We start from the raw sequence: 64,687 nt of genomic DNA on the forward strand, positions 1-64,687 counted from the left end.
AGGATACTGGAGGCAATCTCAACATCTCCCTGGCGGCATTGCTTTTCTATGCATGTAACAACAAAAAATGTTTTGCAGTCTAATTTGAACTGTGATAAAATTATTACAGAGGCCATGTTTCTCCTACTTTAACAGGTTTGTGGGGTGGTCACATATGCATAATTTTGGTGTGGAATGCATTTTGGATGAATTTTTGTTTGTCTGAAAATGAGGTAAAAATAGCCTTGTAACATTATGTTACTATTTTCTCTGCTACCATCAGAACTTAGAATGACTCCGGCTGTTCATTTGTTTCTTTCAAAAAGGGGTCCCTGTTTTTATTTGTGCAGGCTCCTCATGAGAAAAGATGTGATCATGGAATATTTATTAGTTACTTTATTAATTATTATAAGTTATTTATTTTTTAAATAAGTAAGAAAAATGTAACTCACACAACTAAACAACACATTTAAATGAGATATGCAAAACAAAATCTAACAATGGATAATCAACAAATGAACAATAACATAATGAATCTAGTTATATGGGAATATAGGGCACATCTTCATTAGTTCATTTAGTACAACACTGGAAAGCACTGGAGGAGCCGCAAGAACTGATGGGCCAATTTCTGTTTGTGTTTTAGGTGGTGGCCTTGGGATGGAAATATATATGCCAATTCTATTTATTTATTTATTTATTTATTTATTTATTGGACTTATATACCGCCCCATAGCGCTACAAGCACTCTCCGGGCGGTTTACAATTTTTAATTATAGAGGCTACACATTGCCCCCCCAGCAAGCTGGGTACTCATTTTACCGACCTCGGAAGGATGGAAGGCTGAGTCAACCTTGAGCCGGCTACCTGGGATTTGAACCCCAGGTCGTGAGCACAGCTTTAGCTGCAGTACAGCGTTTTAACCACTGCACCACGAGGCTCTTCTATATTAAAAGGAAGGGTAAAGTTTCCATCTAATAGGTTACATGGAAATAGGGAAAGAAAAAGTAACATTCAGGCATGGCAAGGGTTTCTCCAGGTTCCCTGTGGTATCCTTATCAGGTAGGAGATGCTCAGACAAAATGTTAAATTAATTCACATGCCATCATGCCATGTTCTCGTTATACTTGCCACACTGACATTTGAAGCCAAAGCTAGGACAATGAGTGATACTAAAGGTGATCTCAAAGATGAGAAGATAACTTCAGCTTAATTAACGTATCTTCAGACACTGATATCTCCATTTGAACCAATGGTTCAACCCTATACATAGGTGCCCCACATAGCAAGGTTAATCCAGTCCGCATTAACCTTCGCTATGGGGGAACATCGCTATACGGAACGGGGAAACCCATAGGAACGCATTAAACTTCATTTAATGCGTTCCAAATGGGCCCAAAACTCACCGTTCTGCAATGTTTCCCCATGTTCCGGTGGCCATTTTGGGTGTTCTGGTGGCCATTTTGGGTGTTCCGGTGGCCATTTTGGAACCGCCGAACAGCTGTTCCCCCATCGCAATGCGAAGAAACATCGGTATGCGATCACATTAGCGATCGCAAAATCCGCATCGCTATGCAGATTCATCTTTAAACGGTGCGCTCGTTATAATCATTGCCAATATCAATCATATGGCTGCAAATGTGTGACATTCTTGACACATTATAGATTCCCTTTCTGATATGGAATTTAGAAGTTGAGTCATGGCAACTGGACTTCTTTCCTGTTAGGTTGAAATGTTTCATTACTCATCCAAGTAGCTTCTTCTGTCTGAGGAGATTTGGTAGGAGATGCCTGATAATTCCTCCACATTGGTTTCACTTCCCCCTGGTCTGAATAGGCGCATTAGATGGGCAATGGAGGGGGTGAGTGAGTGAAAATCCCACCCCCGCAGACCTTCTCCACCCATTGTCATGGGTCGCTAACAGTTGTTAACAATGGTCTTTGCCACCCCATCCGGAATGATGACACGAGACAAGATACTGTAGTTGGGTTAAACCAGGGCCATGCTTTATTGAACTATAACAAAGAAGAGGGGGCTGCGGTAGTATGGAAAGGAATAACTGGCTCGCCCCAGACCTTTTGCCAATATGGGCGAGTCCTCTGCCCCGAACCTGTGTGGTTGCCAAGACAGTGCAACCCCAGCTGTCTTGGCACTGGCCTTACCCGGGCCTCAAGCTCCCACACGTTTGGTGGCCCTTGGTCCATGTGAGGCCCCAGTGCACCCTTCCCCCTGCACGCTGTAATCTCACGATCTGCAGCGCTGGGAGGACGGGTGAGCTATAACCTTCCTGTGCTCTTACTATGACTCACCGATCCAACTTCCTTCCGCACTACCCGCCATGGCAAAGGGACTAGCGCAGCATGGCAAAAGAGCTAGGGCTACCATTAGCCGAGGAAAAAACAGAAGGTCCATCCACAGTCTTGACCTTCTTAGGAATTGAATTAGACACTCAGCTACAGACTTGCAGGCTGCCCGACTCCAAACTTGAAGACTTAATGCAAAGGCTTAAAGAAGTAATAAAGAAAAAGAAATTCTCTCTTAAGCAGTTGCAGGAGCTGGTTGGTCATTTGAATTTCTCATGCCAGATGATTGCGCCAGGCAGGCCCTTTTTACGACGACTTTGCAAGGCAATGAGTGGCCTCAGACACCCATTCCATTGAACAAGAATAACAGCCAGTATGAGACAGAACCTCCAGGTGTGGCTCCAATTTCTGGACGGTTTTAACGGTATTTCCTTTTGGAAATCAGAGATTAACTTGGGAGATGCCTTTCAGGTGCATACAGATGTGGCAGGATCCAGAAGGAGGTGGTGTGCAGGAGCCTGGCCAGACCAATGGATGCAGTCTGACATTTCCCGTGACGTTACTTTTTAAGAGGTTTTTTTATTTCCATTTTGGGTGCCTTGTGGCTATGGTCTGGGGAATGGGCAAACTCAGTTATTCATTTTTGGTGTGACAACCTGGTGGTTGTCCACATAGTTAATAATCTAACCTCTCGCTCTGAAAGAGTAATGCGCTTAGTTAGGGCATTCACACTGAGAGCCTTGCAGTTTAACATTGCTGTACATGATAGGCATATTTCCGGTGTTGACAACAGCATAGCTGATGCCCTGTCCCATTGACAGATCGACTGGTTCAGGGAATTGGCACTGGGAACCAACGAGCACCCAGAGTTACTGCCACCAGAAGTTTGGCAGATTGGAGGGAAGACGCTGACTGAGCGATAGGTTTGGCTTTGGCCCCGCGGATGCCCAAAGGGTACGCGGCCGCAAGTAGAGAATTCCAGGAATTTAGAGGTGACATAGGCTTGGACCAAACATGGCCAGCTCGCATCGACCATATTCAGCAATATATGGTATTTCTCAATAGGAAAGGATTGTCCACCAGCTCAATAAAGGGCAAATTGGAAGCTTTAGCATTTTATGCTAAGACACGGGGCTACCAAGATTTTACTCCAGACTACCATATCAGGAAGGTGTTAGAAGGGTGGGTGAAGGAAAAAGCAAGATTACCTGACACTAGAGTCCCCATAACACCTGCCATACTGGAAAGGCTTAATCAACACTGATATAATGTATGTTTGAATGCTTACGAAACAGCCCTATTCAAGGCTGCGTACTTGGTAATTTTCTTTGGAGCCCTTATAATAAGTGGGGCAGTCACAACAAGCAAGTCGGACACATCACTAATGGCCTTGCAAAGGCAGGACATCCTCATGGAGAATTACACCCTAATGATATATATACGATGGTCAAAGGCCGATCAGAGAAGGAAAGGAGTGCATTTAGCGTTAGGCAGGTGTTCTATACATAGCATATGCTCTGTTCTGGCCATGGAGGCATATTTGACCTCTGGGATCAACATACAGGTTATCTCTTTATGCATAGCAATAGATCACCATTGACCAAATATGAATTTTGGAGATTAACAGAGTGCTACAGCAGTTTCGCGTAGTGGGGTTACGCTTTGGCACTCATTTATTTAGAATAGGAGGAGCCTCGACAGCTGCCACCCTTGGCTATGTCTTGGAAGATATTAAACGGTTAGGATGCTGGAGCTCTGGCTGCTACAAGCGTTGTGTTCATGTTCTCCCTTCAGTTTAAGTTTGTTGCTGGCCTTGTTTCTTTTCTTGCAGGTGCAGAGGCTTCAAAGAAGAGACTTTGCATCCTGAGAGTTGGGCATAGCTTTATCTTCCGGGCAGTGCGCCATGCTGTGAAATCACCGTGGAGAAGCAACTTAGGCCTTGGGGCCTCAGCCCAACTGGAGTGGTTTGGCAAGAGGGGTATGCAGTGGGATGCATTTCTACGTGCAGATCCGCACGGTCCTCATTGCTGTCCCCCCAATGTGTTAGTTGTTCATCTTGGTGGCAACAACTTAGCTAAGCGTAGTGGAACGTTGTTAGTATTAGATATTATACACGATTTGCATCTGTTGAAAACCGAGCACCCTTTGATGATCATTTTGTGGTCCACGATAATACCTAGAGCACACTGGTGCGCAGATTGACCACCGCAGTGCATCAATATAGGATGCAGACAAGTTAACCATGAGGTTTGCTAGGCTGTCAAAGGGGCATTGGTACAGTTATTGGACACCACAACATTAGTTTGAATAACCTTCCTGTGCTCTTACTATGACTCACCGATCCAGTGGCTGTCTTCCAGGCATAGAATTATTGTAGATAAAGCTTTCTCATTCTTCCTTTGTTCCTCCTCATCTGGGGCAGCAGGGGGATTGCATACTATCTCCCACAGTTCCTCCCTTTGTTCTTACATTACTTATTTAATAAATAAATAAATAATAATAATTAATAAATAAACTAAATGGTATTCCATGGTCACATCTTTTCTCATGAGGAGCCTGCACAAATAAAAATAGCGACCTCTTTTTGGAAAAACAACAACAACAAATCAACAGCCGGAGTCATTCTAAGTTCTGGTGGTAGCAGCGAAAATGGTAACATAATGTTATAAGGCTATCTTTTACCTAATTTTCAGACAAACAAAAATTCATCCAAAAATTCATTCCACACCAAAATTATACATATGTGACCACTCCACAAACCTGTTAAAGTAGGAGAAAAATGGCCTCAGTAATAATTGCATCACAGTTCAAATTAGACTGCAAAACATGTTTTGTTGTTACATGCATAGAAAAGCAATGCCGCCAGGGAGATGTTGAGATTGCCTCCAGTATTCTTCAGTCCCCTAGCTCTGGCTGCAAATGCCCAGGTATTGACACTGTAATTATGAAAAGTACTGTTGTTCCAGTCGTTTTTATGAAAAAAAAATCTACTGTACATAGATTAAAATGCTGAGGAATAAATTTTGAACTCAAGGTATTGGTTGCAATGTGACCCTCAGAACTGGGAGTGTAATTTGAAAGTGGGAGACGGCAAAATTGAAGGCCAACTTGGCCATCGACTGTGCCTGCCTTAAACATGCTCAGGAATGTCGTGGTGCAGTTGTGAGATGTGTAGGTGTACATTAAAGAGTGAATTCTTGTTATTCTGGCTGTGGATGTATCTACAGCTCCCTGTTCTTGTATGCAAAGAACTGAGAGGAAACTGCAGTGTTTCTAGAACTATTGAAGACAATTTTTATAGACCTGGAGATGTAATTTTGGGTGGCAATCTTCCTCTAATACAACCTTTTATATATTTGTTCAATTTTACGCATATTCCAGATGAGACTCATTCTGGTTCTCTGTAAGTTACTTTGTTTTCTTTTTACTGGCAACAACATGATGATACAAACTAACTGGGAAATTAGAATTTAGGGGAAAACTGGATAGTTTCCATGTCTGAATGTGAAAAATTTCTCAAAGGCATAAAACAGAAGGAATGAGCAATTCTATTGGAGCTGCTGGTTGCATTTTTCAAGCTTAGACCCAGAAACTTGTTTTGGAAATATGTATCCACTTGCTTCAGAAAATGCCAACTCCTGTTCTTTTAAATATATAGAAACAGATATCTGGAACCAGGTGATAAGATATCTGCCAAGCTAGCTGTCATTAACAGTACGAAGCACTAGATACCACATAAATGTCACGGCACAAAAATTGTTAAAAGAAAAAAAATGTTTAAATACATAATTAAAGAATTCGAAATTTGGAATTTTTCCCAAGTTAAACTTGATTCAACTTAATATCCAACAGAAGTTATCTCTTTCATTCACTAACAAGAAATTATTAATTATTTGCTTCGAATGTCATCTTTTACAGTTGAGGAAGAAACACAGAGAATAGCTCTGAAAGAACCAAATAATAAATAAAAATAATTAAGTAGAAGCTTGGGGAGAAAGTTTATTTCATTCATTAATGATTTTCATCTAATATAAATCACAGGAATGATTTTCATCTAATATAAATCACAGCATAGAGGCTTTCAGCCAATATTTGATAAGCTTAACCTTCAAATGAACCAAAGTGCAAGATTTCCCTTGAAATGAGCAAATATTTAGTATTGTCAAAAAACTTTGCAAGTGCCAGGTTCTAGTTATTGCTCAAATGCTTTTTCAGTTGGCATATAGACTGTACAGAGAAAAATATGAATCACAAGAATGTAGTGCTGTCCTTTGACAAAAAGTACTAAAAAGTTCCTGAATCTTACTGTATATGAATACAATGAATCTTATCAGTTCACTTTGATATAGATCCAAAATACCATCACTGCATAGCTGCCAGCAGAATGTAATCTCAGATTACTTATATTTCCTATTAGAAAAAAAATAGCCTATATAAACTAACAGAACCAGATGAAGCAGAGGAGCACAGAAGCAGAAGGAGGGTGAACATTGATATCTGAGAAATTTGTGTTTAGTACAGGGCTCTGACAAAATGAAACTTTTTATAAGTGTATCAGAGACTTTTCATTTAGATGCCTCGAGCAAAATGATGATTTTGATTTTTATGAATTCTTTTGAGTAAAGTAACGTAGAAATTTCTAAATTTGTCTTTCACTAAGATAGATGATTTTCGCATATGGGATATCTTTGTTCAACACTTCCATATTATTTTCTTGCAGATACTTCTAAAGAAACTTTATATAGTTGCTAAATAATGGACTTAAAAAATTAGCCAACTGGGATGTTGTATAGTCTTTTTTTCACTACCCTGAAAGGCAGAATATGCAGATGGCATTTCTTTTGACTTTCATGAAAAATTAATAAACAAAACAAACAAATAAATGAACAAACAAATAAAAAATCTTCTCCCCAAGAGGGAAACGTTGATATGTATGAAACTTTCTCACAAATTATCTCCTTTGTCCTTGGAGCCTATTTCATCAGAAGCCAAAGATGAGGGTTTAATGTGTGTTATGTGGTCTATAGGTGAATAGAAATGTTATTCAGAATTTTAGGTAAATATACAGTAAATGTATTTTTGGTGAGACTCTGTGGGATCTGGGCCCTGTTCTTTCTGGGAACCCACCAGAAAGGCTGGAATTTTGTGTTTTTTTGCCTCATACTTCTGAAAGGCTATCCTTAAACAAAGACGTCTCTCCCTCAACACATCCTGCTATACTTTAATGTACTTGCCTTTCTCGTGTTGGTATCTATCAGAGATTCAACAATTGTATTCACCTGTTATGCTAGTTCAAGACTCATTCAATGGTATGCTAACAGATATTTCTATGTATCATTGTTTGTTACAGAGTAAAGGTCAAACATTACCAGCACTTCCTGGCTATGGTTTTTGCCATTCATGAGATCAACAACAATCCAAGACTCTTGAACAATGTAACTCTAGGAATTCATGTCTATGATAACCTATTTGACACCAAAACAACTTATGAGACTCTCCTGGATTTTCTGTCTGGACAAAAAAAGAATATACCCAACTACAAATGTGATAATAAAAATGTATGGTCTGTGATTGGAGGACTTACAGTACAAAACTCCATCCAGATGGCTGATATCTTAAATAGCTATAAGATACCACAGGTACGCACATTGTTGCTCATACAGATGTTGTTTGGTTTACGTTCAGCTATTAGTGGCCACTAATTATAAATTAATGAACAATGATTAGTGTTTGTATGGTTTTTCTTATCCATTTGTGCTTTCTTCTGCAAAATGGTAGAAAAATAAGCTAAATAAGGAGATTTTTCAAAGCAGTAGTGACGCTGATCTTTTTCTGCATCTATAAAAATTAAAAAAACAAAAAGTAGAGTGATTCACAGATTTCATTCAGAGGCCAAAACTCAAGCACGAATTTGCCACAGCATCAGTGAGATTGCCTCAGTCATGATGGCTGTTGCGTGGCTTCTGTGCACCTGTTTACATGACTGGCACATGAGCAAGCATGAAACAACCATCTTGTTAATTTTCTACAATCTCCTGCCACAACTTGCTCAACATCACTTACTGAACTGAGGGTTTTGTTCTTTGTTATCCTTTAATGGTTGAGCACTGCTTTAATTGCTTTCCCTTTTGCTTTGGAAACTATTATTTCTTCAAGATCTAAAAGTGAATATTTTATTCCCACAGCTCATCTATGGTTCCTTTGAAACTACAATACATGATAAACCAAATTTGCCTTTTTCGTACTGGATGGGACCCAGGGAAACCGCATTTCATCAAACAGGGCTTGTACAGCTACTCTTGCACTTCCAATGGACATGGATTGGCCTCCTGGTGTCTGAAGATGATAAGGGAGAAAACTTTGCACAGAAATTAGTTCCTCTGTTTGCTCAAAACAACATATGTCTTGCCTTTTTGCAAAGGAATTCAGCAAGTTATTATGATCGCAGTAATCTACCTTTTGGAAAAATCAAAAAGTCATTGAAAACTGTTTTTTCATCTGATGTTAATATTATTATTGTTAGTATGGACTCACATCTAATCAATATTTTAATGCTTTTCTTGGAAAAAAATGTTCCACAAGTAAATTCCTCTTTTGGAAAAGTCTGGATAATGCCACCCCAGTGGTACCTTACTGTTTCACCCAAGGGAAAATTATATGGTAACAAATTTTTACATGGTGCCTTGTCTTTCTCTGCTCAAGCACATATTGTGCCAAAGTTCCGAGATTTTTTGTATGATTCAAAATCAGATAGTGCATTAACACATTTTCTCTGTTTGTTCTGGAAAGCTGCCTTCAAAGTGTGCAAGCACTGTGGAGAAGAAAACCTGGAAGTGTTTTTTCAAAATGTATTTGACACTGATATGTCCATTGAGAGCTACAGTGCCTACAATGCTGTCTATGCTGTATCGTATACTTTACATGCGACCCATTTATCTAGAGAAAGAATGTTGCATGGCAAAAGCAAATTGGACCACTCAGATGTTCACCCATGGCAGGTAAACTCATCCGTCTAATAAAACTGCTTGTATCTGATATAAAATCACATGGGGACTGTGAAAAGACTTTCCCTGATCAATTAGATAGGTCAGGGGTGCATGGCATGTTTCATCCTGCCGGGTCACTGCTAGTACTTTTGTGTGGTGTGACTGCTGCACCTCCATATGCAGAAAAATAAAAGTAAAAGTGCATAGAAAGTCCAATGGGTGAATTGATCAGTTTTCACAGAGAGGCACTAGCATTATTAGTAAACTAAGAAGAATCCCAGTATTCCTACATAGAAACACTAGCCTGGAATAAAGTCTATTTTGAAGTATAAATAGAAAGGATGCTGAATTACCTGCTCTCAGCACTGGCTGCTTTGGCAAAGGCATTTTTCTACTAAAATAGGAATGGCAAGCTCTAAGGTAAAATACTGACCCTTTAGGTTTAAGAGTGAATAGGGTTTTAGGAGGAATAATCCCTTTTAAGAAGGAAAAAAGGCCTTAGTTGAATTTCAGACCTTGGAAGGACAGGTTTGTCTGCAAAGGTTCATACAAATTTTAAAACACAGACTTTTAAGGACTTCCATCCTCATCCTGAACTTTTGGACAGAACCAACTGGCTACTGCAGGACATCGGGGGCAGTCCATGACAGCAAGGGGTTAGAATCTCTACAAGCAGCCTTGGGGTGCTGCATGTGTCCCACAGGCTGAGATAAAACAACTAGCCAAACTGAAGTCATATTGTATAATGTTAAGGCTTCCAAAACATTGAGGAAATTCTGAAATTCTTGATTTCTGTAAATACTACCTTTACTCTAATGTATTGTCAGAAATCTTAATGGTGAGTGAACATGCTGGGAAATGTCTTTGATTATGTAATGTCTTCCAAGTGCGAACTTGATAACAAACAGGTTCTCACTAATGTTAGCTTTTTCCTTTGTTCTCACAAACTGATTCCTTATGCATCCTTATGCAAGTATTAAGACACTTAGTTATTAATAAGCATTCAAATAGTATGGATTATTTTTATCATCTGTGTTGTACTCTCTCCCAACCTAGCTCCACACTTTCCTGAAAAATATCCACTTTAACAATGGGGCTGGAGAAGAAATAGTGTTTGAGAATAGAGGATTTCCCATTGGTTATGATATCATCAACTGGGTCACTTTCCCCAATCAAACCTTTGTTAAAAACAAGGTTGGAGAGATTTCACCAAGCCATACATTCTCCATCATGGAGGAAGCCATTGTGTGGCACAGAACATTAGAGCAGGTAAGATTGAATGAGTTGTTAATGTATTTAAAAATCCTCATTGATCAGAAAGGAGTTGCTCTCTCGGTCTTCTGTCATTACTACTGTAGATCATTCCACGGTTACAATGCTAACTTGAGAATAAACAGCCAAAGAAACAAACAAAATAAGCACCACAATAACATGTATAATAAAAAAGCAGAATGTAAATAAAATTGCAGAGTTAAAGTTCATATAGATAAAATCAATCTATAGTAAATCCTTCTAAAGTCTGACTACAACTCAATTCATGATAGAAAGTGAAAAAGATTCTGATCAATCTCTTATCATTCTCTCAAGTACTGACAGCCCCTGTCTTGAACATCTCACTGTTGGATTCCATGTCCTTGCAGAGAAGTGGAGGGATTCTAGGCGTGTGGGTCAACCCCATGAGAGAGAAGAGTTGTGTGTGTGTTTTTTTAATGTAAAGAACATTTGATGCATTTTTTCATGCATTTTTTGAAAGTAAGATTTCTCCTATTCACCTTCCTTTTTTAAAAACCTAGATGCCACCACATTCAAAATGTGTTGAAAGCTGCCATTTTGGATACAGCAAGATAATGCAAGAAGGGAAATCAATCTGCTGCTATAGTTGTACTCCATGCTCAGAAAACATGATTTCTTATCAAATTGGTATGTGACCATAGACAGGGGTTTCATAAGAATATTTGTGTTGGAAATGTTTGTTTTGCACTTTACAACCGTTCCACATTTGGTCTTTTAAACCTTCTGTTCCCTTTCTCAATATCTGTTGGCAAAATACCTCTTCATATTTTTTATTCCCCCCCAAAAAATATATATACATAATTCAAGGCAATAGTCACCAAAATGTGTTTTTATATATTAGAAGAGGTGATGTAAAGGATAAGATTATTTGAACATGAGCACAGTCCACAGTGGTGTTCGTAGGTAATACATGTTGACTACTGCCTCTTCCTGTTACTGACTCTGTGAAAGAGCATTAGGCAGGTATCAAAATATTCTGGAATGTAAGAAAACATCTGACTTCAAAGAAAGGCTCCTTTTGCAGCCGCTTTTGCAACTGAGGGAGCTTATTGCCCACCCACTTAGGCAAGGTGCATGCAGGACGGCTCACAAAGTGGTGTGATGGGGCGAGAGTTAGGGTGAGCCCTTAAAAGGCTGCCTGCCCATGTCATCATCTCTTTTCTTTGGAGCATTGGCCCACTCAACCACCCTTTGTTAGGAGTGAGCTTTGCTGGTCATTTTGGGCCTAGATAGGTATTTTGGGCCTGCCCTTGATTGACACTTAGGAGCAGGCATGTTTTCACCCATCCCATTCTCAACCTTTTGTTATTTGATAGGGTGAGGTGTAGATTATATTATGGTCAGACTGGTGGATAGTGGCAGAGGTCATGAGTTTGAAGTTGAGTTCAAGTGGACACCCAGTAGGGGTGTGAGTTGTCCCACCTTGAGTGTCAAATGCCTGCTGCTTTTGGCCCTGAGATAGGGAGGAGGCGGGGGTCCCCTGGGGTCCTGAGTCTCATTTGGGCTGCACCCTTGGGTGGCTTCCAGATTTTACCAGATCTCAGCCAGTTAAGGCCTGTGTCTGGGGCACAGCCATCCCCAGGCACACAGCTGACTCCGCCCTACGTTAGGTTCATTTTGAAGTGGATGTTGTGTTATTGTGTTAACATTCAATAAATTGTGGCCCATGTTTAACCCATCTCATCACTCTGGGCTGGGTGGGCAATGTCTGACTTCTCAAAAAGGTGTTTCTCAACGTTTGGATGCAATAACTACAACTATCTCAGCAGATGTGGATGTGAGCTTTCCCAACAGCAACCTGCACTTCGCAGCACTTCAAGGTGGAAGATATCTCATATTGCTTGGAAAAAGTGTGATATATTTCAGTAGATTTTTTGAACAATGCTTGCAGACTCACGAGTGGTATACCAGAGTAAAAGGTTATTCCTATGTGTCCTCACAACTGATCCATAGTACATTTCTATCCATCTGCAATATGTACCTCTCAAGAAACTGATCCTGTTGCCTTCCTTTTTTGAAAAAGGAAAAATATACATAGAGAGAAAAAATTGGCAATGCCATCTAACATCTCCGTTTATCCCTTTCAGATGCTGCTCTTTGTGTCAAGTGTCCAGAAGATCAATATCCAAATGAAAACAAAAACCAATGCATTCCCAAAATCATATCCTTCCTTTCTTATCAAGAGCCTCTGGGGATCGTTTCAACTGTCTCTACAATCTCTTTATCTCTCATCACTTGTTTTGTGATGCAAACTTTTCGTAAGAATTGGGATACTCCCATCGTGAAAGCAAACAACCAGAGCCTCACTTGCATCCTTCTCATCTCTATCCTTCTTTGCTACCTGGCCACGCTATTATTCCTTGGAAAACCCAAGAAGGTGACCTGCCTTCTTCAGCAACCCATTTTTCTCATCTTCTTCTCTGTTGCTGTTTCTTGTGTGTTGGCAAAAACCATCATTGTGATTTTGGCCTTCATGAGCACCAAGCCAGCCAGCCAAATGAGGAAAGGGCTAGGGAAAATACTGGGAAGCTCTGTTGTTGTTTCTTGTTCTCTTGTTCAGGTGTGCATTTGCATTGCATGGCTATCAACCTCTCCTCCATTCCCTGGTGCTGACATGCACTCTCAGACTGGGGAAATCTTACTGCAATGCAAGGAAGGGTCCCTTACCATGTTCCACTGTGCTCTCGGCTACCTTGGATTTCTCTCCAGCTTAAGCTTCACTGTGGCTTTTCTAGCGAGAAAACTGCCTGATGCTTTCAACGAAGGCAAGTTCATCACCTTCAGCATGCTGGTGTTTTGCAGTGTTTGGATCTCCTTTATTCCTGCTTACCTGAGCACCACGGGGAAGAACATAGTGGCTGTGGAGATTTTTGCCATTTTAGCTTCCAACACTGGTCTTTTGGCTTGCATGTTCCTTCCTAAATGTCACATCATTGTTTTTAGAGCTGACCTGAACTCCAGGACACAGCTCAAAGAGAAAAGAAATCATTAAACTCGATTCTAACAATTCAATGCATTTGAGTTTTTCAGTTGTTCTGTGTATTCAGTGAAGAATGTATTTGTGACGAACAGGTCAAGAACCACTCCTGTCCATCACAATGGAACCCTGATCCAGGAGCCAATGGTTGTACAGAAGAGGCGGGACTAATGAAATATAAGAAGAATGGAAGTCAGATTTCCAGTTAGAGTCTGAGTTAGGGATGAGATAGGGTTATGAGTTAGAGTTAAGGCCTTCAGTTAGAGAGAAGCAGTTTAGGCAGTTAGGACCAGCCTTGTGTTAGAGAAGGGTAAATGAGAGGTAGAGAATAAGACAAGGAAAGTACAGATCTTGTATGGTTTATGGTTATGATTGGAAAGAATTAGAAGTGAAAAGAAATGAATAAATACCTTGATTAAAATGATTTTACCTAAGCAAATATGAATGTTACCAAAGCACAATTTCTTGAATGAATTAAAAAAGACCATCCATGATTTACTTTATATGATTTACTGATAAACACATAAATAAATATTGTTATATTGGAGAACTGTGATTTAAGAGTCACATTTAATAGAGTGGGGAATAAATCCTCTGGTGGCAGTGGAAAGGGGCTTGGTGTGTGTGACAGTATTCATCTAGCCTGATTGTTTTGCAGTTAATTTTGAATGATGGACATACTATTTCTATTTATCATATTCTTAGCAGGTAGAAAGAGATATCACATAATTTGGGAGCAACTTATTTTCACCTTTGAAATGAGGTGCAGGTAAAACAGGATTTTTATGGACCCCATGGGGGGCCATACATCCCCCCCCCCGTGGTCTCATGAATTGGCTCATGCAATTCTCTGGAGATAAGAGAAATGCTAGAATACATAGAAATAGAAAATAGTGCTGACTGAACAGTCTTTATACAGTATGTGCCAAACCGCTGTATCTTTTGAAATTTCATCATAATTCTATCAGTAAATGTAATGATGAAACCACTCCTGGGCTTTATCACCTTAAACGATGTATTCATTTTATTTATTTATTTTTCTGGCTTTTACCCCACCCAACTAGATTCAACGAACCTACTGTGGGAGACTTACAGTCCAAATATAAAATAAAAATTAAAACAACAATATCAAACAACATAGGGACAGGCAAAATCGAAGATGGTAGGACATAGGGAACTAAGAAATGGAAGCGGGGAAGGGCTGCCTGAAGAGCCAAGTCTTCAGCTTGTTCTTAAAAACTCCCAGCGAGGGTGCCAGGCGACTCTCCAGGGGGCAAGATGTTCCAGAGGCGAGGGGCCATCTCCAAGAAGGTCCGGTTTCTAGATATCTCCTTCCAGGCCTGTCTCGGATTCTTTTTCCATAGAAGCCTGACTTCACCCTCCATTTCCTCTCAGTTTAGCACCTAACTGATGTGTTTCAGAAGAAGAAAGATGCTTACATTGCAGATAGTGGGATGACATAACGCATGCTTCCATCAGCACCCTACTTTTAGCAACCAGATCCAGTCAGTAATCAAATACACAACCAATTTCATAAATCAGAAGTGGGCAGCTTTGGTGGCTCCAGGGCCTGCTCAATGAGGGCCCCAGTGCCATATGTTACCTAAACCAGCAATGACTGCAGGATCCCTTCTGCATTTGGAAAATAATAAACCTTACTGAAAACCAGGCAAGCAAAGGTTGTGCATCTTGTTTTAAAGGAGAATTGTGCTCCCTGGAGACTTCTAGGAGTGCTGTTCGCCTTTTTGCCAGAAGAAAAAGAAAATGCTAATTACTATGGGGGCTGTGGCCTAGGAAAACAGGTAGGGCTTCCGTATAGCCCACAGGATCAGTGTTGCTAAACTCTGCTGTTGTTGATGTTCAGGCATTAGTCATTTATACTTAGGATGTTTGATATTTCCTTTCTCAGGAAACAATGGCAATAGCTTCATTCTTCTGAATGTGTTTATTCTTTATGTTTGCCTCCTGTCCTCCTTTCAAATAGTCCAGGTAATAGGCATTTTCTCTATTCATTTCACATTTAGACATCTGTGAAGGTTAGAATAACACATATGCTTGCCTAAGATCACCTAATGCACTGGTTCTTAACCTTGGGTTACTCAGGAGTTTTGGACTGCAACTCCCAGAAGCCTTCACCACCAGCTGTCCTGACTGGGGTTTCTGGGAGTTGCAGTTCAAAAGCATCCGAGTAACAAAGGTTAAGAACCACTGACCTAATGTTCCTTTTGCTTGAGGAGGGGCTGGTGCCCAGGTTTTCATAGCCTGCTTCCAATAAATTGTCCTTTCAGCTTCATTTGCTTGCAAATGTTCAAATTAAAGCATCCACCAAGCTAAGGCTTTCAAATGCTATATCCTCTGGTGAGATATTTGATGAACAACTTTTCCTGTCTCGAGAGCAATAATCTCTGGTGCATTGTTTTTTACAAATAAATACATATGCTAAGCAACACATTGATCAGGATGAGATATTGAAAATAGAAAACTGTGCAATCAGTTTTCAGCTGAAGACAACTACATAACATGCATCAAGGGCGGGCGTGGAATAGGATAGGATAAAATGTCACATCTGTGATAGGAATATATGGTCATATTGGTTCAACACAAATTTGGGTGATAAGAGCAAACAAGGAACCCTATGACTGAATAATCCAGATAATAGAAGAAACGTGAAGATAATCAAAATAGAATGCAAAGCAGTGCAAAAAATTGTTGAACCTCATTGTCAAGAGTAAGCATAAAAAGGTAATTCCCTTTTCAGCAAAACATTCTATTTATCTTATTCTTTCCTTTTTAAATTTGGAACTAATCAGTCTGTGTTATTTCCATTGTAGTTGACATCTGAACTATTGCTTGGTGCATATCGATGAAACTGAATTAATTTGCTTTGAACAAACTGCATTTATTGCTTTGTTTTGGAAGTGTCTTTTCCTCCTAGAGCAAACGTGGACTGCTTAATGGAAAATTTTAGACACCACAATGGAACAACAGACCAATTAATACTCCTTGGCTTTGGCGATCTCCAGGAATTACAGCTGCTGCTTTTCCCACTGTTCCTAGTAATATATGGATTCACTATCGTAGGTAATTTTCTCATTTTAACCACTGTTTCTCTTGATAAGAGACTCCATACTCCCATGTATTTTTTTCTTGGTAATTTATCAGTCCTAGAGATATGGTACACTTCCAACATCTTTCCCAAGATGCTGCTGGATTTATTGAGAAAGGAGAAAATCATTTCATTGACAAATTGTATCATACAGCTGTACATGTTCTGTGCCCTGGGAACCACTGAATGCTTTCTGCTGTTGCTCATGGCGTATGATCGTTATCTTGCCATCTGCAGCCCACTGCACTATACCAAACTCATGAACTGGAACTCTTGCTTTAAACTAACTGCTACCACATGGTTATGGGGTTTCCTGTTAGCGGCTGGTCTGAACTTCATCATATCTACATCCTTAACACTTTGTGGTCCCAATCAGATTGACCATTACTTCTGTGACTTGATTCCTCTCTTGAAGCTCTCCTGTTCTGACACCCACCCAGCAGAGTTGGCCATCTTCATAGCATGCTTCTTGGTGGCACTGTTTCCTTTCCTCTTGACAATCACCTCATATGTGTATATCATACTGAAGATTCTGGAAATCCCATCATCCTCTGGAAAGAAGAAAACCTTTTCTACTTGTAGCTCTCATCTTATCATGGTAACAATTTTCTATGGGACATTGGGCATTTCAAATGGTGTTTCTGCTGGAACACAGGCAATAGAATTAAACAAAATGCTTTCCTTCCTGTATACAGTTCTGACTCCTGCATTTAATCCCATCATATACAGCCTGAGGAACAAAGAGGTTAAAGAATCCCTAAGGAAACTCCTGGGTCACACACTGCTCAGTAATATTTGTTCTTATTATATGTTTAAAAGTAAGTAACAATAATGTTTATTATCAGAAGAATGTGTAGAGAATGGAGAACATAAGCAGAAGCATGGAGCACTTTAAAAAGTGTGCTGCTTAAACAAGAGGATATTTCAATCACTCATGGGTCCCCTAATTGGGAGAAAGGCAGCCTATGAGTAATAAACAAATAAATAAATTTAGAAATGTTGGCAGTTCTAGTTAAATTGCTTATAATGCTTGAATATTATCATTAATTTTTTTCTCTCTCCCAAAGAATGCTTAAATGTGTTTAGAACTCCACCTTACATGTTATGTACAACCACCAGCACAAAAATAGATGTATTAAGACTCTCACAAAGAAAGGCCTGCTCATGTTCACTGAAATATGTTATTCTCCCTTCCCAATCTTTCAAACCTAACTGTATGTAAAATGTCATTTGTAATCTTTTTTCATGCTCTCATCCTAGCGATGTTAGTAGCAATTTTTTTGCACGAATTAACATCGCTAAGCGAGGCACCACTGTATTTTGGAACACTGCTACATTTATAAAAAACAGTTTCATTCAGGCACTAAAAAGGACAATGGCTCAGCATAGGAAGAGCTAAGATTCAGAACCAAAATCAGCAGTGTTCCTTCATTTGAAGGATAAATGACACTCATTTGATGACCAAGAGGTACTCATTTTGGACCAAGAAGAAAGATGGTTTGAGGGGGAGGTCAGGGAGACCATAGATGTGGATATAGAAAATCCCTCACTAACCAGGGGTGGAGGCCTGAGACATAATCTGTCTCCTAGTTATCATCCTGCCCTTTCATCTGTCCTCAGAAATATTAGGACCACACACACTAAAAAGACCACTTTTAACAGCTGTTAATGACACATGACAATGGGTGGAGAAGGACTGCAGAGGTGGGATTTTCATTCACTCACCCTCTCCATTGCCCATCTAATGAGCCTATTCAGACCAGGGGCAAGTGAGACCAATGTGGAGGACTTATCAGGAGTCTCCTACCAAATCTGCTCAGACTGAAGAAGCTACTTGGATGAGTAATGAAACGTTCAAACCTAACAGGAAAGAGGTCCAGTTGCCATGACTCAACTTCTAGAGTCCATATCTGAATGGGAATCTGTAATGTATCAAGAGTGTCACACATTTGCAGCCATATGATTCATACTGGCAATGATTATATAGGGTTGAACAACTGGTGCAAATGGAGATATCAGTGTCTGAATATATGTTAATTAAGCTGAGGTTATCGTCTCATCTTTGAGATCACCTTGAGTATCATTCAGTGTCCTAACTTTGGCTTCAAATGACAATGTGGCAGGTATAAAGAGAAAATGGCACGATGGCATGTTTATTAATTTAACATTTTGTCTGAGCATCTCCAACCAGATAGGGATACCACAGGGATAGTGGAGAAACCCTTGCCATGCCTGAATGTTACTTTTCATTTCCCTATTTCCATGTAGCCTGTTAGATGGAAACTTTACCCTTCCTTTTAATATACAAATGGCACAAATATTTCCATCCCAAGGCCACCACCTAAGAGGCAAACATAAATTGGCCCACCAGTTCTTGCAGCTCCTTCAGTGCTTTCCAGTGTTGTACTAAATGAACTAATAAAGATGTGTCCTATATTCCCACATAACTAGATTCATTATGTTCTTGATCATGTGTCGATTGTCCATTGTTAGATTTCGTTTTACATATCTCATTTAAATGTACAGTATTGTTTAATTGTGTGATTTATATTTTTGTTCTTACTTATTAAAAATAAATAAATAACACACAAGACTATCAATGGGTCAATTTGCTGCATAAATATAGTGGTTTAACCCATAAAATCTTTGTGTTCTCTCCCTAATTTGGCTAATACAACTTTTCTCAAATTCAGGAAAGCCTTTGCCCTCCCACTCTGGAATAAAGAGTTGAGACTCAAATGATGGGATAAACAGGGCCACACTTTATTAACCATAAAACTTCATCAATTTATAGCCCAATTCAAAACATAAAAGGGGTCCTGCTGTAGTGTGCAATGATGCTGGTAGTGGAGGTATCACAGGACCCCTTCTTCATGACAATGGCCAAGACTCCTGCCCTGAGATCGTGTGGTCCTGATGACAGTGTGGCTGCGGCCGACCATGATCTTTCCCCCGGGCCTCTAGCCTCCTGTCTATTGGTGGCCTTTGGCCTGGAGGTGTCTCTGATGCGTCCTTTCCCCTGCATTATAATCTTGTGATCTGCAGCTCTGAGGGTTTGGAAGTGCTATACCTTGCCTGTACTCCATGGGGAACTCACCAATCAATCTTCTACACACTACCCACCAGTGTGAGCAAGAGCAACAGCACCCAGTAAAACTGCCTTGAACCCTTTCACCAGTGTGGAACAGATGAAAAATCCCCACTTGCAACAGCCAATCAGCAAGCGGGTCAAAAATTGCTATCTGACCAGCAAGGCTCACACTACCTATACAGGTGGGCAGGTGGGTTGCAAGCCTTGAAAGAGGCTAATTGGGGGAAGGAGCACCTGTTAAACAGGGTGCTCCTTCTCCCTCCCTTCCCAGATGGCTGGGACATGAATAACACATCTTGCACTATTCCGTTGGGGAGGACAAAGAAACTCTGCGTGTCAAAGTCCCTTGCCCGCAGAGCACACCATTACCCTCCCACACTGGAATAAAGAGGTGAGACTCAAATGATGGGATGAAACAGGCCCCCATTTTATTACCCAAAACACTTCATCAATTCAAAACTTGAAAGGGGGCCTGCTGTAGTGCGCAATGATGCTGGTGGTGGAGATCTCACAGAACCCATTCTTCATAACAATGGGCAAGTGTCCTGCCCTGGCCAGCCATGATTTGACCACCCCTAGGTCTCTAGCCCTCCATCTATTGGTGGCCTTTAGCCCAGAGGTGTCATGAGTGCATCATCCCCCCCAAATTGTAATCTCATGATCCGTGGCTCTGTGGATTCAGACACACTATACATCGCCTGTACTCCACAAGGAACTCACCCATCAATCTTCACTCTGCGCTACCTACCACTGGAGGCAACTAGCTCAGCTATGTCCCCCGCCTGCCACCAAACTGCCCAATTCCAAATGCAGGGATCTTTGCATACCCCGCAAAAAGATCTCCAAACCCAAATCTGACAAATGCACCCAGTCATTTCAAAACAACTCAGGCCGCTGTAGATGTATCTCTGTGTGCCTGATCACCAAGCCCAATTCTCTGCACACCTCTCTGCACACTTTTCTATTTTCGCTCCTGCAAGCCCTATTAATGCAATGTGGGGAACAGTCGTCCCTCCACACCATCCTGGAGATCATCATGGACCAAACAATTCAAGTGTGTGGATGAGCAGTTTTCCATGCACACAAGTCCCTCATGATGTCCATTATTAAGGACTAGCCACTCTGCTTGCCCAGGTCATTACCACCCAGATGCGTCAGGAGGGGCACTCACAAAGCATCTAAAAGCTGTATTACTAAACTCGCCACACAGCATCCCTCTCCATCCTTTCCTTTCCATTCTAAACCTAAGTTGCGTCCCCAGGCCGATCTTTCTGCATAACGCGCTGCCCAAAACTCGAAACGATGTCCAATGATCAGAATTCATTTCTGCTTGCTAATGTCCCATGTACCTGCAAAACAAACATAAAAATTGCCAGCAACCAGAGTACATCTGCAGCAGTGTAAGGACATACAATTGGAATTTATTGGAGGACCAAAGACCCATCCTTTTAAAGTCCTCGGGGCTGTAGCTCAGCGCAGCTGCCATAGAGGCTGCTCCTATCTGGAATAAGTGTGTCCCAAAATGCCAGCTGTGCTAACTGATATGTTGTAGTGCCAGATGTGTCACTCTCCAAGACTGGTATTTAGTAAGGAGGCAGCCATCGTTATGGCAAAAGAAGTATCCCTGCTGTTTGCCCCTTAATGCTACTTAGCTCTACACTGGACACCAATTGTGGCATTCGCACCTCGTGCCCCTTGCCTGACCGTCCAGACACAGAGCACACAAAGGCAAACTACTACTCCTTTTCACCCACTGCCACCAGTTGATCACTAAATCAACATTACTTATGGAAGGATGAAGATGAAGGTCCAAACTTCACTGTCTTTTAAATAAAACTTGTTTATTGATTACAGATGTTATTATTAATCATAGGTAACTTCTATTATCATCAGTCTCAACCTTCTATTTATTATTACAGTTCTTATTCACTTTTCACTCTAATCACACCTCAGATCTCCCAAATACCACACTCTATCTCTCCACTCTACTTTCTCTGACTCACTGACTCTGACTCTCTCTGACTCTGACTCTTTATTACATATCTCTCGGCTCCACCTCTCAGCAACATTAGCCTGCAACATGAATATTCATGACTACTTAACATAATAAGGGTGAACGCTACAGTATGTGGTGTGAATATGCTGAATGTATGAAGCCCCTTTACAGTGGTGCCTCGCTAGACAGTTACCCCACATGACAGTTTTTTCGCTAGACATTGGCTTTTTCCGATCGCTATAGCGATTTGCAAAACAGTGATTCCTCTGGGGGAATTTCGCTGGACAATGTCTGGCCCCTGCTTCGCAAACCGATTTTCACTAGATGATGATTTTGACAGCTCCCTCCGCAGTCACAAATAGGTGTTTTCGGGACCTAAGCTTCACAAGACAGCGATTTAAACAGCTGATCGGCAGTTTGCAAAGATGGCCGATCTTCACTAAACAACGACGATTCTTCCCCATTGGAATGCATTAAACAGATTTCAATGTATTCCAATGGGGAAATGCTTTTTGCTAGACAATGATTTCACTAAACAGCGATTTCAGTGGAACGGATTATCATTGTCTAGCGAGGCACCACTGTATTTAGAATTTTAATCAACAGGTAATAAAATATATTCATTTTGCACTTATTAATATGTCCTGTGAGGTCCTCTGCTGTTTAATATTGTTCTTCTTGGGATACAAAAGATCCAGTAGTCACCCTTTGTGACACCAGGTCTAGACAACGGTTTAGCTGATGCATTATCATACCAACAGAACAAGTGGTTCAGGGAGTTAGATCCAGGAGCCAACGAGTTCCCAGAGACTCTTCCCCCAGAGGTTTGGCAAATTGGCGTGACGATGCGGAAAGGGCAATAGGTTTGGCCCTGGCACTGAGGACAAGGAAAGGGTAATTGACAGTAAGTATCGAATTTCAGGAGTTCAGGAACTTAGTAGGTTTGAAACTGACATGGCCTGCCCCGGTGGAGCACCTCCAGCAATTCATCCTTTATTTAAACAGGAAGGATCTGGTGCTGGGTTCTATACAGGGCAGGATGTTGGCACTTGCCTTTCATGCTAGGGTGCAAGAGTATCCAGATTACACATCAGACTTTCACATATGAAAGATGATCGAGGGTTGGACTAAAGAAAGGGGTAGAGTTAACGACACGAGGGCACCCATATCACCGGCATTATTAGGAAACATTTGTAAACAATGGGACGTCCTCTGCAGGGATGATTATGAGGCCATTTTGTTTAGGGCAGCATCTTTGCTAACCTTTTTCGGTGCATTAAGAACTAGTGAAGTAGTTGCTACTGGAAAGGGGGACACGACCAAAGTAGCTTTACAATGGCAGGATGTTAAGATAGTGGACAGGACAGTGCAGATTCATATTCACTGATCCAAGGCCGATCATCGAGGGAAGGGAGCTGACATTACCTTCGCATGCTGCCATGTGGAAGGGCTTTGTCCAGTAAAAGCAATAGATGCATACATGAATATGAGGGGGGCAGGGGAAGACTACTTCTTTGTGCATAGAGATAACTCGCCCTTAATGAAGTACAGTGGTGCCTCGCTAGACAGTTACCCCGCATCACAGTTTTTTCGCTAGACATTGACTTTTTGCGATCGCTATAGCAATTCGCAAAACAGTGATTCCTATGGGGGAATTTAGCTGGACAATGTTTGGTCCCTGCTTCGGAAACCGATTTTTGCTAGACGACGATTTGCTTTTCGCTAGACAATGATTTCGCTAGACAGCGATTTCAGTGGAACGGATTATCATTGTCTAGCAAGGCACCACTGTACCAGTTCTGGAAGCTGACAGACATGGCCTTACACAAGGTTGGTGTTAAGGGCTTAAAATTTGGTATGTACTCCTTTAGAATTGGTGCTGCATCTGCAGCAGCAGCCTTAGGTTATCATCCAGAGCATATTAAATGGATTGGAGGTGGGCTTCTTCAACATACCACAGGCATATCAGGCCATTTCCTAATGTCTAGGCAGGTACCTGGTTTAATTTTTAAAAAAAATCTTTCTAGGTTCACGTATGATGGGAAGACAGAGGCACATCATGATCATTGGCCACAGTTATGTTTTCTGGGCAGCATAGTATGCTGCCACATCGCCATGGGGAAGCAATCTGGGCCTTGGAACTAGAGCCCATATTGTATGGAAAGGGTTCTGTGGAATGATTTGGGGCCAGCTTTGCAGAGCGGCTGCATTTGGTCAGCATCCCCAAGATGTGTTGGTAATACACTTCGGCAGCAATGATCTGGCCAGGCATTGTGGAAAGACCTTGAACCTTGATGTAATACATGACCTCACATGGTTGAGGGCAACATACCCTGCTATGAGCATTGTTTGTTCAACGATCATCCCTCGGCTGGCATGGAGAGCTGCGAGGCATTTTTAGCGTGTTAACACTGCACAGAGGAGTGTTAACAGGGAAGTATCCAGAGCTGTCTGCAGTGGCCTTGGATCTGTGATTGGTCACCAGGAGATCTGTGTGGATATGCCTGAGCTTTTTCAGTCAGATGAAGTACATCTATCTGATGGAGGTTTGAATGTCTTCCTTCAAGACATCAAGGGGGGCTGCTTGTGGAGCTTGATGGCGGGCATGGGACTTAGCATGGCTAGTCCTTATGCTGTGGTGGGTAGTGTGGATAGAACAGTTTTCAGTGAGTCCCATCGCAATCTGAGGTAATGTATAGCTCATCTGACCTCCCAGCACTGCGGATCTTGCAATTAAAATGCTTGGGGTAAAAGATGCGCTGGGGCCACACCTGGACCAACAGTCAACAAGAAGAAGGTGGCTTGAGGTCCAGGGGTGGTCAAATTTGGGCCAAACGGGTTCTCGCTGTCTTCACGACCGTGAAAACATGGGGCCAGGGACTCGTCCATTTGTTTGTTAAGGGGTCCATTGAGACCTCTGTACTTAAACCTAATTCTGCATTACGGCAGGGGCCCCCTTTGCCAAGGATGGCAACAATGATTATTCAATAAAGTGTGGCCTGTGCTTATAACACAATTCCTGTTTCATGTCTTTATTCTGGAGTACGGGGGCCATGGCACTGGTGTGACCAGAGCATTGGGTGTGAAGTGAAAATTGAAATTATTCTTGATAATATATTTGGGGGGAAAATCAATTTCAATTGTTCTGAATAATACCCATGATATTAAATTGTTTGTAATTAGTCCCAGGTACACCTTAAATCTCAAGGTGCTTTTTTTTTGTATTAAATACTCTGTGTTGAGAGGTCAGAAGGAGCAGAACATTATAAATCTAGAGAGAGGGGGCAGTATTTAAAATTATTTTCTGGGTCCCCTCCGCATATCTTTGTCCAACCATTACATAAGAATTCTTAGAGCTTTCTTTTCAAAGTTTGATGAATTCATCGAAGATGGAATCTTAGGGGAGCATGTGGTTCTTCTGAGGATATAAATGTTCTTTATTCAACAACCTGCTTTTCAATGTCACACAGCTGTGTGAGAAGAAACAGCTTTAGCTCAGGTGAGAAAGCACCCTAAGTCTGTCAGTCTCTATGCTTCTGCTGAGAACTGTGAGAATGCATTTGCAAACATAGAACAAACTGAATGGGTGATGGCTTGGTCAATGGTTGCATAGTTGAGTAATTGGACAAATGGGCAAGTTCAAAGTGGCACGCTGAGCCAAAATCTGAAGCAGAGATGGCTGATTAGCTGCTCTATTTTGTCATTTCTTTCTGAAGAAAAACTCAAAGATATATTTAAGATTGATTCTGTTTTTCACCAAGAGCACTATGCTCACTGGATGATTTCTTTTAAATGTGCCTATAACTCACTGTGATGGAGTCAAATATGTACTGAAAGACAGAGAGATTGATCATAGGAGAATTTAAAAGCATAGTCATCTTTAGATAGTGATTTTCATAGAAATCATTTTTCTCATTTCAGGAGCAGAAGAGTTTATACCCAAGCCTGTCCAGAAAAGTATATAGATAACTAATTGGATCACTTTTGGTGTGGTTTGCTTTGAACCAAATTGGAGCATTCACTTGGATTTATATTTTGATTGATCCATCTGGCCTCATTAAGAGTTGTCCTGCTCCTTTCTGGCACAACTCTAGGGCTTCTCCTCCTCCTCCTCCTCCTCCTCCTCCTTTTGTTATGATTCGTACTTTTCCCATTTTGTAGCATGTGTCAATGATTATTTCACAATAAAATTGAGCTTTGATGTGCAAACCCTTTGACATAGGAGATGGGTTATGGCATCAAAAGGGAGGATGGAGAAACCCTCTCCTCTATTTTTACATTTTAAAATACATTTGCCTAACCAATGCAGCAGAATTCTAATGCCATACGAGGTTGATGCAGTGCCATTTCGATATAACACTAACTTTATTTAACTAAAGAAGAGGACAGTCCATTAACTTGCTGAATGATGGTCACGAGAAAAGGCAGGGAAGGGGGCTATATCAAATCCATGAGCTCTGTCCCCACAGTGAACACCTGCAGAGCAGAGGCTGAGGAGAAAGAAGGGAGAAATGGAGATTACCTGCCCTCTGTCTCCCCAACCTAGACTTTAATGGTTTCCCCTTCCACCAATGCTGCCTCCTTACTCCTGAGGAAACCAGATACACATACTCATGAATAAACCAGATAAATCTTGCTCATGAGTAAATTAGCAATCCTAAAGCCTATATGCTCCCTTCTCATGTGGTATAGCATGTCAACACCATCCTAATAGAATTTTTTAAAAGAAAGAAAGAAATTGATTCCTTATCATTATGGTTTATTTATTTTCTTTATAAATGTGTCCCTTTTCATGTCATAGCTTTGAGAAAACAGAAGTTCAAAGAAAGAATTAAGAAAAGAGACATTAAGAAAAAGAATAATTCAACACAATAAACCATTTTTTTTAAAAAAAAAAAACAGTTACAGTTTAAAACATTAGAAGATATTACAGTATATTTGCCCTTTCCAAAGCACTGGAGAAAGACTTGCTATCATGTGTCCTACGGATTTCAGTAAGTCTCTTCTAAGTATGGCAGTGTCTGTGCCTGACCTGGGGTGTTAATTCCATCATTTGTTTCACCAGGTAAAAGAAGACAAATGGGAGTGAACAACGGTAGAAGTCAAAATGAGACAAGAGTTGTCGAATTCATCCTTCTTGGCTTCCCTTGGTCTTGGCATTTACAGTTGTTCATCTTTATGCTGTTCCTTGGTATGTACATCCTGATAGTTTTAGGAAATATAGCCATCCTCTTTCTTGTAGCAACTAATCACCATCTTCATACTCCCATGTATTTCTTCCTTTGCAATCTGTCTTTCCTGGAGATATGGTACACAACGGCTTGTATCCCTAAGACCCTTGCAGTCATTCTGGGGAAGAGCAGAAGCATCTCTTTCACTGGCTGCATTTTGCAGATGTACTTTGTTTTTGCCTTTGGATGCACAGAATATTTCCTATTATCAGTCATGGCTTATGACCGCTATTTAGCCATATGCGATCCCCTGCATTATAGCACCATCATGGACGTCAGGCTCTCTGCCAAGTTGGCATCGGGCTCTTGGCTGTCTGGATTTCTCATCATTTTCATACCAGCCTTTCTGATCACGAGACTCTCTTTCTGTGGGCCCAGAGTGATTAATCACTTCTACTGCAACATTGATTCCTGGATTGTTCTTTCCTGCCTTGACACCCACAATGTTGAGATGGCAGCTTTCATCATCTCTGTCATAGTCATTTTGGGTTCTTGTGTGATTATTCTCCTTTCCTACATTTACATCATCGCCACTATCCTCCACATCCCATCTGTCAAAGGACAGCAAAAGGCCTTTTCCACCTGCTCCTCCCACCTGGCTGTGGTGATTCTTTGGTATGGCGCTACCATCTTCCTCTTTGTCAAGCCTTCTAAGCAAACATCTTTAGAAATGACCAAAATAGTGAACATTTTGAATACTATTGTGACCCCACTGCTCAATCCATTCATTTATTCACTCAGAAACAAAGAGGTGAAGAAGGCATTGAAAAATTCACTGCATGTGGGCTGAAGAAATACATTAGATTTTATTGATCCTGAGGAATCAACTTTTTCAAGACAACAATATCTACTCTGGATTATTAAGCACAAATTATGTACAAAAATTATGTGCACAAATGATACATTCTGTAACCATCAAAATTTTAAAAAGCAACCATTTTGTGCCTTGGGCTTTAATCAGATACAAAATGTCTCAGTGGAAAAGGCTTTTTCATTATACTTAGATTAGCTGGAATGTATAAAGTATCAGTATTTCTTAATATTCTTAGTTTCATTGCCTTGATTAACATAAGTTTAAAAAAAACCTGTCTCCACATATGATAGTGTGCTGAACTAGATTGGGCCAACATCTGCTTCTCTACAAAAAGGAATTAGCAAACTGTTGAAGTATAGAGGCCTCCCAGCATTGGGTCCCATTACCCATTCTTTTCCCCTCTTGCAACCTTTTTTCAAGAAAGAACTAAAAAGCCCTCTTGCAACCTTTAGCAGCCAGAAATGTTTGGTTCCCCAAAAAATGGAGGTGTGAGGTACTGCTAAGGTTCCACAGCCCCTAAAGGGCATAGGATGACTGCTACTGCTCTACATAGTCAAAGAATGGGAAGAGTACCGAGAAGCTGTGAATGTCAGAAATCATAGTCCAGCTCGCCGCTAAGTCCTAGGACTTTGAGCGACGTGAGCTGTTTTCGCCGCCCACCCTGGAAGGACAGAGGCATCGTGGGAGCACGCAGCATGATTGGGGTGGGGAGACTAACCTATTTAAGGAGCTGCTCCACCCCACATTGTCCTCTTCGTTTTAGGCACCCACCCGGCCTCCTTAATTCTAGTGTGAGTTTTTTGGTCGCTTATTTTGGGGCTGGATAGGAATTTTTGACCTTCATCCTGATTGGCCATGGATGGGGGGGATTTTTCACCTATCCCACAATGGAATAGGGTTTGTTGGCTTTTGGTGAAATTATTTAGGTCACACTGGCAGGTAGTGCAGAAATAACAGGAATTTCAGTGTGTCCCAATTTGTAAAATCAGGTAAGCCAAGAGTGCATCTGACCTTCCGGCATTGCGGATCGTGCGATTACAGTGCCTGTGGGGGGGGGGAGGATGCGCTCGGCCACTCCGGGACCAACAGTCATCAGTTAAAGATGTCTTGAGGTCTGAGGGTGTTTACTAGCGGCTAGCCAGGATCCTGTGGTCTCGGGACCGCCGGAACTTGGGGGCCGGGGACTCACCCTTTTATTGAGCAGGGGGTATGGGAATACCCCGCATTTATTTTATTTATTTATTTATTTATTTATTTATTTATTTATTTATTTATTTATTTATTTATTTCTTTAACCAGTTTTCTGCACTACAACAAGCCCTCCTTTATTTCTTTACTGGCCAAAAGGCAATTTTCTGATTTCGTCATTTAAATAAAGTGTGACCCGCATTTAATCCAATTTATTGCCTCTTGTCTTTATTCCGGGGTGGGGTGGCAAAAAGCTACAGACTTTGGCCATTTCCTGAAATTCAACCCATGATGTCCCAACTCTCCCTTAATGAGCACATTTCCCTAAGTTCTTGTGAGCCTCTCTGTCACTGTTCATGGTTATTTATTTTATCTAATTCAAATATTTTTACCCCACCTTTCTCCTGAAGAAGGATACAAGGTCACTAAGCAAGAATATTTAAATCACTAAACAACAATATTTAAAACTAAAACAGTAAGCAAACAAATCCTACAAAGATCAAACAAATGCCTCACTTAGAAAGGGTAAACAAAACTAAACCCCAAAACACATTTAAAGCAGTAAGGCACAACAGTCCATTGAAAAATCCCTCTCAGGCAGCCTGTGACTAAGGGAAAGCTTGTCTGAGAAGAAAGGCTTTGGCCTAGTTGCAGAAAGACAGCAAAGATGGGTCAGGCCTGGCCTCCTTTGGGAGGGAATGCCAAAGTCTGGGAGAAGCAACAGAGAAGGCTGTCCATGTTGTCACTAAATGCAGTTGTGGGTGGTGGGACAGAGAAAAGGCACAAGCCATTGTAAAAGAGGGATATGAAATTTACATGCACTTCCAAACATACATCATCACCTCATACTGCTTGAAGAGGGCAACTCTATTTTCTGTGGACCTACAGTAAGTCAAATCTTTGCCTGGTTTCATCTGAGTTTAATTCCAGCATCTGCTGACAGCTTTCCCTGTCAGTTTTCTCTCTCATCATGAAAAACCAGGAGGGAAACCAAGACCTTTGATTTGGCTACTCTTATACGGCTTTCAAGGTATGTGAAATATTTGTGGAAGAGTTTTTAACCATTGCCACTCTCTCCTTCAGCTTCTATGGCCAAGTAAGAATTTGAACCACAGTCTCCTGAGTTCGAGCTCATCACTCTGTCCATTCCACCTCACCAGCTCTCACCACCTCTTAGTACGCAATTCTATAAATAAGAAGTCCCATTGCATTTTAAAAAGTACTTCCTGATGAAGGATTGAAAGTGAAGTGTTAAAGATCTCAGTCCTTCTTTGGTCACTACATGGGAATGGATTTGTTTCGTCCTTTCTGTGGTATTTTTCTGCAAAGGTGGGTACTACTGTTGCTTAGTGGCCCTTCAAGCCCAGACTGCTTGCAGTAGCCATAGTGGCCCAAACCTACTGAAAAAAACAAACAAACAAACATGGAAGAGGATATGTGCAGTGGTTTTTCCTCTTTCTGTGGGCTCCTCTTCATGCAGTCAGCAGCACGTCTGGTCATGTGCTTGATGTTGCAACTGGTAAGGGATTGGATGTGTGAAAGAGAGAAAATGTAATGTAACAATTTACATGCTTTTCACTAAACTAAAAGAAATCAAAGTGTTTTGTTTTGTTTTCTTTAACTGTGAACTCTGCTGCAGACAAACATATAGACCTTGTTTTCCCCCCAGTTTCTGATCTGTTTCTTCTTTTGTCAGCTCCAGTCTTAGCTCCTTGAGAAGACAGACCACAAGACAAAAAGGAATGTAATGCAACAATTTACATGTAAACTGTAATGTAGGACAGAGTTTGTAAGGCATATATGAATCATGGCGTCTAATGATGGTTTGTGGCTTGCTAAGATATCATGCTTTGTCTGCAGGCATGAGGTGAGGCACAAAAAGAAATCAAAATGCAGCCAACTGCAACCTGACTTACAATACCCCATAAACTATTCAAAGATCTACCTTTGAATAGGCATTGTCCCAACTGCACTTAAAGTCAGAGTCAGGTGGCCTATAGAGACCACACATGCCCATCTCTGGACTTTGGAAGTTTCCCTCTGTTCCTCGCCTCTTTCTTCAAAAGGCTTCTTACACAAATGAATTTTACACAGATTAACTGACTCTCACTTCCAATATTGTCTAATGGTCAAAAATGTCCTTCATCTCTTCCTCCCTTGCAAAATTTCTGGCCCCTCCCACTAGACCACACAAGTGGATTTTTTGAGCCTCCCCTACCTTAAGGGCTTGTTAGGTATGCAAAAGTAACATAGTACAGGTAGGCACATTCCTCCCAATGTCAACCAAGGCTAGATTTGTGGTTTCAAAAGGGGTGGGTGGGTGGAATCCTTATGAACTCAGTCCTTACTGGAGCTTTGCCTCTGTAGTTCCTCCCCTTGCCCCCTCCCATTTTAAAGGTAATTAATTGATTTAGAGCTTTAAAACTAGGAATTTCTGGTATAGAAATTAATACTGAATAGGTAGCACTATAAGCCTTTAAGAGTAATTAAAATTACAGAAAGCAAGGGAAAAGACACAGATCTGATTGAATTCAATCTTGCATTGTTTGGTCTCCAAGAAAAATAATTGAGAGGAACAGGGTTGAAACAGATACATTCGCTTCCATGCAGACAAGCCCCAAATTACTGTTCTGGGCCACCACTGATTGTGCTATTCAAATAATATTTTTTTTAAAAAAAAAGTAAAACTATGTTTTGGAAAGAGAAAAGCAATGGTTTACTAAGAGAGTCACAGCAATATTTATTATTTGTGTGGGTATGACTTTTAAATCGTATTTTAATTGTATTTTAATCATTTTATATTTTCTTGTATTGAATTTTAATTGTTGTAAGCCGCCCAGAGACCTTTGGGTAGAGTGGGTGGCATATAAATTAAATAAATAAATAAATAAATAATAAATAAATAAATGTTTGTAAAGAGTTAATGCCCAAAATAAATATTAGCAAACAACAGCTAGTTTCATGATACATTGTCTTGGAGAATATTTGGACAAATATTTATCAGAGGATAGGCAAACATTCATTGTGAAAACTGTGAAACCTTCATTAATAACAATTGTTATAATATTTGAACCATCCAGAATTCATTCCATGAAATGATATCACAACATATTCATGGAGGCTTTCATGGCCGGGATCTAATGGTTGTTGTGGGTTTTTCGGGCTCTTTGGCCGTGTTCTGAAGGTTGTTCTTCCTAACGTTTCACCAGTCTCTGTGACCCTAGTGATCCCCTGTCTGCAATAGCTGAACATGCCCTGAAACAAACTGAACATGAAATTCTATTCCAAAATACTGAAACACTGGACAACACCAGCAATCATTACGTCAGACTGCACAGGGAAGCCATTGAAATCCACAAGCACCAGCAAAACTTCAACAAAAAAGAGAAAAGTGTGAAGCTCAACAAAATTTGGCTCCCAGCTCTCAAAAATACAGTGTGCAAAAGGTCAATGAACTCTACCCAGCCACAAGGACAGGGGATCACTACACACAAAAGACCAGCTAATGACACCCATCAACCACAGGAACAGATAATCTCTTCTCCTTAGCACAATAATACAACCACAACAAGACACACTAATCACCCATCTACAGAAAAAGACAAAAGCCTATCTCACAGCCATAAATACTGCACCCCCAAGCCAACTACACCAGAGCACAGGTTGCTGTCTCTCTGAAGATGCCGGCCACAGAGACTGGCGAAACGTTAGGAAGAACAACCTTCAGAACACGGCCAAAGAGCCCGAAAAACCCACAACAACCAATGATATCACAACATTTCATTTTATTAGGAAACAATGGAAATTACAAATTAGACCACTCTTCCAGTTCAGGACTTGAAGGAAATCATCATCATCATCATCATCATCATCATCATCACTACCACCATCTTCTTAGAGCTGTAGAGCTGGAAGGGCCCCTATGTATCATCAAGTCCAGCTCCTGTCAAGGAGGCACTGTAGGGAATCAAACTCTCAGCCAGAGGCTTAAACCACCGAGCTATCTAACAGTTCTTGTTACATCTTTATTTTCCTCTAAGTGTACAAGTGAGTTCCAAAACAAGATTGTTTGTACACTCATCCCACTTTATCTCTAGCAAATGGGACTAGCAGGAGTTGTACAGGTTATGCTATTTTTAAATGCCTGCATTCAATATGATAACAGTTTCTTTCCACTTCCTTGCACCTTTATAAACTATCAGTATGCCAACAATCACAATCTATCAAAACAGAATTAATTGACACTTGAGACTACATAATCTTTGATTTTACTGTCACTGGTAGAGAATGCCTGGCTGGGGATTCTGGGAATTGACTCCAAAAAGGTACAATCTCAGAGTTCGGTTCACCAAATTTCTCAATACCTCTTTCACTTCTTTGTTTCTTAGTGTGTAGATGAAAGGATTCCGCAAGGGCACCACAATTAAGTTGAAAATGCTAACTACTTTGGTTCTTTCTAACAATGTCTGTTTTGAAGGCTTGACAAGCAGGAAGATGGTGGAGCCATACCGAATAACCACCGCAGCCAGGTGGGAGGAGCAAGTAGAAAAAGCCTTTTGTCTGCCTTTGGCAGAGGGGGTCCATAGGATGGTGGAAATGATGTATAGGTAGGAAAGGAGAGTGATTACACATAATCCCACAATGACAATAATTGCTATAAAACACACAAAATAGAGAAAAAGCTGCAAACCATTTCACAAAAGTGACTCCAGTTAGGTTAAGAGGCAAGAAAATGGCTAATTGTTTGGTATTGGTTTGAGAATTAAAATGACTATTTGTAGCGCCCACATCATGAACACACACAAACATGGACTTTGTAAAATACACACACATGTATGCACACATGTGCAAGTTTATTTAAAAGACAAAGATTACATCCTCTAGCAGGACAGCCATTTCTTTCCATCGCAATGAACTGCGAGCATTCTCAAGAATCTAATGTTTCTCAATGTTCATTATAAAGCTGGATATGATGATTCAATGTAGTTGTATTTGTATTTTTTTGGCAGTGCCAAAAACAGTGATTCTTTGTTAATGCTGAACAATCTTTAACAGCGCTGGTAGTGCTTGAGGAAGCTGATCAGCACTTCGGCATGAAAAGAGGGGGCTGTTCTACCTTTGATTTCTACATGACTTCACATGTGGACACATACATACTGGCCATCCCACAATGGTTGATGGCACTCTTTTTTAAAATTGTTTTAACTAGAACATGACCACAAACAGCAGGTCTACATAGTTAGTAGAGATTTTCATGCCATTCCCTACCACCACCATTGAAATCATTTAACATATATTTTTCTACCAAATTACTGCAAAAACTGTCTCAAGGCCCCCTTTACTTCTTTATTTCTTAGTGTGTAGACAAAAGGATTCAGTAATGGGACCACAATGAGACAGAGAATGCTCACCATTTTGTTAACTTCTAGGGCTACATGTTTAGAAGGCTTGACAAACAGGAAAATGGAGGAGCCATACCACATAATCAAAAGGGCAAGATGAGAAGAACATGTGGAGAAGGCTTTTTGTTGGCCTTTGGTGGAGGGGATGTGCAGGATGGTGGAGATAATACAGATGTAGGAACAAAGAGTTACTGTGCATGAACTCACAACAACAATGAGGGCTATAACAAAAGCAGCCATCTCAATAATATGGGTATCACTGCAGGAGAGAACTATCCAGGAATCAATGTTGCAGTAAAAGTTATTAATTACATTGGACCCACAAAAGGACAATGTTGTGATGAAATAAGTAGGAACAGAAATAACAAGGAACCCAACCAGCCAACAACTCAAGGCTAATTTGCTAGAAAGACTGAAGTTCATAATGGTTCTATAGTGCAGAGGGCAACATATGGCTAAATAGCGATCATAAGCCATGACAGACAGTAATAATTGTTCTGTGCACCCAAAGGAAAAAATAAAGTAGAACTGCACAATACAGCCAGCAAAGGAAATACTTCTGCTGCTCCCAAGAAAAATAGCAAGAATTTTAGGGATTGAGGTTGTTGTATACCAAATCTCCAGGAAAGAAAGATTGCCAAGAAAGAAATACATGGGAGTATGGAATTTAGTGTTTGTTGTTACTAGAATTATAATGGCCACATTTCCCCAAACTGTCAGGATGTACATCATAAGAAATGACATGAAGATGGACATTTGTAAAGTCTGAGAGCCAGGGAAACCAAGAAGGATAAATTCCATCACTTCAGTTTTATTTTGTTCTTCTTTGTGCTCTGCCATCTCTTCTCTGCTGAACTAAATGGCTGAATTTCCTTAATAGTTGGTCAGTTCCCCCCTTTTATTGTCTTCGGTTAAACTCATGTTGCATGCCACACCATTCTGTGACTTACCAGTGTTGCTAAATTTCCACCTGGAAGTAAGTAAAATATATATTACAGTTAAAGACCAGCAGAAAAAAAAGTATGACTACAGTTTAGTTTTTGTTGCCCTCTTGGCAGCATCCTTTTCAGGAGGAAAACATGACAGTACATGGCAGGTCTTTGTGATGTCACAGAATATAATTATGATGTTACAAAGGCAGGGCATGCAAAGTTGAGAAATGGAGAGAACTTTTCTGGACCAGGGGAATATTGATAAATTGGACATAATCTGGGTAAATTGCAACTCAAAAGCATTGAGATGGGACAAAAGCATTTCTTAGCCCAGACAGATGGACATCACAATGTCTCCAGCAACTGCAACTATGGCTGACATTCCTCAAGGGTTCTCCTCCTACAATATCATCTGTATAACAACAGGGACAGATGGAAGGTTTTTCATCAGCCCATTAAGCCTTTTTTCTAGGCTGCAGTTCTGACATACCATTTTGTTGTTAAAAAATGCCAGGCACAGTCAATCAAAATTATAAAAACATTAACTGGTATTATATAATAGGTACAAGTTTTAACCAAAAACCTAAGTATCTGTTAAATATTAACATAGTATATATGCTGTTCTTAATACCGCTGTTTTTTAAAGCTCTGAGATGTTATCTGGAAGTTGAGTCATGGCAACTGGACTTCTTTCTTATTAGGTTGAAATGTTTTGCTACTTCAAGTACCTTCTTCAGTCCAAGGAGAGTTGGTGGGAGACCCCTGATATATTCTCCATGTTGCTTTCACTTCTCCCTGGTCTGAATAGATTCATAAGAAGAACAAAGGACTGGGGGTGAGGGAATCATCTTACTTGTGAAGTCTTTCTCCACCCATTGTCATGGGTCATTAACTATCATTAACAGTGGACTTTCTGGTGGGTGGAGGCCATACGTGTTCATATAGAAAATCCCTCACTCAACAGGAGTGGAGACCTTAGATACAATCTGTTTCCTATTTATCATGCTGCCCTTTCATCCAACTCCAGAAAGATCAGGACCACACCCACTAGAAAGACCATCCAACAAGCCTATTCTCCAAAGGTCCCCTTCTGGAGAAATAGTAATTCGCTGCAACTTGACCTAAAACCCTTCCTTCCTCTTCAGAGTGTCACACCATTAAAAATCATGGACCCTTAAATTTTCCAGCCCTACATACAATGCTTGACTAATGCTTCCTGAACCAGTCCTTGAGGGCAGAAGAATAAAGAAGACTGTACAAACCAAAAAAAACTGATTCCTCCTAGATACATGTTGGCATTTTCACTGTCAGTCTGATGCAGCCAGCAAATGTTCCCATTAAATATATAATTGTTTGATTATATTCTTTTCTAGTTTCATGAAAGACTTTCAGGCTTACTTAAGGTTCAAGACATTCAAGAGAGAAATTCATGTCAGTAAATGTTCCAGCAGAAATAAGCCTTAACGAGGTTTATTGCCTACCTGCCTCTTCTACCATTAATGGGACAGGTTCCACTCTGAATTTAAAAGCATTTACGCCTAGATGATGTTTCTTGTTTTACTGAATTCAGTAACATTGGGACCTAGAATAATTTAATATTTATACTGTAAGTAGCTCATAAGTACAATTTAATTTTCATATGCTAAGCAAAGAAAAGAAGATTTGGAAAATGATCCAGGTTAAGAGCTCAGGTTAAGATTAAAAAAAAAAAACACCAAGTAATAAAATTTCTCAAAGTATATTGTATCAAGTTTTACTGTACAATTGTATGGTACATATTTTATAATTACCTGGATGTAAGGCTCATATTAAATTTCACAGCATTATTTTTTCCTGAGGAGCATATTCTATGCATGCTTGAGGTGTGTGATACTTGTCCACAGAATTTGTGATCCGTCCTGATCTTCTGTTGGATGAACTGATCCAGCCAAAAGCCTTTAAGATTGAATCAATCATGTTGTAGACTTTAGTCGAAGAGTAATCATAAAATTAAGCTACTAACTAGTTTCTCCTTCAGACTTTTGGATCAATCTGCCAATAATACTATACTTTTAATGACTTTGTGTAGATATCCAGCTGTCTTTTCTATGTTCTGAAAGATTCTTCTATTCCCCACATTTTCAAACTTTTTATATTAATTTTACATACTCGGTCTTAAAAACTAGTTTGAAAATTCCTTCCACAACAAAGACTTCTGACTGAGATGCTGGTAGAATACTTACATTATCATAACAGAGAATTCCCTTATGTTTTCTCCTCTTAGGAATTCCTCATGGTCTGAATAGAAATAAATGATTCTAATAATTGTATTCTTCTTAACACAGTACTGAGGACAGAAAGGAATACTGAGGATATTCTTGATTTCTCTGCTCCAAATAAAGGCCTGCCCTCTGTAGAAAAAGGCCACATGGCTGAGGTATAGCAGTGTTGCTATTTTAGCCCATGACTTGAGTCAGGAGATTAAATATTCTTCCTTTATTTAAACTACATTTAAACTTTCCTCATTTATAGGATTCAAGACAGCTTACAAGAGAAATTAATGGACAGACATTGCAGTGTTCAAATACTAGTTGCAGTATTCAAATTTCAGTATTCAAATGCTAGCAATGAACTATCATATTAAAACCAGCACTAAATACTCTAATTTATCTGTTTGAACAAATAGCAAAATGAAGTGGTTTCCCCATCAGTCTATCATTGACTAAAGGTTTGTTGAAATGAAAACAGCTTTGTCTGCTATGACCTTGGAAGTGTCCCACAATATATGACGTACTAGTCTGATTCATTTCTATTATTCAGGAGAAAGTCTGCGCAAGTGAGCAGTATTAGGAATGGTCTTACTACTGCCACCTTAAGGGCAATGAGAACTGCACCTCACCTCAGAGAAGCTTTCAGTGCCTCTAAGGTTCATGATAAGAGTCCAGCCTTGGCTACTTTCAGTAGCTAAAGAGAACACTGATAAGGTATCTCTAGTGGGTTGCAGCCCTCCACACAGTTCATCCACATCTTTCTGGATGAGCAAATACAAGAGAACTCCATCACAGCTTGTATTATAATAGTATACATAGTAAGACATAATAATAGTAATACATAATAATAGTACAGTGGTGCCTCGCTTAACGAGCACACTGTTCAACGACGAATCCGCATAGCGATGCGGATTTTGCAATTGTTTTTACGATTGCATTGCAATGTTTTAATAGGCTAAACATCGCATTACGATGATCGGTAAGCATTAGGGAAACAGCCGACCGGCGGTTCCAAAATGGCTGCCAGATCAAGAAAATGGCCGCCCGCAGCATTTTCGCGTCCTGCCCTCACTGACCGAGGCGGCGAAAATGGCAGCCGGATGAGGAATCTTCGCTTACCGGTGAGTTTTCCCCCCATAGGAACGCATAAAACGGAGTTTAATCCCTTCCTATGGGGTTTTATGTTCAGTTTAGCAATGTTTCCGGATAGCGAAGTTAATCCTGGAATGGATTAACGTCGCTATGCGGGACACCACTGTATTATGGCTGTACCTGTCTATGATTCTATAGGCTTTATATTGGTGTGGAAGTGAACAAAGATATGTACAAAACATAAAACAAATTAGTCCTGTCTTTTGATGTATTTACTCTCTGTTCCCCAGGCCTACATGTAGAAATCTGTGTATCACTCAAAAGGATGTATGTAGTATAAGACGACTGGGCGTATAAGATGACCCCCCCCCAAACATTTCTACTCAAAATATAGAGTTTGTTATATACTCGCCGTATAAAACTACCCCCTCTTCCGCACACCTTCCACACACCAAATAAAAGGTGCTATTCATTGTTACCATTGTACGGCTGCAGTGTGACTGCAGCGCCTCCGGCCTGCCCCTGCATCTCCCTGTGACCGGCACTAGTGCACAAGTGTGCATGTGTGAGCTCTGCGTAGACAAGGGGTGGGCCGGAGTGCCACTGCTTCCCGCCAAGCAGAATGGGCCAGTCACATCGAAAAGGCTGGCACCCCTGTCTTGCTGCTGATGCTCGCCGTGGCCGTGCTGGATACCGCGCAATACTGGACGGTATGTAGAATGAGGTGGGCAGGCATCGGGAGGCTACTATGAGCACTGGGCGAGCATCGGAAGGCCACTATGGGCAGCTATGTCTATCCCAACTGAAGTGCACCCGGCATATAAAATGACCCCCCCCGGAGGCATATTTTTCAGGGCAAAAAAGTAGTCTTATATGCCAGCAAATACAGTATGTGGTTTTCCTCCATCAGCAGGGAATTAGATTAGTTTACTTTGGTGTACCTTCCATCTCTTACAATTCAATGATTCTGTGACATCTGAAGTTAATATTTAAAACACAGAATTATAAAGAATACAACAAATCTAGAATGTTTTATATATCACAAGGCTCAATATTAGCAGTCCTAACTACTGATAATTGTCTAGCTCAGTGAGTTAGGTATCTCACTGTGGAATCAGAGGTTGAGAGTTCAATTATTTACTGTGTATCCCATAAGAGTCAGCTTGTGCAATCATGGGCAACCTGTACAGTCCTACGGCATCTCTAGAAGAAGGGAATGGCAAACCACGTATGAGTAGTCTTTACCTAGAAAACCTGAAAAGGGTAATCTAAGTCAGAATTAGCTTGACAGCATACAATGAAAAGTACCTAAGTCTTACAGTATTGCTAAAGGAATGCTTCAACTTGACCCATTTCTGTTTGTTCCTCAGAGGACATCAATAGAAGGAAGGAAGGAAGGAAGGAAGGAAGGAAGGAAGGAAGGAAGGAAGGAAGGAAGGAAGGAAGGAAGGAAGGAAGGAAGGAAGGAAGGAAGGAAGGAAGGAAGGAAGGAAGGAAGGAAGGAAGGAAGGAAGGAAGGGGGAAAGAGCAAGGAGTAAAAAGAACCAGAAGTATCATAGTTCTGATTTCTTACTACTTCTCTGCATTATATTAACATATGAGGAGACTGCTCTAACTCTGCCCTAACTCTGTCATTTTGTCACTATCATATTCGTGGGCATGAATAGTCTGAAGCAGAAATCCTCTGCTATCCATGCACACTATTGATATGAGTTGAAACACTGATTTTCCTGGATTCTAACCCTCATGGGTAGCCCACACAGATAGCAAAGGCTCAGAATCATTACTCTTTGTATCAAGAACAGTGACAAAAGTAATAAAAGGTTAAACACTTCTTAGTTGTCAGTATAATGCTTGGGTATAACGAATGAATTCTGCTTACGATACTTCCACTAATTCTATTTTAAACCAGAAATAGCCAACCTTCAATGTTAGAACTAGATGTGACCTTCAACTATTTATTTATTTATTTATTTATTTATTTATCTATCTATCTATCTATCTATCTATCTATCTATCTATCTATCTATCTATCTATCTATCTATCTATCTATCTATCTATCTATCTATCTATCTATCTATCTATCTATCTATCTATCTATCTATCTATCTATCTATCTACAGTGGGGTCTCGACTTACAAACTTAATCCGTATTGGAAGGCAGTTTGTAAGTCAAAAAGTTTGTAAGTCGAATCAGCATTTCCCATAGGAATGCACTGAAAACCAATTAATCTGTTCCGGCTGTTTTTGGTTCTTAGGTTGAGGGGCATTTCCCATAGGAACTAAGGCAAAGCCGGTTAATCCGTTCCTACCACTAGGGGCAGAATTTCTTTCTTTTTTTCCTTTTAATCTAAGATGACTTAGGTTTTTAAAAAAGGAAAGAAATGAGGGAGAGAAGGAGGGAACATACACCTTTTCAACAGAACACCCTGAAAAGCACATTTTCAGCCAAGACAAGTACCTTCTGGAAAAAACCAAGCACCTTTCAGACAACAGATCACCTTGAAAAGCACCTTTTAAATCAAGACAAGCCAATACAAGCACCTTTTGGGGAAGGGGGGGCAGCAAAGGAGGGAGGGAACACCTTTTAAAAATCCAAAAATCAAAAATTAAAAAAGCGCCAAAAAATAAAAATACAGTCCGTACCGCACTGTACCAGGCAATACCAGCAGTACCAGGCAGTACCAGGCAGTCTGAAGACTGTCTCCAAATCCACTCTCAAAACGCTGGGAAGATCGAGGAAGTAGATAAGCACCCTCTTCACTGGCCAACGGTCAACTGAAAGTTCTAACTTCATGCTTTCCCCACCTCAAACACGTTTTTTTTGGTTTGTAACTCGAATCTAAGTGTGCAAGTCGAGTCAATATTTTTCTATCAGAGTGGTTTGTAAGTCGAAATGTTTGCAACTCGAGCCGTTTGTAAGTCGAGGGTTGACTGTATCTATCTATCTATCTATCTATCTATCTATCTATCTATCTATCTATCTATCTATCTATCTATCTATCTATCTATCTATCTATCTATCTATCTATCTATCTATTTATTTATTTATTTATTTATTTATTTATTTAATATCACACTGTATTTGTGCAGTATTCTTCCCTTTCTATATGAGTGGAGAAGAGAGAAAGAATGAGAAAACAAGATAGTATAGAGATAAAAGGGGCATTCACATTCACATTTGGCTGTGACCCTCCCCAAAATTGGTACCAGCAGCTCATAACCCACAAGGGACCACTACGCAGAAAATCTGCCCAACGACCAAAATAAATAAATAAATAAATCTATCAATCTAGCTTTAATTCTACCTGATCAACTGATAAACTTATTGGTGTCATAGGAAAACAGTAGAAGAGTGATTTGTCATTAATTAAAAACTTTATAATAAAAAGAAATTCCTAAATCTCTTGTTACTTAGATCTCTAATGGTTTTCCCAGGCGTTAACTACAATTGGGACTTTAGGACTAAGTCGTTTGAAAAGAACAATTGCCATCCAAATGTGTGTGTGCATTTTTAAAAGAGAATATACACGACCATTTGACCATAAAATCTTCACAAAGAGAGAATGTGGGGCTTGTTTCAAAATTGCCTTCAAGAATATAGAAACCCACCAGTTTGAGAAATTTCCAGAGTAGCAGCTGCATTAATTTGTTGCATAAAAAGTGGGCTAAAAACCATGGATGTTTATGCCAAATAAAATTGGATAGTCTTTAAGATACTGCAGGATTCCTTGTGTTATAATAATCTGAGAACGGCAGAGCTGGAAAGGACTCTATGGATCATCAAGTCCAGCCACTGTCAGGGAGACACAGTGGGGAATCAAACTCCTAACCTCTGGACCTGCAGTCAGAGACCTAAATCACTGAGCTATCCAGCAACTTTCTTCCAGAAAATATCCACCAAACTTCAACATCTTATATTAAAAAGAGGGACTAACCATGCAATAAAATGTATATCTATCTATATGCAGAAATCCACTAATTTCAAAATGCCTTATTCTCAGGTAAGTGACTATAATATAAAATGCACTATGAAATGCATGTTCCAGCTAATGTTAAGAATGCTCTTTATTTCTGCTGAAATTGGTTGGACATAGCTGGTTAAATAAACACTTGGTCATTGTTACTGAAAAGAGGAGCTCAACGTTCAAAATGCTGAATGTAGATGCAATACATCTGGCATATCCTTATTGCAAAATTGAACTTATATCTAATGTATTGCGTCCGATTCAAACATCTTAATTTAATGAGTTAGTTTGTTATAGCAATGCTGTCTGTCTTTTTCTGCCTTCTTTTTCATAAGTGTTTTTTCTAAGGGGAAGTAAAAAGAATATGTGTTACAAGACAAGGATATGTGATACTTAAGAATATGAGGATACCTAGTGTAGTGCTATAGATAAAATGATTGACTAAGGAGACCCCAGTCTGCAATGGAAACACACTGGGTGTGGAATCAATGGATGAAACCACTCTTTAATTATCAAATTTACCTTGGGAAAAGATTATATCTGGTAGGGTTGGTGTAAGTTGGTTCTGATTTGGTGGACATAGCACACAAGAACACGAGAAGAACCTTATTACTGTAGATCAGGATTAACTGCATAATCATGGATTTTTTGTTATGAATGTTTGTGTAAAATAAAGATCCATTCCATGAAATGAAATTCAGTCTCTACAGTCAGTATGCCACTAATTCATCAAATTTGAAAGTGTTGTTAGCCATCAGTCATACTTGGCTGGAAGGTGCAATCTCATGTTCTTCACAATCCCTCTCAAACGCTCTTATCTTCTATCCACAGCATAATATCAGCTTTACCTTGAGAATTTGCAGTGTAGTGAGAATTGGAGCTTCACAACTTCATCACATCTTTACTGTGAACTGTGGAATACATCGCCCGTAAAATACAAGCAAGTCTTTCTATATGAATATATTGAACTAAAAGACTAATATGAGTGAAGAATGCATTAACAGGGAAGTGCTATAGCTGTCTGGAGCACCCAAACATTTCCAAAGCCCTGCTAGGCTTTTAACTTGAATCAATTTTCCTCCAAATGTATGCCTCAAGTTATATTTGTGTGCATAACTAACAGGATTTTGACCATTATAATGTATGTATTGCATTTTTTAAAAATAATTTGTAATCCATTTATTTAAGTTTAATCCACTGTATTTGCTGATTCTCGTGAATTTATTTGAATGATACAAACATATATAAATTACCGTATTTTCTGTGTATAAAACTATACTTTTGTCTAAAATCTTTAGACTAAAAAGGTCGTCTTATACACGGAAGTAAGATGAGGAGAGAACAAAAACAGGTGGAGGGGAAAGCAGGGATCAAAGTGACCCTGCAGCGCTTTGATCCCTTCTCCCCTACACTTGCTAAGACTCACTTAGATTTTTTAATTTTGGATTAGAAAAGTGGGGGTGTCTTATACATGGGGACGTCTTATACACGGAAAATATGGTAGTTTAATTTACTGTCAGAAGGATCTTACTGAAAGACAGCCTTAATATTCTATGTTATTTCTTTAATGTATCTATTCATAGAATTGACATTCAATATCTGTTAGAAACAAGGAAGGCCAAGATTAACATGTGGAATCAAACACTCCAGTTCGAATTTATAATTTTGGGATTTCCTGAACTTGCACAAGATCAGTTCTCATTGTTTGCATTATTCTGCACCATCTACCTTCTAACTCTGCTGGAAAATATCCTTCTTATTTTGACAATTTCATTGAACAGACACCTTCACAAACCAATGTACTTCTTCCTGGGAAATCTTTCCATTTTAGAAATTATCTATGTGTCCATGATAATGCCTCAGTTGTTCTCCAATCTGTTGTTCAGCAAAAGAACAATAACTTTGGGTGGTTGCGTCACTCAGCTGTGTTTTATCATATCCCTGGCTTCCTCTGAATTTTTCCTCTTAACAGCAATGGCCTATGATAGGTATTTAGCCATTTGTCATCCTCTACATTATACATTACGTATGAATCACAGAGTCTGCATGGTTTTAAGCATTGGTTCTTGGCTAGGCGGCTTCCTATTTACCTTTCCATCTGTGATTATGATCTCCAACTTGCAGTTTTGCAGCAAAAATACCATTAGGCACTTCTTCTGTGACATCTCACCCTTGCTGACATTGTCATGCACTGATACCTCATCCATTGAGTTGCTAGATTTTGTGGCAGCATTAGTGGTTCTCATGCCTTCCCTGCTGGTGACTGTAATATCTTATGTATGCATCTTTCGTACAGTTGCAAGGATCCCCTCTAGAAAAGGTAAACACAAAGCTTTCTCCACCTGTGTCTCTCATCTGGTAGTCGTCTGTATGTTCTATGCCTCCACTATATTCATGTATGCCCGGCCCAAAGCCATTCAAAGTTTTGAGTTCAACAAACTGGTGTCCATCCTCTACACAGTGGTAACTCCGTTTCTGAACCCAATTATTTACAGCCTTAGGAACAGAGAGGTAAGAGAGACCTGGAGCAAGGCATTGTATAGGTCCACCATTTTCTTAGCACGTTCTCAAGGAGAAAGATTAAAGCTATGGCAACACTGAAATGTGCATAGGAAAGAAAGAAAGAAAGAAAGAAAGAAAGAAAGAAAGAAAGAAAGAAAGAAAGAAAGAAAGAAAGAAAGAAAGACAACTATTATTTCTTCCATTTAAGAAGAATGATTAGATTATTGTAATTATTATTACAACATATTATTATATAGTGGTTAGATTGTTTCTGGTTTAGATTATATAACCACTGGTTTAGAAATAAATACCTCAGAAACTGTGTCAATAGTTCAGATTTACAAGGTTTCCAATATATTTGCTATTATAATGGTCTGCTTTGGCTAATATTTATTTTATTTATATAATCTTTTTCTGCTAGATGTTCATCTCTTAACTTTTAATTTCAGAATTTAAGTTTACTATTCTATATAAGATTTTTTGATTGCACTAGTATAGTAATTTCAGGGAGTCCTGCTGGCCTTATCTGTTTCATAGGGATGTCTGTCTGGTTTTCTGTACGTTGTTTATGGTAAATTCATGCTTTACTAATAAATTCTGGGGGAGAAAGGGTTCTCAAAAATGTGTGTTGCAAATCTGTTGCATATTGTAGTATGAAATACTACTATTACAAAAAAACTAAAACAACTTGACATCAGTATTTTGTACCAGCAAAAGAAGGACTCACCAAAGCAGAAGATTGACAGCTGAAGTCAAATCTTTCTCAGAAAATTCCAGTCACTGACCCCCTAAGCAGGGCTCAGTTTGGCCTCAACAGACTCTATACCAGGGGTCTCAAACTCAATTTATCTGGGGGCCGCTGGAGGCAGAGTCTGGGTGAGGCTGGGCCGCATCAGATTTTCCGCCAAGCGGAGCAAGAGCCTGAAGAAGCTGCCCAGGAGTTTCCTTAGCCCGGCTGGGGATCCAAGGAGGAGGAGGAGGAGGGGTGCGCGAGCCCTCCTCACTGGCCACGACCCCCTCCAGCTCCTTCTTCACTACCACCACCAGCAGCAGCAGGATGAAGAAGCGGAGAAAGGAGAGAGTACCAGCGACCGTCTAGCGGGGGGGGGGGAGGAAGGCACGACATAATTTTTTTAAAAAACCTCACAGAATCGCCTTGCCAAAGGAGGAAAGCCCTCATTGTACCTGTGATATTAAACAGAATGGGGTGGGCCCCCCACAGGTGTGTGTGTGTGTGTGTGCACACACACACAGAGGTCCAGCAACCTTCCTCTGAGTGCCCCACTCAAAAAAAAGGCACACTCAGGCAGGCTGCAGTTCTGGATGGAGGGTGCAAGAGGCACTGTCTTGGGAGAGAGCCGCTGAGCAAGGCAAGACTTTTTTGACTCTTGACAGCAGAGGACACGTGGGCGCTTCGGGGGGGGCAGGCAAGGCAGGGGCCGCAAACTATCATCTGGCGGTCCGCAAATGGCCCCCGGGCCGCATGTTTGAGACCCCTGCTCTATACACACCTCACCAACCTGAGTAGCCATTTTGCATGTAGGCAAGTGAAAGGAAGGGTGATACGTCACTTATTAGACAGGCTATACTAAAAAAGGAATTACGTCCTGTTTCTCTTTGGTAATCTTCATTAGAATACAATGTGCGTGTGAATGTGGGATGGATGACTGACAGTCTTGTGTGGGCTTTAATTGGATAAGTCAAAGTAGCACTATGAATTATTTTCCTCAACTCTCTCTCTCTCTCTCTCTCTCTCTCTCTCTCTCTTCCCCAATGCCTGGTTTTGGCTTTTATTTGCAGAACCTGCGTGGAACCTGATTTGCACTTTGTTTTGGGCTAAGCACTCTTGAGCATACCAAACCATTGACTGGGGAGACACTTAGGGGATATGCTGCGTAGCCTCAAGACATATGTTTTCCTCTCTTCCTCCTTACTTGTCTGTACAGATTCAGACACTCCCTGCAAGAACACCACAAAAGAAACTTCTTCCAGAATGTACTTGCCTTCTGTATGGGGCAGCCTCTCCTGTCCTACTGATGCCAAGAGACAGCCCTTTTTTTCTTGCTGTTGTTACTGATATACCTTGTAGAGTTGATGGCTGCTGAACGCTACCAATGACCAAAATGATAAGCACTCTAATTTGGGCTACACTGCAAATGGTCACCTTCGGAGTAGTCAGGTTGAGGGTGTTAAAGGGACATCTTGCACACCTCCAATATACTTTTCCCTGAGCACATCTTGGAGGGGGAAAGAAGGAAGCTGCTGGGAGTTTTGCCTACACATAAAAGTTCTGCTATATTTCCAAAGCTGATGGTGCTGCCTGAAAGCCCCTGTCTGAAGTCACAAGCCTCTTTTTTCCATGTATATTTTTCTCTGCAAATAAAATACATTTTAAAAAAACCTTCACAAGCCTGAAAACAAATTGTTTCAGATTACTTAAGGGCAAGACAGGAAGCTTTTAATTTAATTTAATTTAATGATAACAGCATTTATGCATGTGTGCTTATTTATAGATATATAAAACCTTTATTAGCATAAGTAAAAATCAGACATAGTCAACAGTGGTTTCTTAGGTAACTACATATATTCGCATAAAAGGGCAGAAAAGTGTTAGACATCCTTAAAGGGACAATGATTCGTCTCCTAACAATAGTATCAGGGAAGTATGCCACTCTTTCTGCAATGTCAGTCATCTCAGCCATCAGCATATAGCAAACTTTATCCAGATCTGACCTCCCTTCCAGGTTTAATAAAATTTGGGCTATTAACCTTGATTGGCCAATCGAGTGAAGCAGGCAGTGCAAAAACGTATGAACAAGGGTTTCCAGCACCCCGTATTCATATGGACAGTGCCTTTCAGAATAGGGAATTGCATTAAATCTGCCATATAATATAGCAGTAGGCATGACATTGCATCTGGCCAAAGAAAAGGCCCTATGTTTTGGGGGGCATTTGAGCAAGGAAAGGTAGGCATCAGGTTTACTCATTTTAGGAGGAATATGGAAAAACAATGGTGAACAGAATTTATTGGCTGCACTACAAAGGTCCTGGAATTCAGTATCCAAAATTCTTCTTTTAATAATTTGGAAAGCTAGCTCTTGACTTAGAGTTCCAGCGTAGTCGCTATCTATTCCAGTTGATTCCAATTTTTTCAAGAAGACCCTTGGCCCAAAAGATGGGACAGAGTCCCGCAGAAGTTGGTATAATGAACTGTCCATGTTTGAATTGTAATAGATACTTACCGGTAACCAAAATTTGAATGATCTCAACCAAGCTACAGTCTGTATTAAAGATATTCCGGACTCCAGACAGAGTACTGAGTAGGGCACGCATCTCGGTAGTCCTAACGCTTTGCGTTCAACCGATTGATCCAAAGCACTTGCCCAAATTGGAAAACCATACAGGGCTTGTAGAATAATTTTGGACTTGAAAACTTGTAATGCTGCTGGGACAAACCGATTTCCTGAATCATAGTAAAAATGCAGAATAGATTGAGTAGTGATCCTTGCTGTGTTTATAGCCATTTTTTGATGGCGGACCCAAGAGTATTTATAATGAAAAATAACACCTAAGTATTTATACTGTTTAACCTGTTCTATGCAATTTCCATTTAGTCTTTTATCAATGTCCATATTTTCCAATTTGTCCCATAATAGTTGTCTATCTACTGAATCAAAAGCTCCCTTTAAATCAAGGAAGGCCACATAAAGTTTGGCTTTAGCATATTTTAATGTTTTTTTAAAATAAGGTGTGAGAGTATCAAACAGTTGTCGATTGTGGAGTTGCCTTTCCTAAAACCAGCTTGCTTAGGGCCAAGAATAGATTGATCATCAATTCAAGAGGTGAGTTTGTTTATGGGTTGATGACAGCCCACACAGCTACTACAGTAGGATTCCAGTCACTGGTTGAAATCTAGCAATATAATTTATGCCATGTAAGGCTGATGATGTCAGCAGCCATGGTGGTTGGTTTGTTTGTTTGTTTGTAGGAAATTAAAGATTTCTGATTCTCCCCTGGACATCTGAGGCATCCCTTTCATTATTGGAAAGTTGTTGATGATTGTGGAATAGGGAAAGAGTATTTAATTTTCAAAAACAAAAACAAAACCCTCTGCACTGGGGAGGACTGACTGTCAATGGGGAAAATGCACACATTAAAAAGGCATTCAGAAAAATGGCCACTTTTTTAAAAAAGTGAGGAAATGCACAAATTGTACAGCTATATAAGTAGAAATTCAGGCATATTTCACCTCTTTTGTCTGCCTTTGGGTCAAATGTGAAGTATTACTGTGACATTATGAGGAAAGGTTCAAAGAACTGGGCACGTTTAGCCTTCAGAAAAGAAGACTGAGGGCTGATATGATAGCAGTTTTCAAATATCCGGAAAGCTGTCACACAGAGGAGGGGCAGGATCTGTTCTTGATCATCCCAGAGTGCAGGACATGCAACAATGGGCTCTAGTTAAAGGAAGCCAGATTTCAGTTGAATATCAGGAAAAACTTCCTAACTGTTAGAGCAATGCGACAGTGGAACCAGTTACCTCGGGAACTGGTGAGTGCTCCAACACTGGAGGCATTCAAGAAAAACCTAGATATTCACCAGGCAGACATGCTTTGATTGTATTCCTGCATTGAACAGGGGGTTGGACTTGATGGCCTTGTAGGCCCTTTCCAACCTCACTTTTCTATGATTCTATGATTATACCTAACACATACCATAGGATAATATAGTCCAGTGGTTTAGGTATCTGACTCCCAGCCAAAGGTTGAGAGTTTGATCCTACGCTGTGCCTCCTTGACAGGGGTTGGACTCAATAATCCAGAGGATCTTTTCCATCTCTGCAGTACTAAAATAAGACCAAGATAAGGTTTTGTTCTGTTGCTAGGAAGATCCTAGTATAATAGCGACCTTGCTTCTCTCATGTCTTAACCTCTGCTTCCACCTAGTGTTCATGTCATCAACATGCATTTATACAATTAGCATTCATTCCTAACTTGCAAAGTCTATGAGCTGCACCTGATGTTTTAGGACTGCAGTGGATACACTACTTGATCTTATTTTGAATGTCAGGGATTCAGCTGAAATTATTCCTAAACAGAAATATTTTCATACCACACCCCAGTTTTGTAGGCCCCTTCCAGCTTCACTTTTCTATGATTCTATGACTGTGGCCTAGAATAGGAAAGTGAAACTCAGTTGGCCACAAATACTGCTGGGCAGTCATTTTTTTTCCCACCCATCTGATCTGGAAAACAGGCACACACTGGGGCTGAGGGGAGAAGAATTCAAAAAGATGTCAAAATAAAAAGAGAGAGAAGGCTTTAAAAAAACATAGAGTACAAAATGAGGGTGGATAAATAGGTTTGGTCCTGTTTCTAATGATATTGTGATCTGCCCCTTCATGCAAGGTGGGTCATTTTCCACAAAATATTGGACTGAGATCTGATGCTGTCCAAAAGGGGGAAAAAATTCAATGTACACTCACTCTACATCTTGAAAATTAAAGCAATGCAAATAGCAATCTCCCTCAGTTCTTTCTAACATGTTTTCCTCACAAAATGGCCACTGATGTCAGGAATTTCCCTCCCAACTGCTCCATGACTGGCATTTCTTGGAGAAGCTGTGCTTTTTGTTTGTGCTTCAGTAGTCACTTTCCTCCTGCTTTGGGCCTCCTGTTTCTTCTATAACATAATTATACTTGTTTTCACACTTAGTATTCTTTATTCCCTAAAGCAGTGGTTCTTAACCTTTGTTACTAGGATGCCTTTGAACTGCAACTCCCAGAAACCCCACTCAGGACAGCTGTGGTGAAGGCTTCTGGGAGTTGCAGTCCAAAACTCCTGAGTAACCCAAGGTTAAGAACCAGTGCCCTAAAGCAGTGGTCCCCAACCTTTTCTGAGCTGCAGAACAGTTAGGTGGGGTCTGTGCACTGGGGGCACCCCCTGCGCTCACAGGTGGGCAGTGCACTCACTCGTGCATGTGTGGATGGGCAGGGCATGCTCATGGCATGCTCACGGGTGGGTGGAGCACACTCACGGGTGAGCAGGGCATGCTCGTGTGGATGGACAGAGCATTCATGCATGCGGGTGGGTGGGCCATGCATGAAGTGTGGGGGGGAGTGCATGTGGGGGTGGGTGGGTGGGGAACTGTCTCCACTGCCCAGTCCTGCCAAGGCCATAGCCCGGTACCAGGCCACAGACCCCTGCCCCAAAGCCCTGAAGAAACATTTTGTACTCCAGAAAGCCCCAATGCCCTCCTACCCCAGAATAAAGAGGTGAGACATCGGTGATGGGGTAAACTAGGGACACACTTTATTGATCTATATCAATTTAATTCTTGCCTTCAGATCCAGGGGCCTGTGGTAGTGTGGGATCAGGTTTGGGGCTGGTCTCACCAGAACCCTCCCCAACCTTATATATGTGAGTCCCACACTCCGTTGTCACATACTCCTTAAGACAGCATGATCCTGGCTGGTAAAAGATCGAGCACTCTCATGCTTGTAAGCCCCCATCTTTGGTGGCCTGCAGCTTGGGGAGGGCCCCAGTACATCCTCCCCTCCGGCACTGTAACCTCATGATCTGCAGCGCCACAAGGTTGCACATACTATCACCTCCATGGGCACTCAACAATCCTAGTTTTTTTCCGCACTACTTGCTGTGTGAATAGCAGAAACCACAAGAACCAACAGAGAGGAAACTCATACCAGTATGGGAAAGGTGAAACATCTCACAGCCTATTAGCCAAATCCAGTAGCGGGTCAAAAATTCCTATCTGGTCCCCAAATGAGTGACCAATCAGACTCACACTGGCTAGAAAGGTGGGTATCTGGGAAGAAATCCTTGAAAAGAGGCCAGACACGTGGGCAGCATCTTTAAGTAGACGCTCTTGAAGCCTCCCCATCTGGGTAACCAGAAACAATTATTGTGTCTTGTGTTATCCTGGGGGGGGGGGGAGGCAAAGAACCCCTGCCTCTGTAACACTGCACACGCTGGTGGACCCAACATTAATGTGCTGCTTCACACTTCTACACTTTGCTTCAGATCATTTTGGAAATAGACAAATATCTGCCCCCCCTTTCTTTTTTATTATTTCTAATAACTTCTGAATCTAAATCATATTGTGAATGTGAACAGGTTCAATCTCTATGAAGCTGTTTCAAATATGGCAAAATCTGGATCCAATCCAATATGATCTCAACTTGAGCAGGCCCATTAAATCAATGGGACTTTACTGGTGTCATGGTTTAGGTTATTGAAGATAAAATGTAATTTCTAAATGGGATTTGTAGTCATGGAATGGTGTAGAATTCATCTTAGTCTGTGTCATTTTACTAGAAGCATTGAGAAGCTGTTTTCCTTTACAGTTAGCTAGGAATGTTATCATGTAGATAGCTTGGCCAAGGCCGAAGAGGAAGAGCCGAGCCATAACATCAGAGAAAGAATGTCAACAACACCTGCGATCCCATGAGAAAAGGAGGTGGAAAGAGATGAGCAGTCCTTCGTCCTGATTGGCTTACGTCAGTGGAGAGTGAAGAAGGGGGTGTCTCCAGCGTGTGAAGAAAATGACAGGATGTTGCAGGGAGAGAGACTCTCTTTTTTAACTCATTTTTGGATTAATGGATTTTACCATGGATTTATGATTTTTGAATGGACTTTGGAGTTCCCAATGCTAAGATGTAGTTTATAGTAGAAGAATAGAAAGGGGGGCCTAGCCTTACCTGCCTTTCTAGCTAGTAGAATTTTCTTATTTAAATTTTTGTAGCTGGAATTTGCTAGATTTCTAACTACTTTAGATATGGAAATGTTATTGAATGCTATGCTTTGCAACAAACTGAATTTATCTAAATTTTTATTTTTCTAATAAAACAATAATGCTTAAAACTAATGCTTGGTCCCTTGAACAGGTAACCTGCTACCATACTTATTTTGTTTTTCTTTAAGGCCACAAATTAAGCTACTTTGAGTCCAGTATTTACCTGAGTTTTGGGAGTTCTGGATGACTCTAAGACTCATGGTTTTAACTTGGTTTCTCGGTGATTTTTAAGTGGGAATAGACTTGGTAGAAGGGTGCCAATTAGACAGCCTGGTTGAGACAAGGACTCATCTCAACTTAAATAGGGGTCAACTGGACTTGGAACCTCTCTATTCCAGCTTTCTCTTAGGAGAGCTGATTTGCTTACAACTGGAACCATTGTTTGTGTAGCAGTATTTTTCAGTGTTCCATTGATTCAATGGGACCACTCCAGCTGGGAGCAAATATTAGATTTAATCCAATGTACTTTGAACTCACAGGCCAATTTTCATTTTCACACCTGAACAGAGGTTATGGAAATTAAATTGATTCCTGTCAGAAGACTTGAGGAAGACTGGAGATACTGAATTTCTTAGCAGACCATCCTAAAATCACCACTGGCTTGGAAAAGGTAAAGTCTTAATATTCCTAGTATTATTCCTTATATCAATTGAGTAAGTATCACAGAGGTGTTTCTGAAGAACCAAAGATTGTGAAGACAGCATCTTCTTTGAGTCCAGGGCCTGATCACACTTGGCAAAACAGCCTCAGTTATATTGATATGACCATTTTTCTAGATCATTTCATTTATTCCTGAGCACAAAATGCAGGGCCAACATCAACTGATTTTCCTGACCAGTGGCTTATTTCTGGTTTATTTTTTCCTCACCAGGAGGGTTGTTTTAAATTGTACCAAAATTATCAATTCATTACTTTCCAGTTTAGCATGTGTGGATGCTCATATCTATTTACAGTGGTGCCCCGCATGACAATGATAATCTGTTCCATAGAAATCGCTGTTTAGCGAAAACATCGTCTTGCAAAAATCGTTTCCCCATTGGAATGCATTGAAACCCGTTTAATGCATTCCAATGGGGAAAAATTATCGTCGTTTTGCGAAGATCACCCATAGGGAAGCCATTTTGCAAAGCACCGATCAGCTGTTAAAATGGCTGCCCTGTGAAGAATCGGTCCTGAAAACACCCGTTTTGTGAAGCATATCTGTGGTATTAGAATAAATAGCTATGAAAGGCAATAAAGAACAATCACATGTTGAAGAACATATTCTGAGGAAGGCACTATGTTTAGTGTGGCAAAAATTCCAATCACAAACTTACAAGAAAATTCCAATATGGATAGCTCCTATAGAGGCATTTACATTGAAAGTGTTGAACCAGAAGGGAGCGTTACTTATATAAAGAACTACTAACTAAAGAACAGAATATAAAAGATAAATAAGAGCTAGAGGAACTAGGACTGGCTACAGACTGGTGGTTAATATTGAAATTAGAATCAAGATTTTAAAAAGATAAAATTGTGGGTTTTTTGAGGGGAAAGTTCAGGTGGATGAATTGTGGATAGATACTAACGAGGAAATAATTTTTAAAATGTACACATTCTTATTGGAGTATGACTTGGAGGATGAGAGGAGGGTGAAGGAGATGATGGTAAAATGTGCAAGTAATTTGGATATAATATTAATATTGATGAATAGACAAAGATGTGGAAAGAGTGTCATAAAATGATTAAGCGAGTGTCATAAAATGATTAAACATTTTTTGTTTGTTTGTTTGTTTTGTACTGTGAATTTTTAATTATAGGTTTTGAGTCTTTGAATTAAAAAAAACTTTGCCAATTCATGTTTTGTTGAACATGAGTAATTTAGCATTGTTTTGTCGTATTCTTAGTATTCATACAAATTGCAGTTTTGTATGTTGCCTGGGAAAGCCTGAGTTAGAGAAACCAGCCTCCATAAAGCATAAAGGTAAAAGTAAAGGTTCCCCTTGACAATTTTTTGTCCAGTCGTGTCCGACTCTAGGGGGCGGCGCTCATCCCGCTCTTCAAGCCATAGAGCCAGCGTTTTGTCCGAAGACAATCTTTCCGTGGTCACATGGCCAGTGTGATTTAGACACGGAACGCTGTTTACCTTCCCACTGAGGTGGTCCTTATTTATCTACTCGCATTTGCATGCTTTCGAACTGCTGGGTTGGCGGGAGCTGGGACAAGCGACGGGTGCTCATTCCGTTGTGTGGATTCGATCTTATGACTGCCGGATCCTCTGACCCTGCAGCACAGGCTTCTGCGGTTTAGCCCACAGCGCCATGAGGGCCAAATCATCCTCTTTGACAAACTGAAGAAGACATAATTTTAATAAGACACATTCTAATAAAAAACACAAATAATGGATGACATGTGTTTACTTCTTACTGGACCAGTCTTTGACGTTTACGGCTAGTGTGGCCATTTTCCTGGGTGAGTAAGTGATCTCTAATGCTTCATTTCAGTATAGTATATATTTGCAACACTCTGGATTTCTTTAAATTTTATGTTTTGAAATGTCTTATGAGTCATCGTCATTTAGTCGTTCAGTCGTGTCCGAGTCTTCGTGACCCCATGGACCAGAAAACGCCAGGCCCTCCTATCTTCCACTGCCTCCCGGAGGTGTGTCAAATTCATATTGGTTGCTTCGATGACAATCTGAATTTGACACAACTCCGGGAGGCAGTGGAAGATACTCTTATGAGTAACAATTAATAAATCCTTCTGCATACTGCATGTTGACTTGAATGAATACATAAATTTAACCAAGACATATACTTGCTCTTTCAAAATGAGATTGAGCATACAAAATCACTAAATCATCACCCCTTATCTGACCATATCTTGTACAGAACATTGCTTTACAGTGGAATGCAGCAATCCTAAAATAAAAATATAACTAACATTTAAAATCATTGCATCCTTTCATTAGTGATGTGTATTTAATTGCTACCTGTTTCTAAAAAAGAAACTTCTACAATTAGCCACATAGGACAGCGGCCTAGAAATTAACAAGATGGTCCCAGATGATTTTTTTATATAAATTATTTTTTTCTTTAATTATCCTTTTGAGAATTTCGGCTCCAGGTTGCATTGATTAGGCTCAAAGGGACAAATCCAGTATCACCCATGTGAACCAGAAACCTGAAGGGATTGATTAGTCTCTTGACTTATTACTTGACATGAAGTTTCTGAAACTTTAATGGTGCCTTTTGGGAGCTGTTACCAAAGAAACTTTTTTCAAAGTTAAAATGGAAGTCTTCATGTGGCTTTGATAAAGAAATAGTTTGGTGGGCTATAGGAAAATATATATATATATATATATATATATATAATCAATCAATCAATCAATCAATCAATCAATCAATCAATCAGGGTTTTTTTCAACGTGTGCAGGGGAGCTTGGAACCAATACTCCATGGATACAGGTTCCTACTGTACAACTTGCAATTAGCTGAGTTTTCCTGTGTCCACTAGATCAGTGGTCCCCAACCTTGGGCCTCCAGGTGTTCTTGGACTTCATCTCCCAGAAATCCTGGCCAGCAGAGGTGGTGGTGTAGGCTTCTAGGGGTTGTAGTCCAAGAACATCTGGAGGCCCAAGGTTGGGGACCACTGCACTAGATGGTGTTTGTGTTCTTGGTTATGTTATTTCACTCACCAGTGTCCTGTTCTGTACCCCCACCAGTATTACAGTATTGTACTATGGATGCCACCAGCAATGGCCATTCACCACTAATTAGAGTTCCACATTTGTTCTCAGGTTATGTGCAGTACAGAGGCACATGGAACCCCCACAAACATGGCCTCTTCAATTTGCACAATCCGCTGCTGCCAATGATTATTTATATAAAACTGATGGGAGTTTTGGACTTACTATAGTAATATGATGTCACAAATTATTATAACACAATTAATATCACAAATAGACTCTTGAGTGGGCTGGTAGGAGTGCATTTTAAAAAAAAGATTCACATTTTAAAGCAATTTATTTTCCATTGTATTTTGGCATAGTTTTTTGATATACAGTGGGGTCTCGACTTACGAACTTAATCCGTATTGGAAGGCAGTTCTCAGGTCGAAAAGTTCTTAAGTCGAATCTGCATTTCCCATAGGAATGCATTGAAAACCATTTAATCCGTATCTGCTCTTTTCGTCCATAGAAACTAATGGGAAGCTGCTATTCCGCCTTCTGCCACTAGAGGGGGATATTTTTTCTTTTTTCCTTTTAACCTAAGATGACTTAGCTTTAAAAAAGGGGGGGGGGGAAGAGTTCGTAACTCGAATCTAAGTTCGTAAGTCGAGTCCATATATTCCTATGAGAGCGGTTCGTAAGTCGAAACATTCGTATGTCGAGCCGTTCGTAAGTCGAGACCCCACTGTATAAGAAAAGCACTTGGTAGAAAAGATTACATGGATGAGGTATACAAGCATCTGCTAAATATGTATCTGCAGAGATCCTTCTTTTACCTCCACTAAGTCTCCTCAGTGCTACTCACGAAGATTAAAAACAAAACAACTGACACAAGTCTGTTCTTTTATATATATATCCTTTAGGTCTAGAGCAGTTTACAACATAATTATGCAAATAACACTTTGCCCTCCTCTGCTCCCTGTGAGCTGGGCATTCCTATCAAGAGGAATATCAAGATATCAGGAAATCAAGAGCTATCATTTACTGCTGCCTCATATCCTGTTCTGACTGTTGAAGTAATTATGTTTTAGTAGGGAAGTCAGTGCAGTTTATATCACAGGCTGGGGCCTGTAACATTGAGATTTACTTCAAAAGTAACTAAAAACTAACTATCTAGTTTATTTTGTGGGGTGGCAAGAGCTGCTTTTTAAGCATTCTAACTGTCATGGTAGTTAAGTATTTTTCTAGGGCCTTGGATCTAAAAGTGTAACTAATTTCCTTCAGAAGTAGCTTTCCAAATTCTTGCCTCCTTGGCTGCATGTCATTTGGATTACGTATTAACATGCATCAAGCTGCTTTTTCAGATTGTTACAATGCAGCCTGATGGACTATTTATTTTCTTATTAAACTACAGCATTTTCCATTGAAGAGAGAGTGAAGGTCAGCAGGAGAAACTACTCAAGGACCCACTTAAAATGTGTAGATGGGCATCATCATTTTCTTTCTTTCTTTTTTCCCTGTAAATTGAGAGCCTATATCTGACTGCAAATAAGTCTGTGAAAACCAAGTGGGAAATAAAGGTGTTTATGTAATGTAACTGCATGGACAGTTATGATAAGATGACTACTTTTGTGAAAAGTAATTAATGAACCACTAGTTACCAACAGAAATTTATCCAGGCAGTAGCAAAGACTGTGGCCAGGTGGACACAGAGGCCAGAGCAAATTTAAACATTATTGATAGAATGTCTGTTTCAGTAACTAGCTAATACATTACACTCTGCAAGCCATTGTGTGCTAACGAATTGAAAGCAATTAGTAACATTTCTTCTGAGGACTGTAAATTGGCTGGAGGCCCAGAACATTCCTGTTCCTCATAAGAATTTAAAAGAATATTTAGAAACACAGTTGTGTTAATAGTAATAGGGCCTGCTGGGAGCCATTAGTAGGGAATTATGCAGGGCTCAGCACACCTTCATACTGCAATCCCTATGAGGCTGATTAAAATGGAAAAATGATGTTTGTTGAGTCAACACAGATAAATGAGCTGAATAATATGTTAATTGCTACACATGTGTGTTTAGAAGTCAAAGTCACATAGTTTAGCCATTGTGCCATTTAATTGTGTCTCCCATATATCCAAGCATTGCCATTGATAAATTCTATTACATGCCTGTACAGTGAAGGAATGTTGTATTTGTTTTGCATTGAAACTAAAGTGGCAGAGCTTCTCCCTAGTGGAAAGCCCATATGCTCGTACCAATACATACTGTATATTCTGATTTAAAGGCTACAAAATAGGCAAGACAAAGCACTATTCATTCCACAATGTTCTCTCTCACTCTCTCTCTGTGGATCCTGTTTATTCATAAGTTTGGAAATGTAAGCTCATTGCATCAACCCACATCAACAAGCTTAGTAAAGATAGGCTGAGATGAATTTCAGATAACACAGTTCTTTATTCTGGACATCTGGTGGCAGCAAAGAATTAGCAAGCAGAAGGAATGCAACACTTGGGAATTTCAAGCCATGCCATTGTCTGTTGCAATACAGGTGGACTAGGCAATGCATTTCATGATTGAGTAGGGCCTCTTTGAACCAACAGCCCTCTGCATTGGCATAAATAGTTTTATTATTATCACTCATGGTTGCTTTCAATGTGAATTTGCATATGTTTCTCATTCAAAATCTGCTGCAGAAATAAGAAGCTACGTTGTGTCTAGAGTTTTGTATGGCAAAAAAAGTGTAGAATAAATACACCTAGTATTTTAGAACAACCACTCATCTCCCCAGTTTAGTCCTCTATGTTCATATGACGTTAATGCAGCAGCTATAACTGTGATCAGGGTCTGAGATGATGCTGTTAAAAGAAATACAGCAACATTCTTTTCCAATGAACTAGAATTTACTATATGAAAATGCAAGAGTTTATTTAGCGGTAAACCTATATTAGATAGACAAGCAATAGTGTGGGATATGAAAATAGGAAAACAGAAGTGATGTTTTCACTTAGAAATTGGTTCATGCACATGCAGAATGACTCCATGTAAGGTGGTTAATACAGCTGAATTTATAGTGCACATGGATAGCTGAACCCTAGCCACCTAGAGTAGTCTTAACTGATTAGATAGGCAGGATATAAAATAAATAAATAACTAAACCCATCTGTTTCCACTCTGAGTCTTTTTTTACATATTAATTCATGCCTGCTCTCCTGCTTCCTTCCACCATCCTTCTACATTAATCTGTGCTATTAAAAAAATCTGCATAGAACTGTGTATATAAATTTGTTCTCTTTAAAAAAAAAACCCAACACAATATATGAATGCATTTTATCTCAAAGTGTGCTTCATTCTCCAAACTTCAGAGGACGTAGACCACTTAACTCATAATGTCCCACTCTTCTCTGCCCAGAGGAGGAGCCACCCCATTGGAAGTCTCCAGTGCCAAATCATGAAGTGTCCTTTGGTGGTCCAGCACCCTTTCAAGCACATAGAAATTGGAGTTCCATTGAGTTGCCACATCTTGGATTCGGTGGTGCAGTGGCAATTCTCCTTTTGTTCCCCCTTGCATCTGCTGCAACAGCTCATGGCCCCAGACACTGTAATGAAAATGTCCTGCCACCTTTCTGACCCACTCCAGTATGCACATGTTTTCCATACCCTGCAAAGCACCCCAAATTACCAGGTTGAGAAGGGTTCCCCTTTACATTTAGTCCAGTCGTGTCCGACTCTAGGGCGCGGGTGCTCATCCCCGTCTCCAAGCCAGAGAGCCAGCGTTTGTCCATAGACAGTTTCCGTGGCCATGGGGCCAGCATGACTAGACACGGAACGCTGTTACCTTCCCACCTTGGTGGTACCTGTTTATCTACTTGCATTTGCATGCTTCCAAACTGCTAGGTTGGCAGGAGCTGGGACAAGTGACAGGGGCTCACTCCGTCACGTGGATTCGATCTTACGACTGCTTGATCTTCTGACCTTGCAGCACAGAGGCTTCTGCGGTTTAACCCACAGCGCCACCACATCCAAGTGGACCATACAACACACATCTTTCATCTTCCTAACCTACAGTGGTGACACTATGCTTGCCCCATTATCTGTAATAAACAGACTTTGCCTTTCATAGCTACACCCCTTTCAGAGCATCTTGAATGCTGTGAGCTGTGTGACTGCCTTCCATCACTGCCACATTCAACAGGATGCACCTGCATCCTGCCCTTCTGTCTTGCCCTATGCCTGACGCCTCCCCCTTCTACCAGTAACATGTTAGGGAGAAATAGCCATGTTTTGCATTCTGCCTACTCCAGATGTCATTTGTCACCTAGGCCCTGGCCAATTGCTGCTGTACCAGTTGCCTGACATCCTAATAGAAATCTGGCACCATGCTAAGGGTTATTCACTAAATAAATAAATAAATTCAGGGTGGTGATTGGCAATGGAGTGCCAGTTCTGCCACAACCTTACCAGTGCTCCCTGCCAGAGACAATGGCTAGTCAGGGCTCTCATCTCCCCTAGGCAATGAGTAATCCTGACATTTTAAAATTTGCAGAAGGCTTTCCCCTGCACCCCTCCAAGCTCATCCTGGGATGGATGGATATCCTGGAGCTTATTTTTGAAAGATGGGTCTGGCATATGCTGCATCCTACTTCTTCCTATTTGCTGATCTATCACCCTACTTTCCTGGGATGGTGTCTCGTGATGTGCCTTCTCATGACACTTGCCCTTCAAAATAAGGAAGCCACTTGATGCCACAGTACCCATTTCATTTGCCAGCAGCAATGTCCTGTGCTAAATCTTCAGGTGGCTGAACTATTGGAGAGGTGACCTATGACAGTGGTCCCCAATGCTGGGCCTCCAGATGTTTTTGAACTACAACTCCCAGAAGCCTTCATAACCACCTCTGATGGACAGGATTTCTGGGAGTTGAAGTCAAAGAACATCTGGAGGCCCAAGGTTGGGGACCACTGGCCTATGACCTGTCCATGCTTTAGCACCTTCTTCCAGTGAATGCACTCAGCCATTTGAGCACCAGTTGCACACTGCTGAAAATGCTTCCTAATTATTCACTTCTTTGGCGCTCCGCTTTTTGACTGTATGTTCCTAACAAGGTTTGATAACTTGTCATTGCTACTTATTCTGGCAATTGGTGGGGCAAGTGAAGCTGGAGGAGCAGAGATGATTCCACTATTAAATGCTTCCAAAATATTGCTCACCTGAGTCCCCTCAGTGTCCTCCTCCCCCACATCAGATGTGTATGTATTTGATGAATAGTTCTTCTCACCCATAATTCTGTGAGATTCAGATTTGCTGAGAATGGGGACCGGGATTGAAACCTTTCTTAAATATGATGGAGCTGCGTGGTAAGAATATGGAGGGCAATGTCTGGTGCTCTTCATAAATCCCTTTCCCAACTACATAAACAGTGGGCTACTTCTGCCTAAGTTGACAATGTTAATATGAGTACTGATGCCATCCTTGTTTTTCTCTGGCATATCAGCTCTTTGGGAGAAAAGTGACTTCTTCAACATCTTGTTTGGCCCCTTGCCCTGGGTGTCCTGGATGAATTGCACAAAGATATCACTGGAACATGTCTGAGATTCTCTTTTATCTACCCCTGGCTTCTCTGTCATCTCTATGGCAGAGATTAGAGATGGGCATGGGGGGGGGGGGGGGGGAAGAACCAGGAAATTCATCAAAAATCACTGGTTCATTGATTCAGGTTGGTTTCAAACTAGAGAACCCAAACTTTTCCAAACCAATGGACTTTTTCCTGATTTAACAAACTTCCTGGTTCATTTTCCCCGACACACATTCTGCTTCCTGCCCTACTTCCACTGCCCCCATTGCCTCCCTACTTTTTTCCTGCTGCTGCCACCACCATTTAGAGAGACAGTGGCTCAGCTCCCCTTCCAGGAGTCAGGCATGCTATCTTTCTATTTCATGCACCTGCCTCCCAGCTAAGAGGTGGGCACATGTGCACAGGCAGCCGACTGGCTGCTAACAACAACAACAACAACAACAACAACAACAACAACAACAACAACAACAACAACAACAACAACAACAACAACAATAATAATAATAATAATAATAATAATAATAATAATAATAATAATAATAATAATAATAATAATAATAATAATAATAATAATAATAATAATAATAATCCAGACAAGATGGAAATCCTGTGGGTGGGGGCCCCTAGAGTCTGTGGTCTGGGTGCCCCCTTGTCTATTGGGGGAGCCACTCTTTTCATGAAATATGAAGTCCACAGCTTGGGCATATTTTGGGACCCAGAATTATCAATGGCATCACAGGTAGCAACTGTGGGCCAATCCACCTATTTCCATCTAAAGTGGATTGTCCAGCTGTGTCCCTATGTTGATACCGGGTCCCTCACCATGCTAGTTCATGCGCTGGTAGTCTTGAGATTAGACTACTGTAATGCCCTGTATGAGGTGCTGCCCTTGGGACCACTACGGAGACTGCAACAGATCCAGAATGAGGCAGCCAGACTACTGAGTGGGGTCAGAAAATACCAACATCCCCCATCTTGGCCATCTTACACTGGTTACCTGTTTGTTTCTGTTCCAGCTTCAGGGTGATGCAATACCATAGGATCTATAAGGCCCTAAACAGGTTGGGACGTCAATATCTAGCCAAGCGCCTCCTTCAGGTTAGGTCTGCCCGTCCAGTAAGATCATCACAGGCAGGGTGGCTGAGAGTTTTGACCCTGAGAGAGGCCCAGAAAACAACCATGAGAAATCGGACCTTCTTGGCAGTGGCTCCACAATTGTGGAATACCTTCCACAGTTCTGCCCAAAGTTCACCTGACCCCCTCACTAGGCACTTTTAAAAAGCTATTTAAAACCAGGCTATTTAGACAGGCCTTCCCAGAACAAATAACATCCTGATGAACAGTGCTTCTGATAATGTAACATTTACTATACCACCATTTCTTATGTTATTATATGTAATGTATTGTATTGTGTTTCAATATGTCTCCAGTGGTATTTTATAGGGTTTTTTTGCACTTTTTAATTTATTGCTGTTGTCATATTTTGTTATTCTATTGTTCTTCTGTCTAGTTGTCGTAAACCACTCAGAGTGGCCGTGGCTGCCAGATGGGTGGTATATAACTCAAATAAATAAATAAATAAATAAATAAATAAATAAATAAATAAATAAATAAATAAATAAATAAATAATCTTTTTGGCAGCCAGCCACCTGCCTGTCAGCCAGCCAGGTAGCCTCTGCGTACATCCCCACCTCTCAGTTAAGAGATGGGGACATGTGCAGATGCCCTGTGGCCTGTTGACAGGCCAGCTGCCTTAAAATAATAATTATATACCTTTTTCTGTTGCAGCTGCCACCTCCATCTAGAGAGGCAGTAGCCCAGCTCCCCTTCCTAAAACAGAACATATACATGCTTTTGAGCATATCCCTGCCTCTCAGCATGGATTTGTGAATCTATTAATTCTAAATATTATTCCTCACTATATTAGGTATAGAAAAGACCCTGATGCTGGGAAAGTGTGAAGGCAAGAGGAGAAGGGGATGACAGAGGATGAGATGGTCGAATGGTGTCACTGAAGCGACCAACATGAATTTGACCCAACTCCAGAAGGCAGTGGAAGACAGGAGGGCCTGGCGTGCTCTGGTCCATGGGGTCACGAAGAGTCAGACATGACTTAACGACTGAACAACAACAAATATTAGGTAAACAAGACACAACACAATGTAGAGAATGTTTATGTCCCTGTGGATTTAGTCATTGTCAATTCAATGCACAGAACAAGTTAGTGAGGAACCAGTTAAACTAGCATTTATTTAAGTCACAATAACTACTATAGTTTAAATAGCAAAATGGACCATAGGATTAAATGATGCATTTTTCTGTTACTGAGTACCATCTTTTCCTTCCCTCCCTCTCCCTCCCTACATGTTGTTTTAAAAATTCCTTAAAAATTGTTATTTCTGAGGATAGCATTTGCTTTTTCAAGGTAAGAATCACTATCAACCTTTAGTGTGAGTACTGACTTTTAGATACAGTACTCTAATAAGTTTTTTAAGGTAAGTGAGATGGTTAGGAAGTGGTTTTACCAGTTCTACCTCCC

General features: G+C 40.5%; 4 protein-coding genes across 4 annotated transcripts; 3 read left to right on the forward strand and 1 right to left on the reverse strand.

Moving 5' to 3' along the window:
* Positions 1-6,600: 6,600 nt before the first annotated feature.
* On the forward strand, positions 6,601-17,791 carry LOC110071543 (olfactory receptor 6F1-like). Its single transcript, XM_078378060.1, has one exon. It carries the CDS (start codon positions 16,494-16,496, stop codon positions 17,469-17,471), a length of 978 nt encoding a protein of 325 aa, XP_078234186.1. The 5' UTR covers positions 6,601-16,493; the 3' UTR covers positions 17,472-17,791.
* A 5,489-nt stretch (positions 17,792-23,280) lies between these two features.
* On the forward strand, positions 23,281-28,164 carry LOC110071208 (olfactory receptor 6F1-like). Its single transcript, XM_078378061.1, has one exon. It carries the CDS (start codon positions 26,812-26,814, stop codon positions 27,751-27,753), a length of 942 nt encoding a protein of 313 aa, XP_078234187.1. The 5' UTR covers positions 23,281-26,811; the 3' UTR covers positions 27,754-28,164.
* A 4,593-nt stretch (positions 28,165-32,757) lies between these two features.
* Positions 32,758-36,564, reverse strand: LOC110071209 (olfactory receptor 6F1-like). Its single transcript, XM_078378062.1, has one exon. It carries the CDS (start codon positions 35,205-35,207, stop codon positions 34,275-34,277), a length of 933 nt encoding a protein of 310 aa, XP_078234188.1. The 5' UTR covers positions 35,208-36,564; the 3' UTR covers positions 32,758-34,274.
* A 5,649-nt stretch (positions 36,565-42,213) lies between these two features.
* Positions 42,214-45,291, forward strand: LOC110091547 (olfactory receptor 6B1-like). Its single transcript, XM_078378063.1, has one exon. The coding sequence runs from the start codon at positions 44,239-44,241 to the stop codon at positions 45,208-45,210; it is 972 nt and encodes a 323-aa protein (XP_078234189.1). The 5' UTR covers positions 42,214-44,238; the 3' UTR covers positions 45,211-45,291.
* Positions 45,292-64,687: the final 19,396 nt, after the last annotated feature.

The sequence above is a fragment of the Pogona vitticeps genome, chromosome 6 (assembly GCF_051106095.1).
Source record: "Pogona vitticeps strain Pit_001003342236 chromosome 6, PviZW2.1, whole genome shotgun sequence".
NCBI classification, from domain to species: Eukaryota; Metazoa; Chordata; class Lepidosauria; order Squamata; family Agamidae; genus Pogona; species Pogona vitticeps.

Excerpts from the sequence above, each read along its gene's own strand:
- LOC110091547 (XM_078378063.1), top strand. The coding sequence starts at position 44,239 with ATGTGGAATCAAACACTCCAGTTCGAATTTATAATTTTGGGATTTCCT.
- LOC110071208 (XM_078378061.1), top strand. The coding sequence starts at position 26,812 with ATGGGAGTGAACAACGGTAGAAGTCAAAATGAGACAAGAGTTGTCGAA.
- LOC110071209 (XM_078378062.1), bottom strand. The coding sequence starts at position 35,207 with ATGGCAGAGCACAAAGAAGAACAAAATAAAACTGAAGTGATGGAATTT.
- LOC110071543 (XM_078378060.1), top strand. The coding sequence starts at position 16,494 with ATGGAAAATTTTAGACACCACAATGGAACAACAGACCAATTAATACTC.